The 72,089-nt window shown below is 38.5% G+C and overlaps 1 protein-coding gene across 5 annotated transcripts; it reads left to right on the top strand.

The window, feature by feature from the left end:
• Nucleotides 1–33,295: 33,295 nt before the first annotated feature.
• LOC143752916 (NACHT, LRR and PYD domains-containing protein 3) lies at nucleotides 33,296–71,353 on the top strand. 5 transcript variants are annotated; one of them, XM_077245605.1, is made up of 11 exons: nucleotides 33,296–33,349; nucleotides 43,844–43,973; nucleotides 50,624–50,892; nucleotides 51,303–51,347; nucleotides 54,606–56,448; nucleotides 56,812–56,985; nucleotides 57,700–57,876; nucleotides 62,929–63,102; nucleotides 64,419–64,592; nucleotides 65,045–65,218; nucleotides 68,166–68,642. In XM_077245605.1, exons 3-11 carry the CDS (start codon nucleotides 50,634–50,636, stop codon nucleotides 68,353–68,355), a joined length of 3,210 nt encoding a protein of 1,069 aa, XP_077101720.1. In that variant the 5' UTR covers nucleotides 33,296–33,349; nucleotides 43,844–43,973; nucleotides 50,624–50,633; the 3' UTR covers nucleotides 68,356–68,642. The 5 variants fall into 5 exon arrangements, with proteins under 5 accessions (XP_077101720.1, XP_077101722.1, XP_077101719.1 ...); XM_077245604.1 differs by lacking the exon at nucleotides 33,296–33,349 and adding an exon at nucleotides 70,469–70,641 and having other exon boundaries at nucleotides 43,843–43,973; nucleotides 68,166–68,339; XM_077245607.1 differs by lacking the exon at nucleotides 65,045–65,218 and having other exon boundaries at nucleotides 33,313–33,349.
• Nucleotides 71,354–72,089: the final 736 nt, after the last annotated feature.

The following is a 72,089-nucleotide window of genomic DNA, read 5'->3' as shown; positions in this document are numbered from 1 at the left end:
TACCCCATTCATGTAAAGTGCCAACTTGTGTTTTTATGAAGCGTATTGTGTATTTCCTCATTCTCCGAGACTGGACTGTCAGACTGCTGAATCCTCCTGATCTGAAGAATCGAGAGAGAAACGCAGAGGACAATGCAGGAAAAACGGCATGGAACATCTCGGTCTCCATGGTAACATGTTTCTGCTGTATATTCTGTGTTTTAAACTAACGCAGCACGAAAGCCATAAAAGACTGTTTACTCAGTATAATCAGCATGATGCCCTAGTAAATAAGAGAAACGTCCACATAAAATCACTGCATGCATTTTCTCATTATAGAATTCTCATTATAGTGTCTTTTTCACCATCTCCTGTATCTCTCTGCTCTTTCTGTCAGAAGTTCATGTGGACATTGATATTAATGTTGTTGTTGTGTGAGTTGAAATGAGATCTTTTGGTCGCAGGAGTGGATTGGGCCTGTTTTTCTCCTGTCTCCGTCCTCCTCCACACTGTAAAAAATGAACCATGGGTCTTGTAATTTTATTTAAAAAAATTAAGGTGATAATTAAAAATATTGTGTATATTTCATTAAGAAAATTGTGGTTCAGTGTTGTATAGAAAATATTGAGAACATTTCACTAATAAAATCAAGAGATACATTTTTTTAAGGAAACACACAAGGCTTGAATTGAGGAACCAATTAACCTATTAAGGAAAAAAGGCTACCTATTTATTTTAAGAGAATTAGCTCAATGATGCGGTTTTATTTAGGACACCATTGTTAGTTCCCAGCGTGCTTTGTACATGGCTGGAAATGGAGAGGAAATATTGAAATTAGGTGTTACTGTATGTGTTTTTTGTGTAAGGCAAACCTCTGTTAATGTTTAATGTTCAGTTATGTTTGACATTTGAAAGAGTTTCTATTTTGTTGAGGTTTTCATCGTTACCATTGTGCAGAAGAGTAGGGCTTATGGTTAGGTTGTGGATAACAACATGAATTGATATTCTGAAGCGTGTTGCTTTGTTTATTGAGCAAAAGCTTTGCTATGATACCAGTGTAGTAGCAAGTCCCTGATTCTCTCTCTCTGTTTTCCTCTGTTTCTCTCTCTCTGTTTTCCTCTGTTTCTCTCTCTCAGTGTTCCTCTGTTTCTCTCTCTCCGTGTTCCTCTGTTTCTCTCTCTCTGTGTTCCTCTGTTTCTCTCTCTCTGTGTTCCTCTGTTTCTCTATCTCTGTGTTCCTCTGGTTCTCTCTCTCAGTGTTCCTCTGGTTCTCTCTCTCTGTGTTCCTCTGTTTCTCTCTCTCTCCGTGTTCCTCTGGGTCTCTCTCTCTGTGTTCCTCTGGTTCTCTCTCTCTCCGTGTTCCTCTGGGTCTCTCTCTCAGTGTTCCTCTGTTTCTCTCTCTCTGTTTTCCTCTGGTTCTCTCTCTGTGTTCCTCTGTTTCTCTCTCTCTGTGTTCCTCTGTTTCTCTCTCTCTGTGTTCCTCTGTTTCTCTCTCTCTGTGTTCCTCTGGGTCTCTCTCTCTGTGTTCCTCTGTTTCTCTCTCTCTGTGTTCCTCTGGGTCTCTCTCTCTGTTTTCCTCTGGTTCTCTCTCTCTGTGTTCCTCTGGGTCTCTCTCTCTGTGTTCCTCTGGTTCTCTCTCTCTGTGTTCCTCTGTTTCTCTCTCTCTGTTTTCCTCTGGTTCTCTCTCTCTGTGTTCCTCTGTTTCTCTCTCTCTGTGTTCCTCTGTTTCTCTCTCTCTGTGTTCCTCTGTTTCTCTCTCTCTGTGTTCCTCTGGTTCTCTCTCTCTGTGTTCCTCTGTTTCTCTCTCTCTGTGTTCCTCTGGGTCTCTCTCTCTGTGTTCCTCTGTTTCTCTCTCTCTGTGTTCCTCTGTTTCTCTCTCTCTGTTTTCCTCTGGTTCTCTCTCTCTGTGTTCCTCTGTTTCTCTCTCTCTGTGTTCCTCTGTTTCTCTCTCTCTGTTTTCCTCTGTTTCTCTCTCTCTGTTTTCCTCTGTTTCTCTCTCTCTGTGTTCCTCTGTTTCTCTCTCTCTGTGTTCCTCTGTTTCTCTCTCTCTATGTTCCTCTGTTTCTCTCTCTCTGTTTTCCTCTGTTTCTCTCTCTCTGTGTTCCTCTGGTTCTCTCTCTCTGTGTTCCTCTGTTTCTCTCTCTCTGTGTTCCTCTGTTTCTCTCTCTCTGTGTTCCTCTGTTTCTCTCTCTCTGTGTTCCTCTGTTTCTCTCTCTCTCTGTGTTCCTCTGATTCTCTCTCTCTGTGTTCCTCTGTTTCTCTCTTTCTGTGTTCCTCTGTTTCTCTCTCTCTCTGTTTTCCTCTGGTTCTCTCTCTCTGTGTTCCTCTGGTTCTCTCTCTCAGTGTTCCTCTGTTTCTCTCTCTCTGTGTTCCTCTGGTTCTCTCTCTCTGTGTTCCTCTGTTTCTCTCTTTCTGTGTTCCTCTGTTTCTCTCTCTCTCTGTTTTCCTCTGGTTCTCTCTCTCTGTGTTCCTCTGGTTCTCTCTCTCTGTGTTCCTCTGTTTCTCTCTTTCTGTGTTCCTCTGTTTCTCTCTCTCTCTGTTTTCCTCTGGTTCTCTCTCTCTGTGTTCCTCTGTTTCTCTCTCTCTGTGTTCCTCTGTTTCTCTCTTTCTGTGTTCCTCTGTTTCTCTCTCTCTCTGTTTTCCTCTGGTTCTCTCTCTCTGTGTTCCTCTGTTTCTCTCTCTCTGTGTTCCTCTGTTTCTCTCTTTCTGTGTTCCTCTGTTTCTCTCTCTCTCTGTTTTCCTCTGGTTCTCTCTCTCTGTGTTCCTCTGGTTCTCTCTCTCTGTGTTCCTCTGTTTCTCTCTTTCTGTGTTCCTCTGTTTCTCTCTCTCTCTGTTTTCCTCTGGTTCTCTCTCTCTGTGTTCCTCTGTTTCTCTCTCTCTGTGTTCCTCTGTTTCTCTCTTTCTGTGTTCCTCTGTTTCTCTCTCTCTCTGTTTTCCTCTGGTTCTCTCTCTCTGTGTTCCTCTGGTTCTCTCTCTCTGTGTTCCTCTGGTTCTCTCTCTCAGTGTTCCTCTGTTTCTCTCTCTCTGTGTTCCTCTGGTTCTCTCTCTCTGTGTTCCTCTGTTTCTCTCTTTCTGTGTTCCTCTGTTTCTCTCTCTCTCTGTGTTCCTCTGGTTCTCTCTCTCTGTGTTCCTCTGGTTCTCTCTCTCAGTGTTCCTCTGTTTCTCTCTATCTGTTTTCCTCTGGTTCTCTCTCTCTGTGTTCCTCTGGTTCTCTCTCTCTCTGTGTTCCTCTGGTTCTCTCTCTCAGTGTTCCTCTGTTTCTCTCTCTCTCTGTGTTCCTCTGGTTCTCTCTCTCAGTGTTCCTCTGTTTCTCTCTCTCAGTGTTCCTCTGTTTCTCTCTATCTGTTTTCCTCTGTTTCTCTCTCTCAGTGTTCCTCTGTTTCTCTCTCTCAGTGTTCCTCTGGTTCTCTCTCTCTGTGTTCCTCTGGTTCTCTCTCTCTCTGTGTTCCTCTGGTTCTCTCTCTCTGTGTTCCTCTGGTTCTCTCTCTCAGTGTTCCTCTGTTTCTCTCTATCTGTTTTCCTCTGGTTCTCTCTCTCTGTGTTCCTCTGGTTCTCTCTCTCTCTGTGTTCCTCTGGTTCTCTCTCTCAGTGTTCCTCTGTTTCTCTCTCTCTGTGTTCCTCTGTTTCTCTCTCTCAGTGTTCCTCTGTTTCTCTCTCTCTGTGTTCCTCTGTTTCTCTCTCTCTGTGTTCCTCTGTTTCTCTCTCTCTGTGTTCCTCTGTTTCTCTCTCTCTGTTTTCCTCTGTTTCTCTCTCTCTGTTTTCCTCTGTTTCTCTCTCTCAGTGTTCCTCTGTTTCTCTCTCTCTGTGTTCCTCTGTTTCTCTCTCTCTGTTTTCCTCTGGTTCTCTCTCTCTGTGTTCCTCTGGTTCTCTCTCTCAGTGTTCCTCTGTTTCTCTCTCTCAGTGTTCCTCTGTTTCTCTCTATCTGTTTTCCTCTGGTTCTCTCTCTCAGTGTTCCTCTGTTTCTCTCTCTCAGTGTTCCTCTGTTTCTCTCTATCTGTTTTCCTCTGGTTCTCTCTCTCCGTGTTCCTCTGTTTCTCTCTCTCAGTGTTCCTCTGTTTCTCTCTCTCTGTGTTCCTCTGTTTCTCTCTCTCAGTGTTCCTCTGGTTCTCTCTCTCAGTGTTCCTCTGTTTCTCTCTCTCTGTGTTCCTCTGTTTCTCTCTCTCAGTGTTCCTCTGTTTCTCTCTCTCTCTGTGTTCCTCTGGTTCTCTCTCTCAGTGTTCCTCTGTTTCTCTCTCTCAGTGTTCCTCTGTTTCTCTCTATCTGTTTTCCTCTGGTTCTCTCTCTCCGTGTTCCTCTGTTTCTCTCTATCTGTTTTCCTCTGGTTCTCTCTCTCAGTGTTCCTCTGTTTCTCTCTCTCAGTGTTCCTCTGTTTCTCTCTCTCTGTGTTCCTCTGTTTCTCTCTCTCTGTTTTCCTCTGGTTCTCTCTCTCTCAGTGTTCCTCTGTTTCTCTCTCTCAGTGTTCCTCTGTTTCTCTCTATCTGTTTTCCTCTGGTTCTCTCTCTCCGTGTTCCTCTGTTTCTCTCTCTCAGTGTTCCTCTGTTTCTCTCTCTCTGTGTTCCTCTGTTTCTCTCTCTCTGTTTTCCTCTGTTTCTCTCTCTCTGTGTTCCTCTGTTTCTCTCTCTCTCCGTGTTCCTCTGTTTCTCTCTCTCAGTGTTCCTCTGTTTCTCTCTCTCTGTGTTCCTCTGTTTCTCTCTATCTGTGTTCCTCTGTTTCTCTCTCTCAGTGTTCCTCTGTTTCTCTCTCTCTGTGTTCCTCTGTTTCTCTCTCTCTCCGTGTTCCTCTGTTTCTCTCTCTCAGTGTTCCTCTGTTTCTCTCTCTCTGTGTTCCTCTGTTTCTCTCTATCTGTTTTCCTCTGTTTCTCTCTCTCTGTGTTCCTCTGTTTCTCTCTCTCTGTGTTCCTCTGTTTCTCTCTCTCAGTGTTCCTCTGTTTCTCTCTCTCTGTGTTCCTCTGTTTCTCTCTCTCTCCGTGTTCCTCTGTTTCTCTCTCTCAGTGTTCCTCTGTTTCTCTCTCTCTGTGTTCCTCTGTTTCTCTCTATCTGTTTTCCTCTGGTTCTCTCTCTCTGTGTTCCTCTGTTTCTCTCTCTCTCCGTGTTCCTCTGTTTCTCTCTCTCAGTGTTCCTCTGTTTCTCTCTCTCTGTGTTCCTCTGTTTCTCTCTCTCTCCGTGTTCCTCTGTTTCTCTCTCTCTGTGTTCCTCTGGTTCTCTCTCTCTGTGTTCCTCTGTTTCTCTCTCTCTGTGTTCCTCTGTTTCTCTCTCTCTGTGTTCCTCTGTTTCTCTCTCTCTCTGTGTTCCTCTGTTTCTCTCTCTCTGTGTTCCTCTGTTTCTCTCTCTCTGTGTTCCTCTGTTTCTCTCTCTGTGTTCCTCTGTTTCTCTCTCTGTGTTCCTCTGTTTCTCTCTCTGTGTGTTCCTCTGGTTCTCTATCTCTGTGTTCCTCTGTTTCTCTCTCTGTGTTCCTCTGTTTCTCTCTCTCTGTGTTCCTCTGGTTCTCTATCTCTGTGTTCCTCTGTTTCTCTCTCCGTGTTCCTCTGTTTCTCTCTCTCTCCGTGTTCCTCTGGTTCTCTCTCTCTGTGTTCCTCTGGTTCTCTCTCTCCGTGTTCCTCTGGTTCTCTCTCTCCGTGTTCCTCTGTTTCTCTCTCTGTGTTCCTCTGTTTCTCTCTCTCTGTGTTCCTCTGTTTCTCTCTCTCTGTGTTCCTCTGTTTCTCTCTCTCTGTGTTCCTCTGTTTCTCTCTCTCTGTGTTCCTCTGTTTCTCTCTCTCTGTGTTCCTCTGTTTCTCTTTCTCCGTGTTCCTCTGTTTCTCTCTCTCTCTGTGTTCCTCTGTTTCTCTCTCTCCGTGTTCCTCTGGGTCTCTCTCTCTGTGTTCCTCTGGATCTCTATCTCTGTGTTCCTCTGTTTCTCTCTCTCCGTGTTCCTCTGGTTCTCTCTCTCTCTGTGTTCCTCTGTTTCTCTCTCTCTGTGTTCCTCTGGGTCTCTCTCTCTGTGTTCCTCTGTTTCTCTCTCTCTTACCCCTTTTCCACCAAAAAAGAACTGGTTCGGAACTGGTGCTGGTTCAAAGTTAGTTCGGAGTTGGTTCAACTTGCGAACCTTCTCAGAACCTGTTTGTTTTCCCACTGACTAGAGCGCCCAGCGAACGACATCGTTACGTCACTGTGTACGTCGTCATACAGAAACGCTAGCAAGTACATTATTTTGGGATTATCTCTAACTTGTGTACCATGAAGGCTTTAAAAACAATTGAAATAAGTAAGTCTTTTAATCTTTTCCTTTGATATGTAATCATTTCTGATTAGTTATGTACCTCTGTCTTGTGTCTTTTTTTCTTTCCGTTTATTTGTTCTATATTTTGACTGTTTTCTTCTTTGCTTACATAATGTTTTCAATAAACAAATAAAATTTACAAAAAGCTAGAAATGCTTGCGCCAACTTCAAGCATAATAATTACAATGGTGGACTAGGCTACATCGTGTTTCTGCAAATGTTTCTCCTGGCTTTGCGGTCATAAAATATGTTTAGGACACATCTAAACCCGCCTCCAGCCCCGCCGTAAGCATGACACGGTGGTAAAAGAACGGTTCTCTGGTTCTAGTCCAGCAAAGAGTTGGTGCCGCTTTGGAACCAGTTTTCCTGGCCGAGAACCGGTTCTTTGGCTGTCGAAACACAAAGAACCGGTTCGCGAGTAGGCACCGGCTCCGAACCGGCTCTCAAAATGCTTTGGTGGAAAAGGGGTATCTGTGTTCCTCTGTTTCTCTCTCTCTGTGTTCCTCTGTTTCTCTCTCTCAGTGTTCCTCTGGTTCTCTCTCTCAGTGTTCCTCTGTTTCTCTCTCTCTGTGTTCCTCTGTTTCTCTCTCTCTGTGTTCCTCTGTTTCTCTCTCTCTGTTTTCCTCTGGTTCTCTCTCTCTGTGTTCCTCTGGTTCTCTCTCTCAGTGTTCCTCTGTTTCTCTCTCTCTGTGTTCCTCTGTTTCTCTCTCTCTGTGTTCCTCTGTTTCTCTCTCTCTGTGTTCCTCTGGTTCTCTCTCTCTGTGTTCCTCTGTTTCTCTCTCTCTTCATGTTCCTCTGGTTCTCTCTCTCAGTGTTCCTCTGTTTCTCTCTCTCTGTGTTCCTCTGTTTCTCTCTCTCTGTGTTCCTCTGGTTCTCTCTCTCAGTGTTCCTCTGTTTCTCTCTCTCTGTGTTCATCTGTTTCTCTCTCTCTGTGTTCCTCTGTTTCTCTCTCTCTGTTTTCCTCTGGTTCTCTCTCTCTGTGTTCCTCTGTTTCTCTCTCTCTGTGTTCCTCTGGTTCTCTCTCTCTGTGTTCCTCTGTTTCTCTCTCTCTGTATTCCTCTGTTTCTCTCTCTCTGTGTTCCTCTGTTTCTCTCTCTCTGTGTTCCTCTGTTTCTCTCTCTCTCTGTGTTCCTCTGTTTCTCTCTCTCTGTTTTCCTCTGTTTCTCTCTCTCTGTGTTCCTCTGTTTCTCTCTCTCTCTGTGTTCCTCTGTTTCTCTCTCTCTGTTTTCCTCTGGTTCTCTCTCTCTGTGTTCCTCTGTTTCTCTCTCTCTGTTTTCCTCTGTTTCTCTCTCTCTGTTTTCCTCTGTTTCTCTCTCTCTGTTTTCCTCTGTTTCTCTCTCTCTCAGTGTTCCTCTGTTTCTCTCTATCTGTTTTCCTCTGGTTCTCTCTCTCTGTGTTCCTCTGTTTCTCTCTCTCTGTTTTCCTCTGGTTCTCTCTCTCTGTGTTCCTCTGTTTCTCTCTCTCTGTGTTCCTCTGTTTCTCTCTCTCTGTTTTCCTCTGTTTCTCTCTCTCTGTTTTCCTCTGTTTCTCTCTCTCTCAGTGTTCCTCTGTTTCTCTCTATCTGTTTTCCTCTGGTTCTCTCTCTCAGTGTTCCTCTGTTTCTCTCTCTCTGTGTTCCTCTGTTTCTCTCTCTCTGTTTTCCTCTGTTTCTCTCTCTCTGTGTTCCTCTGTTTCTCTCTCTCTGTGTTCCTCTGTTTCTCTCTCTCTGTTTTCCTCTGGTTCTCTCTCTCTGTGTTCCTCTGTTTCTCTCTCTCTGTGTTCCTCTGTTTCTCTCTCTCTGTGTTCCTCTGTTTCTCTCTCTCTGTGTTCCTCTGTTTCTCTCTCTCTGTGTTCCTCTGTTTCTCTCTCTCTGTGTTCCTCTGTTTCTCTCTCTCTGTGTTCCTCTGTTTCTCTCTCTCTGTTTTCCTCTGTTTCTCTCTCTCTGTGTTCCTCTGTTTCTCTCTCTCTGTGTTCCTCTGTTTCTCTCTCTCTGTTTTCCTCTGGTTCTCTCTCTCTGTGTTCCTCTGTTTCTCTCTCTCTGTGTTCCTCTGTTTCTCTCTCTCTGTGTTCCTCTGTTTCTCTCTCTCTGTGTTCCTCTGTTTCTCTCTCTCTGTTTTCCTCTGTTTCTCTCTCTCTGTGTTCCTCTGTTTCTCTCTCTCTGTGTTCCTCTGTTTCTCTCTCTCTGTTTTCCTCTGGTTCTCTCTCTCTGTGTTCCTCTGTTTCTCTCTCTCTGTGTTCCTCTGTTTCTCTCTCTCTGTTTTCCTCTGTTTCTCTCTCTCTCAGTGTTCCTCTGTTTCTCTCTCTCTGTTTTCCTCTGTTTCTCTCTCTCTCCGTGTTCCTCTGGTTCTCTCTCTCAGTGTTCCTCTGGTTCTCTCTCTCTGTGTTCCTCTGGTTCTCTCTCTCAGTGTTCCTCTGTTTCTCTCTCTCTGTGTTCCTCTGTTTCTCTCTCTCTCCGTGTTCCTCTGGTTCTCTCTCTCTGTGTTCCTCTGGTTCTCTCTCTGTGTTCCTCTGTTTCTCTCTCTCTGTATTCCTCTGTTTCTCTCTCTCTCCGTGTTCCTCTGTTTCTCTCTCTCTGTGTTCCTCTGGGTCTCTCTCTCTGTGTTCCTCTGTTTCTCTCTCTCTGTTTTCCTCTGGTTCTCTCTCTCTGTGTTCCTCTGTTTCTCTCTCTTCATGTTCCTCTGGTTCTCTCTCTCCATGTTCCTCTGTTTCTCTCTCTCCATGTTCCTCTGTTTCTCTCTCTTCATGTTCCTCTGGTTCTCTCTCTCTGTGTTCCTCTGTTTCTCTCTCTCTGTGTTCCTCTGTTTCTCTCTCTCTCCGTGTTCCTCTGGGTCTCTCTCTCTGTGTTCCTCTGGGTCTCTCTCTCCGTGTTCCTCTGTTTCTCTCTCTCTGTGTTCCTCTGTTTCTCTCTCTCTCCGTGTTCCTCTGTTTCTCTCTCTCTGTGTTCCTCTGTTTCTCTCTCTCTGTTTTCCTCTGGTTCTCTCTCTCTGTGTTCCTCTGTTTCTCTCTCTCTGTTTTCCTCTGGTTCTCTCTCTCTGTGTTCCTCTGTTTCTCTCTCTCTGTTTTCCTCTGGTTCTCTCTCTCTGTGTTCCTCTGTTTCTCTCTCTTCATGTTCCTCTGGTTCTCTCTCTCCATGTTCCTCTGTTTCTCTCTCTCCATGTTCCTCTGTTTCTCTCTCTTCATGTTCCTCTGGTTCTCTCTCTCTGTTTTCCTCTGGTTCTCTCTCTCCGTGTTCCTCTGTTTCTCTCTCTCTGTGTTCCTCTGTTTCTCTCTCTCTGTTTTCCTCTGGTTCTCTCTCTCCGTGTTCCTCTGTTTCTCTCTCTCAGTGTTCCTCTGTTTCTCTCTCTCTGTTTTCCTCTGGTTCTCTCTCTCAGTGTTCCTCTGTTTCTCTCTCTCTGTTTTCCTCTGGTTCTCTCTCTCAGTGTTCCTCTGTTTCTCTCTCTCTGTTTTCCTCTGGTTCTCTCTCTCCGTGTTCCTCTGTTTCTCTCTCTCAGTGTTCCTCTGTTTCTCTCTCTCTGTTTTCCTCTGGTTCTCTCTCTCAGTGTTCCTCTGTTTCTCTCTCTCTGTTTTCCTCTGTTTCTCTCTCTCAGTGTTCCTCTGTTTCTCTCTCTCTGTTTTCCTCTGGTTCTCTCTCTCCGTGTTCCTCTGTTTCTCTCTCTTCATGTTCCTCTGGTTCTCTCTCTCCATGTTCCTCTGTTTCTCTCTCTCCATGTTCCTCTGTTTCTCTCTCTCTGTTTTCCTCTGTTTCTCTCTCTTCATGTTCCTCTGGTTCTCTCTCTCTGTGTTCCTCTGTTTCTCTCTCTCTGTTTTCCTCTGTTTCTCTCTCTCTGTGTTCCTCTGGTTTTCTCTCTCTGTGTTCCTCTGTTTCTCTCTCTTCATGTTCCTCTGTTTCTCTCTCTCCATGTTCCTCTGTTTCTCTCTCTTCATGTTCCTCTGTTTCTCTCTCTCTGTTTTCCTTTGGTTCTCTCTCTCCGTGTTCCTCTGGTTCTCTCTCTCCGTGTTCCTCTGGTTCTCTCTCTCTCCGTGTTCCTCTGGTTCTCTCTCTTCATGTTCCTCTGGTTCTCTCTATCAGTGTTCCTCTGTTTCTCTCTCTCCGTGTTCCTCTGGTTCTCTCTCTCTGTGTTCCTCTTGTTCTCTCTCTCCGTGTTCCTCTGGTTCTCTCTCTTCATGTTCCTCTGGTTCTCTCTATCAGTGTTCCTCTGTTTCTCTCTCTCCGTGTTCCTCTGGTTCTCTCTCTCTGTGTTCCTCTGGTTCTCTCTCTCTCCGTGTTCCTCTGGTTCTCTCTCTTCATGTTCCTCTGGTTCTCTCTCTCTCCGTGTTCCTTTGGTTCTCTCTCTTCATGTTCCTCTGATTCTCTCTATCAGTGTTCCTCTGTTTCTCTCTCTCCGTGTTCCTCTGGTTCTCTCTCTCTCCGTGTTCCTCTGGTTCTCTCTCTCAGTGTTCCTCTGGTTCTCTCTCTCTGTGTTCCTCTGGTTCTCTCTCTCTCCGTGTTCCTCTGGTTCTCTCTCTTCATGTTCCTCTGGTTCTCTCTATCAGTGTTCCTCTGGTTCTCTCTCTCTCCGTGTTCCTCTGGTTCTCTCTCTCCGTGTTCCTCTGGTTCTCTCTCTCCATGTTCCTCTGGTTCTCTCTCTCTCCGTGTTCCTCTGGTTCTCTCTCTCCATGTTCCTCTGTTTCTCTCTCTCTGTGTTCCTCTGGTTCTCTCTCTCCATGTTCCTCTGGTTCTCTCTCTCCATGTTCCTCTGGTTCTCTCTCTCTCCGTGTTCCTCTGGTTCTCTCTCTCCATGTTCCTCTGGTTCTCTCTCTCCGTGTTCCTCTGGTTCTCTCTCTCCGTGTTCCTCTGTTTCTCTCTCTCTGTGTTCCTCTGGTTCTCTCTCTCCGTGTTCCTCTGGTTCTCTCTCTCCATGTTCCTCTGGTTCTCTCTCTCCGTGTTCCTCTGGTTCTCTCTCTCCGTGTTCCTCTGTTTCTCTCTCTCCGTGTTCCTCTGTTTCTCTCTCTCCGTGTTCCTCTGGTTCTCTCTCTCCGTGTTCCTCTGGTTCTCTCTCTCCGTGTTCCTCTGGTTCTCTCTCTCCGTGTTCCTCTGGTTCTCTCTCTCCGTGTTCCTCTGGTTCTCTCTCTCCGTGTTCCTCTGGTTCTCTCTCTCCATGTTCCCCTGGTTCTCTCTCTCCATGTTCCTCTGTTTCTCTCTCTTCATGTTCCTCTGGTTCTCTCTCTTCACGTTCATCTTTTTCTCTCTCTCTGTGTTCCTCTGGTTTCAGAGAATATATCTTGAATATGACATGTTTTTTTTCATTTTTAGACTTTTTGTGTATTATGGACTTTCAGTGCAGACATGGCAGATATTCTGGAAACACTTTACAATAAGGTTTCAGTAGTTAACATTAGTTAACTACTTTATTTAATATAAACTAAGAATGAACAATACTTCAAAAGCCTTTATTAATCTAAGTTAATGTTAATTTCAGCATTTACATACATTATTAAAATTAAGGTTGTATTTGTTAACATTTTTTAATGCAGTGTGAACTAACATGAACAGCCAATGAATGACTATTAACAAAGATTAATAAATTCTGTAACAAATGTTTTGCTCATTGTTAGTTAATACATGAACTAATGTTAACAAATTAAACCTTATTGTAAAGCGTTACCGATATTCTTAAATTAGTTTAATTACTCTTTATTAGCTGAGAATGTTTTTATTTACTCTTAACACACTTTTATTATTTCTCATCATCACGCAGACACACAGAGAGCATCTAATGCTCTTAATCTGTTTTATACAAGGAAACTTTTGATTGAATTTTGTGTCTTTTAGAGACTCGTTGCAAATTACATACATTTGCAGACAATTTTCTTCCTTGAAACTCTTTTCTTCCCCAGAGGCTCTATTGTGTGTTTGCTAGAACTCAAAGATAATTACAGGTTATATTATAAGAAATATTCCACAAATGTTCTTTTCAGAATAAGCTTTATTCAGAGTTAGTTCATTGCACACAATGAAAGTAAATGGTGATTGAATCTGCCAAGTAAAAAAAAAATGGACCATATTAAAGTTAATTTGATTCATGCAATATATTCCAGATCTTATAATGTTACGAGACACAAGATCCGATGGTCAGCAACATTTATATGTCCGTTCATCACACAACGCTGTCAAGAAGAGTTGTATTATAGTGCTAAGCTGTATGGAATATTTTATGAAAGTTTTGTTGTGCTTTTTTTTGTAGATCTGGAGCTTTACTGCACGTTCAGGCTCACAACGACAGTAAGTAATGAGAGAATTTTCTTTTTTTGGATGAACTAACCTTTTAAAAGCGATGGAAAAACTATTTTCATACCTGCAGAATAACTCATGCCACAGACGATAATAGAGCTTAAATAATAGATCGCAGCCAAATATATATAATGTATGATGCGTGCTAATGACTGAGCTTCGTGATGTTTGGTGAGATATAAACTGATATATGATCATTAGATAGGCTATATTTTTCTCAAGGAAAGCATTTATCTGAATGGTATTATATTACAGCTCTTGTGAAAAGTTCAAGTAGTTTATGATGGTTTTTAAGATCATGCTAATAAACTGGTGTGTAAATGATCTCATATACAGCAGATTTCTCTCGACTGTACAAGCAATGTTCACTGAGATTGGAAGTAATGAGATGTTAGTAATGTACAATAGTGAAATATTGAAGGTTATAAGCTAATTGAACAGTTTAAGTTTAGTAATTTTAATTCTTACCTTACCATAATCAACATGTTATTACATCATCTCCTCTAGAGTTATTCGTACTCGTGTTTTTATTTCTTCTCAGGAATATCTGCGATATAAGTGATAGTTCAATAAAATACAAGACCATGCACAGATCTGATATTATGACATTTACATTCACTTAAAACATAACTTATAGTAATCGGCTTATGTATTACTATTTTGAAATTATCACCATTATTCAATAACTGCTTTATTTCCTTCTGCCAGTTCCAACTATTTCAAACCCCTATTTCGCACAATATTTATTAACACAACACATAACACCATTAACATTATTATTACATAAACCATCCTGCTTTTTAAATATTGATATCTGCATTTGTCAGGTGACATATCCGGTTTAGAGCCACTTTTGAAAGCGTCTCTAATCGGATAGAAGAAAATCCAGACGTCGAGTTTCTGCTAACGGGTCGATCTGTGCAGGATCCCTGAACACACAGCAGAACTGGTGAACAGTGTGAATCTGGCCTAAAGGTTTCCTGAACTCAACCTGAGAGCAATGATGTTTTCCTCTGGGATTTACAGATCAAAAAAGATTCTTGTTTCTTTCTAACTAATCTTTTTTTCTAACTATTCGTTCTTTCTTTCTTTCTAACTAATCTTTCTGTTTTCTTTCTAACTAATCTTTTTTTCTAACTATTCGTTCTTTCTTTCTTTCTAACTAATCTTTCTGTTTTCTTTCTAACTAATCGTTCTTTCTAACTAATCTTTCTTTTTTCTTTCTAGCTAATCTTTCTTTCTAACTAATCTTTTTTCTAACTATTCGTTCTTTCTTTCTTTCTAACTAATCTTTCTGTTTTCTTTCTAACTAATCATTCTTTCTTTCTAACTAATCTTTTTCTTTTTCTTTCTAACTAATCTTTCTGTTTTCTTTCTAACTAATCTTTCTGTTTTCTTTCTAACTAATCTTTCTTTCTAACTAATCTTTCTGTTTTCTTTCTAACTAAGCTTTCTTTCTAACTAATCTTTCTGTTTTCTTTCTAACTAATCATTCTTTCTTTCTAACTAATCTTTCTGTTTTCTTTCTAACTAATCTTTCTGTTTTCTTTCTAACTAATCTTTCTGTTTTCTTTCTAACTAATCTTTCTTTCTAACTAATCTTTCTGTTTTCTTTCTAACTAAGCTTTCTTTCTAACTAATCTTTCTGTTTTCTTTCTAACTAATCATTCTTTCTTTCTAACTAACCTTTCTTTCTAACTATTCTTTTTTTCTAACTATTCGTTCTTTCTTTCTTTCTAACTAATCTTTCTTTTTTCTTTCTAACTAATCTTTCTTTCTAACTAATCTTTTTTTCTAACTATTCGCTCTTTCTTTCTTTCTAACTAATCTTTCTGTTTTCTTTCTAACTAATCGTTCTTTCTTTCTAACTAATCTTTCTTTCTAACTAATCTTTTTTTCTAACTATTCGCTCTTTCTTTCTTTCTAACTAATCTTTCTGTTTTCTTTCTAACTAATCGTCCTTTCTTTCTAACTAATCTTTCTTTTTTCTTTCTAACTAATCTTTCTTTCTAACTAATCTTTTTTTCTAACTATTCGTTCTTTCTTTTTTTCTAACTATTCGCTCTTTCTTTCTTTCTAACTAATCTTTCTGTTTTCTTTCTAACTAATCGTTCTTTCTTTCTAACTAATCTTTCTTTCTAACTAATCTTTTTTTCTAACTATTCGTTCTTTCTTTCTAACTATTCTTTCTGTTTTCTTTCTAACTAATCGTTCTTTCTTTCTAACTAATCTTTCTTTTTTCTTTCTAACTAATCTTTCTTTCTAACTAATCTTTTTTTCTAACTATTCGTTCTTTCTTTCTTTCTAACTAATCTTTCTGTTTTCTTTCTAACTAATCGTTCTTTCTTTCTAACTAATCTTTCTTTTTTCTTTCTAACTAATCTTTCTTTCTAACTAATCTTTTTTTCTAACTATTCGTTCTTTCTTTCTTTCTAACTAATCTTTCTGTTTTCTTTCTAACTAATAGTTATTTCTTTCTAACTAATCTTTCTTTTTTCTTTCTAACTAATCTTTCTTTCTTTTTTCTTTCTAACTAATCTTTCTTTCTTTCTAACTAATCTTTCTTTCTTTTTTCTTTCTAACTAATCTTTCTTTCTAACTAATCTTTCTTTTTTCTTTCTAACTAATCTTTTTCTTTTTTCTTTCTAACTAATCTTTCTTTCTTTTTTCTTTCTAACTAATCGTTCTTTCTTTCTAACTAATCTTTCTTTCTTTTTTCTTTCTAATCTTTCTTTTTTCTTTCTAACTAATCTTTTTCTTTTTTCTTTCTAACTAATCTTTCTTTCTTTTTTCTTTCTAACTAATCGTTCTTTCTTTCTAACTAATCTTTCTTTTTTCTTTCTAACTAATCTTTCTTTCTAACTAATCTTTCTTTTTTCTTTCTAACTAATCTTTCTTTCTTTTTTCTTTCTAACTAATCTTTCTTTCTTTTTTCTTTCTAACTAATCTTTCTTTCTAACTAATCTTTCTTTCTAACTAATCTTTCTTTTTTCTTTCTAACTAATCTTTTTCTTTTTTCTTTCTAACTAATCTTTCTTTCTAACTAATCTTTCTTTCTTTTTTCTTTCTAACTAATCTTTCTTTCTTTCTTTCCTTCTAACTAATCTTTCTTTCTTTCTTTTTTAACTAATCTTTTTCTTTTTTCTTTCTAACTAATCTTTCTTTCTTTTTTTCCTTCTAACTAATCTTTGTTTCTTTCTTTCCTTCTAACTAATCTTTCCTTCTTTCCTTCTAACTAATCTTTCTTTCTTTCCTTCTAACTAATCTTTCTTTCTTTCTTTTTTAACTAATCTTTTTCTTTTTTCTTTCTAACTAATCTTTCTTTCTTTTTTTCCTTCTAACTAATCTTTGTTTCTTTCTTTCCTTCTAACTAATCTTTCCTTCTTTCCTTCTAACTAATCTTTCTTTCTTTCCTTCTAACTAATCTTTCTTTCTTCTAACTAATCTTTCTTTCTTCTAACTAATCTTTCTTTCTCTCTTTCTTTCCTTCTTACTAATCTTTCTTTCTTTCTCTCTTTCTTTCCTTCTTACTAATCTTTCTTTCTTTCCTTCTAACTAATCTTTCTTTCTAACTAATCTCTCTTTCAGCTGCAGTGTGGTCTGCCGCTGGAGACGGGTCATCTGTCGACAGAAGAGTGTGAAGCGCAGAAGCAGACGGTGAACAGCATCGACACCCGCTGGGCTTCACTGCTGTCATCAGAGATCACAGGCCAAACGCCATCAGTGAAGAGCAGAACGAGTCAAACAAAGCTTGTTTTCTGAGGCGTGCAGATGGAGGGTCACAATCTGGCAGAGACATCATGAAAACATGGACCTGACCGTCAAATACAGACTTCCTGCAGGAAACTGTGCCACGACACCGAGCAAGCCGTCAGCCGGTTCCATGAACACATTTGTGACAGTGCAGTGTCCAGTCTGCAGATCTCAGACCAGTCAAGTGTTGTGGGAATGAGGTCGATCGGGAATTTAATCTGCCATCTAAATGTATTAACCTGCTCTGCTACTCCAACTGTTTTGTTTTGGACTCACTTCATCAAGTCTTATTTTTCAACCTCTCAATTATGGTATCCACTATCTTATGATCCAATCAATTACTAATTCATAAGATCAAGCACTAAATCTCATTAAATATTCTTTTTCACTCTGAAATGTGTCAGACTGGATTGTAAACTATTTCTTGTCCTTCACAAGAGTCAATATGTATGGTACAATGGTACTTTTGTGACTTTGGCAATAATCTAAAATGGTGGAAATGTAGAATTTTTGCTGAACAAATAGAAAATCCACATTTTAATATTTATCATTCTGTGATTATAGTCAACTTTGGTCTTAATTATCAGATCAAATGTGCACCTTTTTGCCTTGTGATATCTTTCTTTACTAGTTTTCAGACCATAAAAATGATTTAAACAAGAATAGGACGTGCTAATATTTATATCATACTGGCTAAATGCTGGTTTCCTTGCAGGGGTTGTAACTCACTGCCTCATTTAGTGTAGTCATTTAGACATTTTTTGCACTAATTCTAGACATTCGTTGATTTAAGACAAAATCAAAGTTGACATTTAACTCTCACACTTGTGTATAAATACAGAAACTGTCACTCCAGAGATCTCTAAACCATCACTGCTGTTATATTAGAGATATACTGTAGGTGCAATAAAACTCTTGTACGTCAGACTTATATCCATCAGTATAAAGTCCAGACCACACTTTTATTCAAGCCAATAACCGTCTACAGACCGAAAGAGAAATGTTCAGCATGAAAAGCTTCCAGTCATAGTTTTCATGAGGCGGGTTAATAGACATAAAGGGTTCATTTAAATGATGACACAATGGCACAGAAAATGTGTGTAGACAGTGATCATGATTTGTTTCTTTCTAAAAGTACTGTACTTATTTCTACTCAGTAAAGACCATTTTATTTTCTGATAGATAGATAGATAGATAGATAGATAGATAGATAGATAGATAGATAGATAGATAGATAGATAGATAGATAGATAGATAGATAGAAAAACCCTGTTTGCATTTACTCACAGAATCCAACCAATCAGATGAGAGCTTGCCAGATCGAGTAAATGCTTTCCATTTTTGTTTGCAATATACATTGTATAGTTGAGGGAAATGATAGTGAAAAGAGCAGGAAGTGTTGATCTAGTCTATAATTCTCTCACGTGTATTCAAATTCCCATTCATAGACTAAGACAGCCAAAGAGTAAAAACTTCACCACACACATCCAATCAATTAAATTGACAAATGTTTTGTTTTAGTCCTTGTAATCCTGATTAAACAAATCATGAACTCTTTGAAAACTATTTGGTGTAAACTTAGCAGCAGGTCTGGGTTTCTGTCGGATCTTGACACATACAGTATTTATCAGGGCTGTTTCAAAAATGCTCTTTTAAAACATAAGAAAAATGCTGGATGAAGGGTGTGACACCGCAGACAAGACAAGCATGCATTAATATGCTTTTCTGTTGGTGTATATAAATAATATAAACGCATTTTGTGCACATAAATATATCACTCCCTTATAAACACAACTTTCATGTACACGCATACAGACATGTTGTTGAGCAGAGGTTTATAGTTCTCAAGGTGTTCCACCGTGAGCACGTCAAAACCTATAATGAAAGGAGACAGATTGAGGTCATTTTGACTCTCTTTGTTTCTAAGGGTTTGAGGAAAGAAATAGACACACTGAAGCATGAAAAAATCAGTATGACTAACAGAAAGAGAGTGACTAGATTTGTGTGCGTTTGAGATTGTGCGAAGGACGTGTTTGTGAGCGTCTTGGCAGTGAATGTGTTCACTGGGGAGAACATGCAAACACACTTAGATCTGTTATAACACATATTTTATGTTATTATTCATCTTTTTCCTCCTTCATGCCAAAAGAATCTGCAAAAATCAAGCAAAACACTTTTCTATTCTATCACACGTTTTGAAAAACATCCACATTTTTCACAATATCCAGTGTTGTTCTCTGATGGCACCTTACATATATGCGATAACTGCGCTGGAGAAAAATCATATTCTTCATCCGTATTTTTGTCATGTTTTGCGGTGATAATGTCTGGTAACACTTTGCAATAATGTTTCATTTGATAACACTTAACTAACAATGAACAATACAGCAATTTAATAACTAACATTAACTTCAACATTTAAAAATACATTTGCACAATACATACCAAAATTTTGTATCTGCTAACTTTACTTGCACTGTGAACTGAAACAATGAACAATTGTCATTTTTATGAACTAACATTAACAAAGATTAATAAATGCGGTAAGATTGTTCAAAGTTTGTTTATGTTAGCTAATGCAATAACTAACAAATGAGACCTTATTATATAGTGTTATCAAGTATCTAAACATTAAAACAAGAAAGTAGCTTGAAGTAATTTGCAATATATCTTGAAAAAAAAAATTTAAATCCTGATTAATGTGCAACATTTTGTTGTCTAATGGCCAGTTCACTGCAAATGCACAGTTCTGTTATGACAGTAACACACATGAGGACTCAGTAATAGTTTCCTTCAAATGACAGTCATTAAACATGAGGTAGTTCTAATATTTACATAATGTAGCTGCTATAACAGTCATTTGACAGTAGAAATCTCAAACTAAGAATATTTGATTAAATTTATTATAAATAACGTTTTTTTCATCAACAGGCAAACCCCGCTCACATGATTGTGCAACACAATCTCATGAAAGTGTGTATCTATACCACGAATCATGTTATTTCTCGTGCCATTTATACGCCAAAAATCGTTTTTTACGCGAAAACTATTTTTGGCGAATAATTGGCACGAGAAATAACATTTGTAGTATAGATACGCACTTTCATGAGATCGGCTAGGAAACATCTAAAGAATCTGTCTTCAAAAGTCATCTATGAGAAGTTATTTCTGCATGTTTCTTACACAGCAGGTATGCTTCATTTTTTTACTTTTTCATTGACCAACAGCGACCTCCAACTGTCTCCATTTTTTTCTCTGTAATTGTCCACCTCTTTCTTCTCTGTCTGTCACATTGGATCTGCGTTTGCACAGATTTGAGGTCCAGACTTCTGCTTTACTCAGACGGTTAACATCGACTGTTCCCACTGACAGTGTGTCAATACTCACCAATTTACAAGCACATTACAAATCGACCCCAGATAAAAGGCAATTTCTGCTGTTCTGCTAGAAATACATTTGAGCAGAGAAAGAAACAGAAAAGGGAGAAATGCCTTTGAAAGCTGAAATTACAGTCTCGTTTTTGTTTCTTATGTTTTTTTCTATAGTAGCACCAAATGTTTTGTTTGACAAACAGATCTCTTCTTCATTTGTGTATGCTGACTGAACATCACTGCTGATCCAAAGACTAAGACTCTGAACCGAGTGAGATGCAGCATTTTAAGTAGATGCACTGCTAAATTATTAGTAGGATAACTTCTTGAGGTCAAATTTAAGAAAGCATTGCATGTAGTCAGTGCGAGGAAAAACTGAGAATGCGTTGTAACCATAGACTGTAAAAAAATATGGACGTAGTGTCCGTGACGTCACCCGTAGGTTTCTGAAGAGTGCTTTTGAAGCCTAAAGTAGGCGGGGCCAACCGTCGCCATCTTGGCATCGCGTCAGCTCTCGTCACTCCCGGATAAAAGAAAATGGGCAAAGAGGCGGAGCGTGGGTGGAGCTGAGGTACTAATGCTATGCTACTGGCCTCGTGCTAAAGTGACAGCTGAATGTAGAAGTAAAGCCAATAGTTAAAGTTCATGTTTTTGCCCTTCAAAATACTATAATAATTAAAAGACGTAACTAAAAGTGAGATTATGTGTATCGGGATGCATTATTATTCTGCTAGTTAAAAATGTATTATCATGCAGTAACTTACAATATTGCTCTGAGCTTGTGCGTGTGACAGTGATTCATGCGCATACATGTCAGTCAGTGCGGCATCGAGAGCTTTATTCAGTTCAGTTGATTTTAAAATCTGATTTTGGCCGCTTCTCAATTTCTCAAATGGGTTAAACCAAAAATATTACCTCAGAAGTTCAAGTAAATGCACTAGAAATCCGCGCTCATTCAAGGGTGTGTATCTATTGCATGGACGGAGAGAAAGCACTGACACCTGCAGGATTTTCTCACGGTACTTTTTATTTAACACTTAAAAGTTTGAGAGCAACGGTACCGCATAACGAGTGTAGCCTGTACACAGTATACTCCAAAAAGCAACGAAATTGTCAGACATCCATTAGTGCATGCGAGGAAAACAACTGGAAATACAACGCTGGTTGTTCTCTCCATACTCGACACGGACGGAATCCAACGGCGTGGGCAAAGGTATAATGCGTGTATTAAATTGTATGAAATAATCCTGAAAAAAGCACAAACACTGCAGAGATGGCAAGTACAGCAGCTGAGGGTGACGTTAACAGAGACAAACGTCGGCTAGCAGTTATAGCAGCCTCAATCCACCAGTCACGCAAGTGGCCACGCCCTTAATTATGCAGAACTTTAAGGCTTAATATAATTTAAACGGATGAGGTGTAAAAAAATTCACCCCCCTCACAGTTGTCATGAAGGGCAAAATTAGCTATATAGACCAAAACCACTTTTTGCTCCAGGCTGTAAACATATTTTTTTCTGCTGTAAAGTTGGGGATTTTAACATGGGGGAGATACAGATTTGACTCACTTTTGCAGCCTGCCTCAAGCGGTCAGTCGATGAATTGCAGTTTAATTCACTTCCGTGTTGGTTTCAAGAGAGAGACGGGGAGGTTGCCGCTTGGTTGTAACAAGCTCAGTTAAAACATCCATCCAAGATGGTGGATGAGGCGAAAGAAATGTTAACTATTCATTCGGTAGTAAAAATATAGAAGTGTACTACTATTTTACACAATATTTCAGTGAATACCGTGTATTAGGGTTATTATAGTAACAAAAAACATTGAACTTTCATTACTTGAAATAAAATAATATAAAAATATACTTATTTTATTTCAGTTAGTTGAACTCGTTTATCATTTTCTTATTTTCATTTAGTTTAAGTTGATGTACTAAATGAATAAAAAATATATAGAAAACTATAAAACCATATAAAAACACAACAAAATTACTAAAATTAAAACAGAAAATATAAAATTAAAACTAATTCAAAATATTATTAAATTTGTGCCATTGCCAATTACCTTAATTTACTGAAATTAAAGTAATTGGCAATTATGGCCAGTGCCATAATTGATAATTTTCACAATTTTAATGGCCCCCAGAATATTTTGTTGGATGAATATCTGAACATGCAATATATCAAAAGAAAAGATCCACTGCTCTTAAACAACAACAATAATTCTGGATTCATGCATTCTTTTATCATAACTTGAATGTGGGCAAGTTTCATAAAGAAAAAGCAACATTTTGAACGAAAAGCTGAGAAAATTGTGTTTTTGTCAAAGACTTCTTCCGGATGGGATTCAGGGTGATGATCAGGACACAGATGGAGTAGATCGACTCCATCAACACCTCAAAGCTTCAGTCGTTTCCTCTTCATGTGTTCAACATTTCATTCAGTAATGATAGACAGTTTTGATTTATATGATGTTTAATGTTTGATGATCGTGTTATTGCTTCTTCTTCGTCAATGCTTCTATCGGTTGTTTCTGCTTCTTCTTCACCTGTGTTTTGATCCTGGGATTATGTATCTCTTTCAGAAGATGCGTAATAGCACCCGCTATTTTTTAACAGTGAAAAAACAGATTGTCGGAAAATTTCGTCAAAGGCGAGAAAATAAATTATTAAGCAAGTGGCACCCTGTTATCATCTGTTACCAATTATTTTATTGTGCTTTTTTTATTCAATTCAAATTATAATTATAATTAATTAAAACATTTTTAAAAATAAAATCCGTAGCTGATATTGATTTTAATATTTAATATTAAATAATATTTTTTCAAAATGTGATATTAATTTGTCCACCATAAATGGCTGTTCAAGTTGAGTGCATTGCAATGTGTTCTGGTTGTGTACTGCATATTTTGGCAATGTGGTAAGTAGGTCATTCGGGCATTTTATGTAGAAAATCATCATACTGTGCGCATATACATAATGCATAACACAAAAATAAGGAGTCAAGTAAATCTCCAGACCTCTCAGTCCGCAGCTGACACCTTCACATGAGGCCTGAGAGGGAATCAGTGCTTGGCATGACCTCAATATTGCCTTTAGAAGGAGATGAGGGAATGTCTTCTGTGATGATTTATTGATCTGAATTTATATAACGAATTTTATATCTATATCAATATGTTTATAATGATTAATTCATTTACGACTGTGTTAATTATGCATGTGTCATGAGGGAAGGGTCTTGTCGTTAGGGACAACGTTTTTGCAATGATCAGATGTGTTGGGGGTTGATGGAGTCTCTAAAGTGTGCGTGCGTGCGTGTGTGTGTGTGTGTGTGTGTGTGTGTGTGTGTGTGTGTGTGTGTGTGTGTGTGTGTGTGTGTGTGTGTGTGTGTGTGTGTGTGTGTGTGTGTGTGTGTGTGTGTGTGTGTGTGATGATTAATTTATGGCTCTGAACCCTTGAGACCTCCACTAGTCAGAGCAGACGAGTCTTAGTCAAATAAAGACCAACTCAGGAAGATGAAATTCTCCTCAAGAAAAAACAGACTGCAGCAGGACTGTAGAGAGAGAATGTGTGTGTGTGTCATGTGCGTGTGCGAGTCTGTGTGTTGATCGCAGTCATTCTGGGATTAGTTTTGATGATGGAAAGCCATATTCTACACATGTTGTAATTTGGGTCATAAGTAATAGCACCAAAAAGTGCCATAGTGTTTTTTCCCTTGTTTTGATAGTGTGTTATTCTATTCTACCACTTGTATTCCACCATTTTATATGCGTATAACTTATAAATTGGCCTAACGTAAGTGTGTTGTCTTTAGATTGCTTGGATCATGTGGAATGCAATCATTTCTAATGTAGTGCATGTCTACTGTTTACATTTTTCCCCTTTTTTTTACATCTTTTCTACAGATTTCATCAGGTCTTTTAAAAATGTGTCTCAGATCATCTTCAAACTGTGCTTGTCAAAAGCTATTAAAAGCTTTTCAGTGTACCAAACGTTCGCATGTATCGCATCAATAAATTCAACATTAGGACACCAGAATCTGAGCTTATTTCAGCAATGCTTTGGTGAACGGACACAAAATCTTTACAGTGCCTTGAGCACATGTTCTGAAAATTGCAAAGCAATTTGTGCCACCTATTGGTCAAAAGTCTTACTCATTTGTAACTTTACCAAAATCTGCAGGCATGCTTTGTCCTATTCAATTGACTAAAGTCAATGACACTGAAGAGTTTTGCCCTGAAATTATAGCGATTTTATTATGAATAGTTCTGATTGTCTACCAGCCAGATCACTCTCAAACTCCTCTCTCTCTCTCCTTTATTCTCTCTCTTCTCTCTTTCTCTCTCTCATCTTTATTGTCTCTCTTCTCTCTTTCTCTCTCTCTCCTTTATTCTCTCTCTCTCTCCTTTATTCTCTCTTTCTCTCTCTCTCCTTTATTCTCTCTTTTCTCTCTTTCTCTCTCTCTCCTTTATTCTCTCTCTTCTCTCTTTCTCTCTCTCTCCTTTATTCTCTCTCTTCTCTCTTTCTCTCTCTCTCCTTTATTCTCTCTTTTCTCTCTTTCTCTCTCTCATCTTTATTGTCTCTCTTCTCTCTTTCTCTCTCTCCTTTATTCTCTCTCTCTCTCTCCTTTATTCTCTCTTTCTCTCTCTCTCTCCTTTATTCTCTCTTTTCTCTCTCTCTCCTTTATTCTCTCTTTCTCTCTCTCTCTCCTTTATTCTCTCTTTCTCTCTCTCTCTCCTTTATTCTCTCTTTTCTCTCTTTCTCTCTCTCATCTTTATTGTCTCTCTTCTCTCTTTCTCTCTCTCTCCTTTATTCTCTCTCTCTCTCTCTCCTTTATTCTCTCTTTCTCTCTCTCTCCTTTATTCTCTCTCTCTCTCTCTCCTTTATTCTCTCTTTCTCTCTCTCTCCTTTATTCTCTCTTTTCTCTCTTTCTCTCTCTCTCTCCTTTATTCTCTCTCTCTCTCTCTCTCTCTCTCTCTCTGTCTCTCTCTGTGTGTGTGTGTGTGTGTGTGTGTGTTGTGTGTGTGTGTGTGTGTGTGTGTGTGTGTGTGTGTGTGTGTGTGTGTGTGTGTGTGTGTGTGTGTGTGTGTGTGTGTGTGTGTGTGTGTGTGTGTGTGTGTGTGTGTGTGTGTGTGTGTGTCTGTCTCCTTGTTCATGTCACGCGTTACATCCTGCAGATGTTCATTGACAGAGAGACAGAGAAATGAGTTGATCATCTGTCTGTCAGTCCCTTTGGTTAATCACCATCAATATAAAGTGTAATAATCTCCAGAACTAATTTCATTCCTTTAATGCACCATTTTCACAAATTACATGACCAGTATTTTTTGTTGTTTTCCAGCAAAATAACTGAACAATAATCCTTTTGTGATGTGTTCGTCTGTGTGACGACATTAATGCAGAACAAGTCCTTTCTGCTGTTTAGTTTAAATAAATGCTTTTTTTAATTGGAACTGAAGCTTTGACTTCTGAAAGTACAGTATGTTTCATAGTATACTGAACTCGTTTATCTGAAAAAATATAAAGGAAAGTTTTGTTCCTCGTAATATCAGCTTGTTAAAGTTAAACAGCTGTACATTATTTTCTTTATGAAGAGCAGTCAAGTCACAGTTTCCTCATGTCAAGTTAGGTGTGTGTGTGTGTGTGTGTCTGTGTGTGTGTGTGTGTGTGTGTGTGTGTGAGAGAGAGAGAGAGAGAGAGAGAGAGAGAGAGAGAGAGAGAGAGAGAGAGAGAGAGCAGGTTAAAAATCATCGGAGTGTGTGTTTGAAAGAGATAACTTTGACAGCTTAAGGTTATGTGGAAGGGCAGAGCTCATCTAAAGATGAAACGCCTTTGATCACAGTACAAGGCAGAGAATACTCAGAGTCAGCTGTGTGTGTGTGTGTGTGTGTGTGCGTGCGTGCGCGTGTGTGGGTGTGCGTGTGTGCGTGTGTGTGTGTGTGTGTGTGTGTGTGTGTGTGTGTGTGTGTGTGTGTGTGTGTGAGAGAGAGAGAAAGCACTTACATAAGCATGTGTTATGTATGTGTTGATTAAATTTTTAAAAGAAGTATCTTATGTTCAGCAATGCTACATGGACTTAATCAAAAATACAGTAGAAACAGAAATTTTATTACATATTATTAAAAAACATTTCTTGTCATTATTGACAGTTGCTGCTTAATATATTTTTTCATAATAATAATTAAGCAAAACATCATATTATAGTGATTTCTGAAGGATCATGTGACACTGAAGACTGGAGTAATGATGCTGAAAATTCAGCTTTGATCACAGGAGTAAGTTAGGCTGTATATTAATAAAATATTTCACATTATTACTCTTTTTACAGTATTCTAAATGAAGTAAATAAAGGTGATTGTAATAATAGCATTAATTATTTAAATATCTGATGTCTCTATCTATAATGTCTAAGTCATTACAGCAATACACTTTTGGTTCAGCTGTTATGTTCAAACCAGATTTCTGTTCCACCTCCTTTATTACATTGACACGATTGTTAACCATCGTATCCCATAGCTTGTGTCCAGGCCAAAAACTCTCGTGTGAAAGCCCCTTTATTTCAGAATGAGTTTCAGGATTCGGTCTATAGTTGGTAGAAGTGTGTAGATGGAAACGACTCTTAAGACTGAGACAGAATGAGAGATCTGCAGTGAAATATTCCCCAGGCACTGAGAATGGATACAATAATAATGCATTGAAAAGTATTGATGACCCGGAGCTGATAGGACACTCCAAGCAGATGATAAACTAAGACTTGCTCAATATATTCAGCACTCCATTAAAATAAGTAGCGATTTCTTACACCATTTACTAGACAAATCACACAGTTGACGCTAGACCTTCTGTATGTGAACTCTGTTGTTGTGGCAAAAATTCATCTTAAACAAACATCACTGCGTAAGAGACACTCAGAGTCAAATTATATAAAATAGAAGTATTTATTCTTGCAAGAATAGGAGCAGTCTAATACACAGTTGTTACCCTGTGCAGAAGAGTGACACACCCCCAGACAGACTGAACTAGCTTTTATCTTAGTTTCAAGGCCTTCTTCCCCCCAGAGCCTTCCTCCCAGTAGTTTTCCATAGACGTCACTAGTTGGCCCACTAAGCTCCCCTGCACCAAATGGCCTTCTGACATCTAGGTCAGAGGTCCTTGTTCGTCTGTTCTCTGGAGTGTCTCCCCCTTCTGCCTCCCCAGGTACATAAACAGAATCTTCTCTCACTACAAGTGAGAGACACACATGTGACATTATTTGAATCATCTATATTTTACTAAAGATCAATGAATATCATTAAAATTGCCACCACATCTGTGAATGAGATCTCAGACTTATATTAATGATAGAGTATGACAATAAATGGCAGAATCCCTGTTCCTTTAGTAAGTTTGACTAACAGTTTTATGGATTTATGTTATAGACTGTAAAAAAAATATGGACAGCATGTCTCTGCTTTCTTCCACTGTAGAAAAATTAAGCCAAATATCCCAATAATGGTCGTTGCCGATTATGTCATCGAAGCCTGAGTTTGCGCAGTAGTGATCATCATTCGCAAGCACCGCTGTTAATCATGCCGGTAAACCCCGTTTTTATAGCATCAAATAACTGATTAAAACCAAACTTGTTGGAAAAACTTGAACATACATCTGCGTGATAAGAACTGTCTGCCTTAAATAACAGACACCATCTTTGTCCCATTCGATTACATGGAGAAGTTGGGATTTATGAGCAATATTGGAGCCAGCCACCAGGGGGCGATCGAAATGCTTTGGCTTCACTTTCAGGACATGTGCAGCACATTTGGTTTTCCCCCAATGAATTAGATGGACTGGCGAGCTTAATATGAACAGCTTTCAGGGATCGCCAGTGGTTGAAGTTTTACTTTAATCAACTCATCACCGGACACATCCCTACACCCTCAGTCATAGTCAGCGTTTACCACGGCTTCATCCCAAAAGCCTCACAACTGCCTAATGCTGGTAGAGCATTTCTCTCATAATGTAATGTTGTTTCAGCATGTTTCTGAGATCTCTTAATGATCGTGTTTGACCTATTGCTTTTGGATTATATGGATTTTGTAGTTCAACTTGATTTATTGATTCACAGACGTGGATTTACATGTTAAATTCAGTGACTGCATCCGTCATCAGGTCGAGTTCATTTCATTATGTGGTCATTGATTATGTTGCTGAAACACAACCTTAGTAAAAGAGTACGTGAGGTTTTCTTTTTAAGATTATGTACGGAAACAATGATAAACACAAACAATTTTAGACCCTCACGGCTAGGCAGAAATGACGGCAATTTTAGTCTTGTACTCTTAATATTTCTCTGCACCTCTACGCCACAGAAATCAAGTCTATAAGTGTTGTTCTGGTCCAAACTCTCGTCTTTTGAAATGCTCATTGATTTGCACCGTGGGCCGAGTTCACAGTCTAGTACTCTCTAAAGGCCCGAGGATGATACCGTACGTGCCTGTCTGACTGTCAGCTGCCTTCACCGATGTGTGTCGCCTTCAGGACGCTTTCTTTTTTATTACTATATCCACAGTTTTGAAGAATCGGACAGTCTCTGAATTTAAGACTGTCTTAAGAACTAATCTGACAAACTAGCAAATAGTTAGGGATAATCAGGTTAACGTTACAGACCTTTTCCTCTAACTGAATTAAAAAAGTTATGACCAGTCTTGAAGAAGAAAATCAGATGACTGGCTTGTAAGACCAGTCTAAGCAGTTTGTACAACTCTTGAATCTGCCCCCTTTATAGAAATATTGTTTGTGATTATATAAAACATAGATACACTCTGCAACATATGCTGGGTTTATGGCAACCAGAATACAAATGTTAGTTACCCATTCAGTTATATGGGGATGTTTCTGAGAGATTTGGTAATTTTTTTAAGAAATCAGTGAGTAAATCAGTGGGTAACTGGTAACCTGGCTAGTTGCAAAAACTACTTAGAAGTTACTCATATCATTTTCTTTTAACACTGGTCATAACTTTATGTCAGTAAAAGTAGATTGGTCAAATTTGCATGTGAAAAAAAGACTGATTAACTGCTAGTTAGCCAGACTAGTTCTTGAGACTGGCTTAACATAGCGACTATATTTATGCAACTTGCATTGCATTCAATGTTTATTTTCATCAGTTCATGCTTTTGCTGAAAATCAAACCCTTGACCTTAGTGTTTGAGCAACAGGAGCACTACTATATATATTATCTAGAGTAGTCAAATGTATCTGAGATGATATAAACCTGGAATGACAGTAATATTGCTGATATTGTGACCGGTTGAGTGTGGAAGAGCAAGAAAAGAAATGGCCAGTAATTTCATGTTCTGAGATGAAATGTGACTCTTTAGTGGCCAAAAGTCTGTTCGCAAAAAGTTGTGAGAACATTTCAGCTCAATAATGCAGAGCGGGCCGCCGGACACCATCATATCCCGAACAGTTGGTGAACAAGCACTGACATGTCAAGATTGCCGTTTTAAATCTCTGTGTGGCTTTTTACATCTTCTGTTTTGCAGTGAAACACTTGCTGTTGTTTAATATTTTTGCAGTTTAGTTTTGAAATTCTTTAAATTGTTTACTTGTTTTATTAGTCATATTATATATAGTCCATTTTTATTCATGCTCAAGCCACATTGTTTAAATGCAGATTATACTGCAAAAACATCAATCATCTAATAATTACAGTGTAATTTGCGTATTTTTTTTTTTTGTATAGGTAAATACTTTTTCCTTTAAAAATTGTAGTTTGTGGCTTGTCAAACTACAGTTTCAACAACACTTTATCTGTTTCCATTTCATGCACATTTCTTATCTGCATTCTCGCCATTACCTCTTCAATAATCCCACTCCTTTATATTTAATATCTGCGTTTCTTCATCTCTGTCTAGATGGAAAGGTTTTGGATGCACATTGAAGCGTATCCCTATGGAATTGAGTGAGAAAAGCTCAGGTCAAGAGCAGGAGAATCTGCGGTTCTCAGATAACCGTCCTGTCCTTTGGAAATCCTGAGCCTGACACTGATGATTATGATTTCAGTTTGATCTTGCTGACTGTTTGTCTATATGAGAGTGAAAATGTAACACTGTGACTATAAATTAACTGGTGTTTTTGAACAATGACAGCGTTTTTATGGCCATGTGTTTCTCTTAATTTTATAGTAATGGTTTTTAAGAAGAAAATTAAATTAATAAGGAGATGGGTCTGATGAAGGACAGCTCAGAACAGCCACATTTGTAGCAGTGTCAGGCTTAATTAGCTATAATTTGTCATATCACATACAGTATGTAAATCTTGATTATTTCAATAGATTTAGTAATTTACACATCCACATGACCTTCCTTAAAGGATTAGTTCACTTTTTAAAAAACTTTTACTGATAATTTACTCACCCCCATGTCATCCAAGATGTCCACGTCTTTCTTTCTTCAGTCGAAAAGAAATTAAGGTTTTTGATGAAAACATTCTAGGATTTTTCTCCATATAATGGACTTCATGGGGTACCAAACGGTCCAAGGTCCAAATAACAGTTTCAGTGCAGCTTCGAAAAAAGATTTGTTAATTTTGAACGAGTCTTTTTTCGAGTCATTCAACGAACGAAATGACTCGAAAAAAGATTCGTTTATTTTGATGAACGAGTTTGAACAGGAGAGTCACGAACGTGCATCACAGAACAGAGCAAGGAGAGCATTTGTGCTTATAAAACTTAAACTTTTTTATTTATTTTTGAAATGACCGATCGTTTCGCAAGATAAGGCCCTTATTTATCGTCTGGTGTCGTTTAAAGCCATTTGAAGCTGCACTGAAACTGTCATTTGGACCTTGGACCATTTAGTACCCCACGAAGGCCATTATATGGAGAAAAATCCTAGAATGTTTTCATCAAAAACCTTAATTTCTTTTCGACTGAAGAAAGAAAGACATGGACATCTTGGATGACATGGGGGTGAGTAAATTATCAGCAAAAGTTTTTTAAAAAGTGAACTAATCCTTTAATACCCACTTAATTTGACCTGCTGTTCAACTGATTACATTAATATAGTATATAGTTCACAGTTAAAAACTAGACATTTAATTAGATTTTATTTTGATGCATAATTGTTCTCAATAATTAATTTCATTAAGATGGAGTTGTCCAAATTTTGTACTAAGGGCCAAAAATCAAACTTGATTGAGGGCCATGGAACGAAAAGAAATGTTGCGTTGTATTGAACAATATTTTGAAATGTATTTTTTTTCCCACTTATATTCTCTACATTTCAATGCAGAAATAAAACCATGAATGTAAAAACAAAAATATAAATTAAAGGGAAGATATTCTTCAATTGCATGTTTTCCCCTTCCTGTGATGTGCAGGAAAATATGGGCAAATTGAAGGACATCTCTGCATTAAGAATTCTATAAAAATCTCCTCATTTCCTTAAACATGGCAAATACAACAATATATCCTGCAGGAAGTGTGAGACAGACACAGAATGGGAAAGAGCAACTGCGAAATAGAGGTACTTGATGAGTAAATTTGTAAGTCCTCTTACATTTGGATTTGTTGGTTCGTGTGTGTGTGTGTGTGTGTGTGTGTGTGTGTGTGTGTGTGTGTGTGTGTGTGTGTGTGTGTGTGTGTCCGTCATGTCCAGGGCTGCTCCCCAGTGTGCTTTTGCCAGTCTGTGCTAGCTGCCCACTGTGCCACCCCCAGAAGTGGGCATTAGTCCTCTAATTAAACTTCTTTATGGTTTGGGTGGCACAGAGAACAGGCACATGTCATGCCAAGCCTTGTTTATACATGCCAGCCTCTGCTGTGCCCTGCCAAACTTTGCCATCTGACAGTGTGCCAACCTCTACATCTGAAGCCAGATCTACACCAGACTGTGCCAGTGAGGAAGGTCCATGCCAAGCAGTGTCACACAGTGTGCCAGCCATTACCATTTAATGCCAGTCTCACCAGTTCTTCTAAAGCTGCTGCTAATTAGCAGGGAACTTCATGAGTGTATTAAGAAACACAGGACCAATGAGAAAGCATTATTCTTATTAATGTTTGTGTGTGTGTACATATACATACTACCGGTCAAAAGTTTGTAATTGGTAAGATCTGTTACATGTTTTTGAAAGAAGACTCTTATGGTCACCAAGGCTGCATTTATTTGATCAAAAATACAGTAAAAAATATTATTACAATTAAAAATGGCTGTTTTCTATGTGAAAATAAGTTAAAATGTAATTTATTTCTGTTATCAAAGCTGAATTTTAAGCATCATTACTCCAGTCTTTGGTGTCACATGATCCTTAAAAAAAATACTGGAACAAATAAAAAGTTTATTAAGCACCAAATAACCATATTAGAATGCTTTCTAAAAAATGAATGATTCCAAACTTTTTACTAGTGTGTGTGTGTATGCATGTAGTTATTGCAGTTATACTGTATGGTAAATGTGGAGAAACTGGTGAATTTGAGCTCGAGAACATGCCAGACTGAGGTAAGCAAATACATTTATGCTCTGTTTAAATGCTTTAACAAAATTATTAGCTGAGTTCATTTTCTTTTGTTTGACAGTGGTGGCTTAATACAAAGTTACCGACTGTTTTACTGTACTACAATAACTGCAATCACTATGGCATTGTTATTAATTACGGTCTGTTTTATAAGACTTAACATGCAATAAAGATTTATTAGGATAAATCTAATTATGGTGACCTGTAATCGGAGAATCCTGTTAAAGTGGCAGCTTAACCAAGACACCTACACCACAGAATGGCTCCTATATTTAAACTGCTGCAAGTTAGAAAATCTTTCTCTCTAGCGGAAATTAACAAGTGGACATGAAGCATAAGACAGAGAGCTGATCCTTAATACAAAACATGTTATAACATTTGGCCTCCTCATCAGCAAGCTGTTTCCCCATTGGACCTTCAAGCTGTTTCCCACAGCAGCCAGAGGACCAAAACACCCCAAGGGCTTGTGGATAGTCCATATTTAATACAAAACAAACAAGAAGCAGAGCTTAAAGAAGCTTGGTTGAGGTATATGAATTAAGATATTTTTAGATAATTAGACGTCTTACAATCAAATATTGTAACTGTGTGTTTGTAGACACTGTACTAATGACAGTGTGATTTAGTGCTATACTCTTGTATGAGTCTAAATATGGATGCCAGAAAGATGCAAATCCACCATAGGTTTAGATCTAGCTAGTTTGCATTAATATGCATTTCCAGGAGCAGGTGTTCAAACAGCCTGATGAATAATTTGATCTGATCTTTGCTGGTCTCCATCCAGATTTTAATATACAGCGGTCTTAAACCTACCTTCATTTTTCAGCTGAACTATCACATTTTTCATTTGAGGATTGTCCACCCCTAAAAAACATAATTAAAAACCATGCTGTGTATTGTTAATGATATATAGGGCCAACTTCAAATAGTGCGTAGCCTACATAGTAAAGCAATACAAACGAGTTGCCAAGTCAGTGTGCGGTTTGCCAAGTTTTTGGAAATGGGCTTCTTTTACACTGTGGATTGTTTTTCAAGTGCGCTGGTTAAAGCGAAACCAATAATGATATATTTTGTATTTACCTCCCGGAATGCAATTTTTACCATGGGAACCATGACCAAAAAATGGATGTTGCCCCCGGAACGCGATCGGGCTAGTTTTGAGTAACAATTGGGTTTTGTTGTGAAAACCTGGCAACCCTCGCATATACACGTGTCTGGTGGAGAGAACAAAGTTCTTCAGGAGCTGTGGAACTCCAGTAAGTACTGTCAATGCTCTTTTATTCACTTTTAACGTCGGATAAAGTGATTTCCCCCCTCCTTATTTCAGATGATGCTGAGTCATTAATAAATTAGGCCTGATCAAAATAAAAAGATGATAACCGATGTATTTTTCCATGAGTCCCGCTGTTAGCGATTATAACGTTATTTAGCCTGTTTAGTAGCTTGTTGAATAGTAAATGTAGCTAACGTTGTGTTGGGTTTTGCTCAATATGATGTTCAGTTGTTGTAGATCAGTGGGCTTGCTGCAGTTGAATATCCAAGTAAGAGAAGCCCTTTGTCACAGGCATAAATTATGTGGCGGACGCAAGATAAGTTAATAATTAGGGTGAATTGCCCTAAAGTGGAACACTGTCTAATCTGGGACATCTGCAGATGTTTAAGGTTTGGGTTGTTGTTTTTAAGCAAGTTGCAAGATTTTATTTTTTGCCTTTAAAAAGGCCTAGGCCATGCTTATTGAGGTTGTATGTGTTTGTTGTTAAGTAAAATGAACTAGAGAACAGTCAGGAATTCTGAATTTAACTCTTTTTCTATCTACATAACATAACATAGGCATAATAGTTGCTTAATGGCTTTATAATAAATGTATCAAAACTATCATATATTATTATTTGCCTAATGATGTTAATTTTCCATGTTTCATCCATCCATAACCAAGAGAATTACTAACTTTTACTAAGATTTTACTATTCTACATGAATCAAGGCGATTTTTGCCTTTTATCATAGACTTTTCAGTGTCACACATTAGGGACACAACTGTCACACATTAGGAAGCTGCAGCTTGTCTCAGACGACTTGTACTAAGATCACACTAATATGTCTATCATTTCTTTTATGAATATGTTATCTGCATTTTCTCTTTTGATTTGATTAGGACACATCCTGGGCTTTTTAAAATGGTATTTGGTGTGTGGAGTTAATGTTTTGGCTACACATCCCAATGTGTCACAGAAGTCTGAAATGCAAAAAATGTCCCATATTAGGGCAATTCAACCTATATAAAATGACCGCGTGTACAGCTCATATTTAAACAATCTATCGCTTTGTTGTTTGTCACTGTACACATAGGCTTAAAAGTACAATTTTGGCTGTATTATTTGTCTCCTTCAAAAATTGCTCTTGAGAAATTTTGTTTATTGTCCCCCCCCAACTGTTAGATGGAATTTACGCCCATGATCACATCATGATTTAACTAGTATTTAACTTTTGTTCAGCTTTAATATTTAATTTTCAAATTGTTCAGGTATTGGTATTGAACACTAGACTTAATTTTTCAAGTTATCTTAAAATTATGGTAACTGAGAAGGGTCATGTTTGGTTCACTTAGTTTTGTTGTGGCTGCGACATGTTAATTAACTCGTGGGTCATGAAAATGTTGTGGCAAAATTGTGGCTAGTGATGTGAAGTGTAATCCTATGTTTAAGGAATGACATTTTCTCATGGTCACGACTTATTCAATGACATCTGTGGGTGCTTCTCAATATCCCTCCTCATTTCCTCCTTCCTCCGTCCTCCATCCTATGACCCGGAACCGATCGAGCCATCTTGAAGGACATCTCAATTCTAATTGCACAGTGAGAAAGAGGAGTGAGGAAGCTTGCAGAGGACTTGAGCGTGGATGCACATGCAGGTGTATCCTATGTGGAAGTCTTTCTTGTTGAGAAACCTGGCGCACATATAAATTCTCCTCGCCATTCACATCTGTCACAATCATTTTAATTTATGCTTTACCTTTGCAGTTTAAATGAATCATATATCACACAAATATCAACAGGGCATCTTGCTTTATTTTTATTATTTATAAATTTCGTAAATAATCAAACTTTAACAACATAATGGCAGATCCTTTGAGCGCAGCTGATGACGCAGTGAAGTGACGCTCGAGTGATCAAGAATATTCCAATATACAAGCTTTCCTTTAATTCCTCTGTCCTCATTTTTCTTTTCTTGCAGCCTTCCCTCGCGTCCTACAGGGGGTGGAGCTGAGAAGCGAGCAAAGGAAACTATGATATGCAAATAAGAATTGAGAAGCACCCTATTGCTCATTGCAATAAGTTTAATGGCCCTCTGAAATGCCTTGAAACGCGCAGCATTATTCAGTGTGTTGAAGTAATTTCCACTGAAACAGGAAGACAGGGCTGGACATATCGAACAGCTCCTCCCCCTTTTAAAATAGCCAATAGCGTTTAGTTTATCACATCTCGGCCAGAGCTGTTGAGCTTGGCAAAGCTGAATTTGACAGCTTATGACAGCCACAGTCTAACTATTAGACTAATAGATTCCCCTTTTAGATTTAATATGAAACTGTTACTAAAACAAAACAGTGAACATAGTCATGCTGAAGATGTGTGGTTTGAAAATTGGTGCATGGCACTGGTATAATCTCTTCCACTTGTCAGTGCTGTCTAATCGTTTCTCCTCCTAATCTCATCCATATTGCTTTAAAATATGTCATACTGTGCAGAATTCAAATGGTTCCGATACGTTTTCTGGTTAGTGACGATTTGCACATATTATCCGCTCTGTGCTGTCATGTCTCTGGACCGGAGCTGTGGCCATTCACGGACACGAAACCAGAATTAATTTGCCCCAATGGGAAAAGCATATTTACACTGTCTGAATCGTTCCCCATCCCCTATATAGTGCACTATGTGTCCACATAAAAAAAGTAATAGGTAGGTGTGGTCTTATATGTAGTCATTGTTCATTGCAGAAGTATTTTTTGGCACACAGTGCCACGACAAATCAATCACTCCTTTACGACTGGCTGCCTGCCCATTCATTCACTGAGCTCGCGGCTGCTGCAACTTGGGCTCTCTTCACGACTCAACCTCCATGGACAGTTTTTTAAAGTTTTATTAGAGAATAACTACTCAAGATTTTGCTTTAGTATAATTTTCGGGACAATCAGGGCCGGATTCGGGAGAACAGCTTATATTTCGGGACTGTCCCTAATTTTTCGGGACTTCTGGTCACCCTACGACAAGTAGACCCCAATTTCTGCACCAAGCAATAACACACCAAGAAATAACAACAAGAAGAGACCAGCTCTCAATATGGGATGCTGGAACGTCCGCACTATGAAAACTGGACTTGGTGACCTCCCTAACATCAGTGACGTAAGAAAGACAGCTACTGAGACTGAAGGTAGATATAGCCGCTCTGCAAGAAACACGCCTGGCTGATCGGGATCTTTGAAGAAGAAGGATTACACCTTGTTCTGGCAAGGAAAGAGAACTACACCAACCTGAATGACGCCACCAAGAACATCCACAGAGGTGAACACCTTGTCATCCTTGGCGTCTTCAACCCCAGTGTAGGTGCAGACCATAACTCTTGGCCTTCCTGCTTGGGTTCCTTTGGAGTTGGCAAGATAAACTAGAATGGGCAGCGCCTGTTGGAGCTTTGCTTTTATCATGGTCTCTGCGTGACCAACTCCTATTTCCAGACAAAGCCACAACACAGAGTGTCATGGTGCCACCCTCGTTCCAAGCACTGGCACCAGCTCGACATGGTCATCGTCAGAAGTACAAGCCTCAAGCATGTGCTTCTCGCCCGCTAATACCACAGTGCTAAGTGTGAGTCTGATCACTCACTGGTATGCTGCAAGATCAAGCTGCTACCAAACAAACTCCACCGCTCCAAACAAGAAGGGAAGCCACGCATTAATACGACTAAGATGCAACATCCAAAGAAGCTCGAAGAATTCACAAAGTCTCTTTAGGGTGCTCTGTCTGTGGGTTACCCATGTAACACTGCTTCTGCGTCATGGAACCACCTCTGTGAGGCAATTCAGAAATCAGCCCTTGCTACCTATGGGAGAAAGACTTTCAAAGCGTGCTACCCTTGCTGAATATAAGTGCTCACCAGGTGGGAAAACCCTTCAAGCACTCCGATTGGCCAGGAGCAAAGTACTGTAGACAGCAGGAAGATGCGCCAACGAGTACTGTCAGGAGCTCAGTCATGACATTTAGAATGCAGCAGCAACAGGTAACATCAGAGGCATGTACAAGAGCATCAAGAAAGCTCATGGACCAACTCAGAGCAAATCTGCACCCCTGAAAACCAGCTATGGAAAGGTGATCACCGACAAAACCAAGCAGATGGAGAGATGGGTGGAACACTATTCAGAGCTCTATTCCTCAGAGAACATTGTTGTCACCTCAGCACTGGCAGCATCGATCCTCTGTCCACCATGGAGGAGTTAGACGCTGAACCGACACTAGCAGAACTCAGCAAGGCTATCAACAGCCTAGCCTACGGCAAAGCCCCTGGGATTGATGACATCCCCCCAGACCTGATCAAGCATTGCAAGACCACCCTTTTGCAGCCTCTATTTAACATAATTTGCCAGTCTTGGAGTGAAGGTGGTGTTCCACAAGACATGAGAGACGCCAAGATCATCACCTTGTACAAGAATAAAGGCGACAGGAGCAACTGCAACAACTACAGAGGCATCTCCCTCTTGAGCACCGTAGGCAAACTGTATGCAAGAGTGATGTTAGTGTGTCTTCAACAGCTGGCAGAACGCATCTACCCCAAGTCCCAATGTGGCTTTAGAGCAGAACGATCTACAGTGGACATGATCTTCTCCCTTTCCCAACTACAGGAGAAGTGCAGGGAATAGCAAAAGCCCCTCTACGTCGCCTTCATAAACTTGACCAAGGCCTTCGACCTGGTTAGCAGGGATGGACTCTTCAACATCCTCCTGTAGATCGGATGCCCTCCGAAGCTCCACAGCATGATCAGATCTTTTCACGACGGTATGAAGACAACCATCCAGTACGATGGCAGCATGTCCGAACCATTTGACATCAAAAGCGGCATGAAGTAAGGTTGTGTCCATGCTCAAACCCTCTTCGGCATCCTGTTCTCCCTTCTTCTGAAACATGCTATCGGGAATTCAAAGGGGTGTACATGCACACAAGGTCAGACGGCAGACTCTACAACATTGCAAGACTCAGAGCAAAAACCAAGGTGCGTGAGATCATCATTATGGTCTTTGGATATGGTCTTTGCCGATGACGCAGCAGTCACCTCTCACACTGAACAAGATCTACTGTGTCGATCACTAATGAGGAACCAAAGGATACAACAAAGGATATTAGGCTATATATATTTAATTTATTTCAGCTTAATTAAAGGGAAAGTTGACCCAAAAAGCCATTCTAGGTAGCCTGGGAAAACCCAGACGAACTTCCGGCAAATTTAGATTTGCTCTGCAAGTTAGTCTGGCGAAGAGTCCATTCAAGCTCATTTCCAATCTCTCCAAATCGAGGCACCAATCACGAACGTTGAGGCGGGCTTTACAAGATGACGATCGATCTGATTGGTTTTAGATCTATCCAATTGCGCCCAGAGGCATTTGAGCGACGTCCGTTGGCGACGCCCCTTTGGAAGTGAGCTGTGAATGAACCTTCCCCAGACCCTAACTCAGTTATGACTGAGAAGGGTCTGGTTTTAACCAGGCTACATTCTAGGGGTATATGACTTTCTCCTTTCAGCCAAACACAATCGGAGTTATATTCCGTATTTTAGTTTATAGTTAGTCTTCCAAGCTTTATGATGGGAGTGAGTGGTACCTGAGATTTTGAAGCACAAAAAAACTCAATCCATCCATCATAAAAATAACCCATACGTCTCCAGGGGGTTAACAAAGGCCTTCTTAAGCAAAGTCATGCATTTTTGTAAGAAAAATGTCCAGAATTATAACTTTACTAACTATAATCACTAGCTTCGGGTAACGGCCGTACGCGAGTCTAGTTCCAACAGAAAATTGACCTCTGACCCAACGCATGATGTATGGACGAACGTGGAAGCACAGTGGATAGAGCAAAACAAATCACCGGTCTCGAATTCAAAGTCTAAAATGTCAACCACCACCAATGTGCAGCATCCACCTGGATGATGCGACGGCAGCCATATTGCGCCAGAACGTCCACCACACACCAGCTTACTGGTGGAGAGGAGACAGAGTGATGAACCCCATTGGTATATATATACATGGGGATGATTAGGAGGCCATGATGGACAGAGGCCACTGGGCAAATTTGGCCAGGATGCCGGGGGGTTATACCCCTACTCTTTCGAAAGACATCCTGGGATTTTTTGTGACCACAGAGAGTCAGGACCTCGGTTTAACATCTCATCCGAAGGACAGTGCTCAATTGACAGTATAGTGTCCCCATTACCATACTGGGGCGTTAGGACCCACACAGACCACAGGGTGAGCGCCCCCTGCTGGCCTCAGTAACACCTCTTCCAGCAGCAACCTGGTTTTCTCAGAAGGTCTCCCATCCAGGTACTAACCAGGCTCAGCCCTGCTTAGCTTTAGTGGGCAACCAGTCTTGGGCTACAGGGTGATATGGCTGCTGGCTTTTTGTTGTATTTTTAATTAAATAAATACAGCATTGGTGAGCATAAGTGACTTCTTTTAAAAACATTAAAATCGTACGACCCCAAACTTTTGAACGGCATATACAGTATAAATATATATATTTTTTTTCCCCCTCACATTCTTTCTTGTGAATTAAAGGCTCATTATGCGAGTCATTATCTTCTCAGGTGTAAATCACATAATTATTCATGATAGGGGTTGGACCATTCACGCCCACACGCATATTGCCTTTACAAACAAAAAGTGTTTTAAAAATTTTAATCAATCTATTGTTTTATGTGAATAGGCTGGTGATTTTCAGATCATTTTGAAGCAAAAACTCTAGGCCACAACATCCATTAGTCAAAAGTATTGTGGACACATATTTAGTATGTGTTTTGTGGCCTTATTTCAGAAACTTTAATTTTTAGTTTTATCAATAACCATGCATAAACAATATTCTCTCAAAAATACAAACATGTACATAATTGTTGCTCACATATTATGGTCACGCAGATAATTTTACGCACACATTAAGCTCGAGGACACAGGAAATAGAAGTCATACCCACAACATGAGAAGTCGGGGTTACGAGAAAAATATATCGTCCCCTTAACACAGGAACTCGAGGCCATGACTTTACATTGCTTGGCCACAACATAAGGATGTAGTTACCTCTGCAAAACGATCTTGTGGCCACAACATATCATCACGTTGTCGAGGCCACGACAAAACTAAGTAAACCAACATGTTCCTGTAAGACTGGAAAAACTGGAAGAACTGGAATAAAGTGTTATTCTCTGAGAAAACAAAGGAAATTACCATTTGGATCCCATCTTGTGTACCATTCGAGACGCAAGTCTCACTTCAGAATCATTCTAATCTACATCTCTTTCCCTCTCCCTCCCTCGTGGTGAGATCACCCAAACTCACACAAGAATCAATATGGTTTTAATGTGAACAATTATCATACAGTTTATACATGTTTGATATCATTTTAAATGTCTCAGTGCGACTGGTACAAATGTCTCATTCTCAAAGAAGTAAACCAAAAGGTAATAAAGTTCTTAAGAGTTTAGAAATATCTTGCACACAGAAGGGTGTGACTTTCAGGCAAATAGTCAGATGGTGTTAACTCAATGCAAATTTACACTGATAGCAAAAGGTTTCAATGTAAATCCACTGTGAACTCACGTTTACATTTGAAATGAGGTCTGTCCATGTAATGAACTGCAACGAGAGCTCAGGGCCTTTTCTGTATCTCAGATCAGCCCGTGAGGCTGAGAGTTGCGAAACACTCAGCAATTGACTGCGACATTATTTTCATTCCAGAGTTTAAAAAGAATAGTAAAACATTCACTCACACTTAATGATGCACAGATATCATTAAAACCTTTTCATTTATGGAGTCAGATGAAATAACAAGAAAATACATATGAGAAAATGTATTGCATTTAACCAAAAATACTTTCCCGCGAGAAAAGACAGTAACACGCAGAGACCTTCACCCATTGATCAGAAGACCCTCATTGGCCTGATCCAGCGCGGGTTTACATTCCCTCCCTGTCACTATACAAGACAAGTCTTGTCTGGTACAGCTTCACTGTATTTCTGTACAATACTTTTTTTTTTTTTTTACTGTCCATCCATCCATCTTCTTCCACTTATCCGGGGCCGGGTCGTAGGGGCAGCAGTCTAAGCAGAGATGCCCAGACTTCCCTCTCCCTAGACACTTCCTTCAGCTCTTCCGGGGGGACACCGAGGCGTTCCCAGGCCAGCCGGGAGACATAGTCCCTCCAGCGTGTCCTAGGTCTTCCCCAGGGTTTCCTCCCAGTGGGACGTGCCGGAACACCTTCCCGGGAAGGCGTCCAGGAGGCATCCGGAAAAGATGCCCGAGCTACCTCAGCTGACCCTTCTCGATGTGGAGGAGCAGCGGCTCTACACTGAGCTCCTCCGGAGTGACCGAGCTTCTCATCCTATCTCTAAGGGATCGCCCGGCCACCCTGCGGAGAACGCTCATTTCGGCCGCCTGTATCCGGGATCTTGTCCTTTCGGTCATGACCCAAAGCTCATGACCGTAGGTGAGAGTAGGAACATAGATTGACCGGTAAATCGAGAGCTTCGCCTTGCGGCTCAGCTCCTTCTTCACCACGACAGACCGGTACATCGACTGCATTACTGCAGAAGCTGCACCGATCCGTCTGTCAATCTCCTGTTCCAACCTTCCCTCACTCGTGAACAAAACCCCAAGATACTTAAACTCCTCCCCCTGAGGCAGGAACTCTCCACCAACCTGAAGTGAGCAAGCCACCCTTTTCCGACTGAGGACCATGGCCTCGGATTTGGAGGTGCTGATTCTCATCCCAGCCGCTTCACACTCGACTGCAAACTGTCCCAGTGCATGTTGAATGTCCTGGTCTGAAGGGGCCAACACGACAACATCATCCGCAAAGAGCAGAGACGAAATCGTGTGGTCCCCAAACCTGACACCCTCCGGCCCCTGGCTGCGCCTAGAAATTTTGTCCATAAAAATTATGAACAGAACCGGCGACAAAGGGCAGCCCTGCCGGACTCCAACATGCACCGGGAAGAAGTCTGACTTACTGCCGGCAATGCGAACCAAGCTCCTGCTTCGTTCATACAGGGACCGGACAGCCCTTAGCAAAGTACCACGGACCCCATACTCCCGTAGCACCCTCCACAGGCCGCCGCGAGGGACACAGTCGAATGCCTTCTCCAAATCCACAAAGCACATGTGGATTGGTTGGGCAAACTCCCATGAACCCTTCAGCACCCTGTAGAGGGTATAGAGCTGGTCCTTTGTTCCACGGCCTGAACAAAAACCGCACCGTTCCTCCTGAATCCGAGGTTCCACTATCGGCCGTATTCTCCTCTCCAGTACCCTGTCATGGACTTTCCCAGGAAGGCTGAGAAGTGTGATCCCCCTGTAGTTGGAACACACCCTCCGGTCCCCCTTCTTAAAAAGAGGGACCACCACCCCGGTCTGCCATTCCAGAGACACTGTCCCCGACCGCCACGCGATGCTGCAGAGGCGTCTTAGCCCCACAACATCCAGAGACTTGAGGTACTCAGGGCGGATCTCATCCACCCCCGGTGCCTTGCCACCGAGGAGTTTACTGACTACCTCGGTGACTTCAGCTAGGGTGATGGACGAGACCACCTCTGAGCCCTCAGCCTCTGCTTCCTCAATGGAAGACGTAACGACGTGATTGAGGAGATCCTCGAAGTATTCCTTCCACCGTCCGACGACATCCCCAGTTGAGGTCAACAGCTGCCCACGTCCACTGTAAACAGCGTTGGTAGGGAACTGCTTCTCTCTCCTGAGGCGCCGGACAGTTTGCCAGAATCTCTTCGAGGCCGGCCGATAGTCCTTCTCCATGGCCTCACCGAACTCCTCCCAGGCCCGAGTTTTTGCCTCCACAACCACCCGGGCTGCAGTCCGCTTGGCCTGCCGGTACCCGTCAGCTGCCTCAGGAGTCTCACAAGCCAACCAGGCCCGATAGGACTCTTTCTTCAGCTTGACGGCATCCTTTACTTTCGGTGTCCACCTGCGCCTGCGCCATACCGGGCGACATCACGGTCCTCGATTTAATTTTTCTCATAAGGGTTTTTGAACCGCTCTTAGTCTGACCCGTCGTCTAGGACCTGTTTGCCTTGGAAGACCCTACCAGGGGCTTATAGCCCCGAACAACATAGCTCCTAGGGTCATTCGGGTACTCAAACCCCTCCACCACGTTAAGGTGGCAGTTCAAGGAGAGGTTTTTTTTATTATTATTTTATTTATTTATTTTATTACTGTATTCACTGTAAAAACCTAAGTGTCTGAAAGGGCAATTCTACACATTAGCATTTGCTTTTGTGTTCCATACAAGAAACATAAAATAAGTGTTTTTATTTTAAAATAAAGTTTTGATTTTAAAAACTTTATTTGATTATTTAAAAATACAAAAGTTTTTCATGAAGGTTAGGTCAGAACATTTTATCCTAGTAAAAAAATAATAGAAGTCGATGGAAAGTATGACAAATATGTGTTTGTTTGTTTGTTTGCTTGGCTGAATGTTTTCCTCTCACAGGTCCTGAAAAACCAGTTCTGCAGAGAAACACCTGAGAAGGAAAGTGAAAGGAAGATCAGTGCTTTTGATAATCAAAGTGCCATTTCAGAGGAGGACAAAGAAACATCTACAAATATTTTCATTATTCAAGGTAAGTTAGTAAATACTTTGTTACTGACCAATGTTTAATTTTTATGTTGAAGATTCAAGCATATTCATGATTTTACACTGCTGAAACGAGGCATGTTTGCGTTTGATTACAGTCTTTACAGTGGCATCCACTGAATAAAAGTTCTAGATCACGTCATTTACAAAACTCATAACTTTCAATACAGATTTATAGAATTATTTTGAGTTGAACAATAAGCATGTTGTTGAACATGGAACATGAAACATTGTATTCTTTCAGTATCCCTCACAGCTTTGGTTTATTTGTCAAATATTAAATAATTCAATTCAATTCAATTCAATTCAAATGTATTTGTATAGCGCTTTTCACAATACACATTGTCTCAAAGCAGCTTTACAGAAATTGCATTTCGGAAATGTACATAGAAAAATACAGTTAGTTAATCAAGTATTAATTTATGGCATAACATATCGCCGGCTTTGAGTCGTCTCTTCACAGGCGTCGAGTCGTCTCTTCACAGGCGTTGGGGCATCTGAAGTCTCCGTGAGAGGCTGGATACAAACTGGAGCTGACGAACGCTATTTACCTCGGGACTAGCGTCCCGAGATAACAGCAGAAAGGCAGATGGGAAATAATTAGCATAGCTGATGTTCATAATGTTAATGCATTCGAACTGATTCAGCAGTAGTATCAAAGGTTAAGGATTAAGTGAATGCTTGGTTAAAGAGATGCGTCTTTAATCTAGTTTTAAACTGGGACAGCGAGTCTGAGTCTCGTACAATATCAGGAAGGCTATTCCAGAGTTTAGGAGCTAAATGCGAGAACGCCCTCCCTCCTTTAGTGGACTTAGATATCCTAGGAATGACCAGAAGCCTCGAATTTAGTGATCTTAAAGAGCGCGATGGATTGTATGGCGATAGAAGGTCTGTTAAATACACAGGAGCTAAACCATTTAGGGCTTTATAGGTCAGTAGGAATACTTTGTAATTGATACGTAACTTAATAGGTAACCAGTGTAGAGATGATAAAATAGGTGTTATATGATCATATTTTCTTGATCTAGTAAGAACTCTAGCAGCTGCATTTTGCACTAACTGTAGCTTGTTGATTGAGGATGCAGGACAACCAGCTAATAAAGCATTACAGTAATCTAGTCTCGAGGTCATGAATGCATGAACTAACTTTTCTGCATCAGAAACAGATAGCATGTTGCGTAGCTTAGCAATGTTTCTAAGGTGGAAAAAGGCTGTTCTTGTAATATATGAAATATGATTTTCGAAAGTCAAGTTGCGGTCTAGTATAACACCCAGGTCTTTTACTGTAGTGGATAAAGTAACAGGACATCCTTCTAAATTAAAGTTGTATTGTAAGGGATTTTGTGGGTAGTTTTTTGGACCAATAAGTAGTACCTCCGTTTTATCTGAATTTAATAGCAGGAAATTACACGTCATCCAGCATTTTATATCATTTAGACACTCTGTCAATTTAGATAAGTTAGTGTTTTCATCTGGTCGTGATGAGATATATAATTGAGTGTCATCAGCATAACAGTGGAAATTAATTCCATGTTTTCTTATAATATTACCAAGTGGCAGCATATATATTGAGAATAGCAGAGGGCCTAACACCGATCCTTGCGGCACTCCATAGTCTACTGACGTTATCTTTGATTTTTCCCCATTTAAACAGACAAAATGGTAACGGTCTGATAAGTACGATCTAAACCAGCTTAATGCCTGTCCCTGAACACCAGTGTAGATTTGTAGTCGATCCAAGAGTATTTTATGATCGATAGTATCGAACGCAGCACTAAGATCGAGTAGAACTAGTATTGAGATACAGCCTTGGTCAGAAGCTAAAAGTAAATCATTTGTAATTTTAACTAGCGCAGTTTCTGTGCTATGATGCGGTCTTAATCCCGACTGGAATTTTTCATAGATATCATTTTCTTGTAAGAAAGAGCACAATTGAGCGGACACAATTTTTTCTAGTATTTTAGACATAAATGGAAGATTTGAGATGGGTCTGTAATTTGCTAAGTTATTTGGATCTAATTGCGGTTTCTTAATGAGAGGTTTTATTACTGCCAGCTTGAATATTTTTGGAACATGACCTAAAAATAAAGACGAGTTAATAATATTAAGAAGAGGCTCTTCGACTACAGGTAACACTTCTTTCAGTAGTTTAGTGGGTATTGGATCTAATAAACATGTTGTTGGTTTAGATGCAATGCTAAGTTTATTTAGCTCTTCCTGTCCTATAGTTGTAAAGCGGTGTAGTTGTTCTAGAGGGGCCATAATTGAGGCTGAATCATAAGACATCATAGAGGATTGTATATTTACAATTGTGTTTCGGATGCTTTCTATTTTCTCATTGAAGTAATTCATAAAATCATTACTACTATATTGTAATGGAATATTTTGCTCTGGTGATGTTTGTTTATTTGTTAGTCTAGCCACGGTGTTGAATAAAAACCTTGGATTATTTTGGTTATTTTCTATTAGTTTGCGGAGATGCTCAGCCCTGGCTGCTTTTAGAGCCTTTTTATAACGTGACATACTGTCTTTCCACGCGATTCTAAAGACCTCTGAATTAGTTTGTTTCCATTTACGCTCAAAGTTACGAGTTTCTCTCTTGATTGCATGCGTAGCACTGTTGTACCATGGTGCTTTAGTTTTCTCTCTAACCTTTTTTAATCTAATTGGTGCAACAATATCTAGTGTACTAGAGAACATGGTGCTCAAACTGCTAGTCATTTCCTCTAGTTCATCTGTTTGTTTGGGTGCACTGCGCAGCTGAGATAGATCAGGTAAGCTATTTGAGAATCTATCTATAGTTGTTGGAAGGATTGTTCTGCCTGGTTTATAACGTGGCGCAACATGACAAATTTCAGCAGTACGTATTATACAAGTTACCATGTAATGATCAGTGAGATCATCACTTTGCGGTATAATATTTATATCAGTTGGATTGGTTCCATATGATATAATTAAATCTAGTGTATGATTTAGACGATGAGTGGGACCACTGACGTTTTGCGTGACCCCAAAGGAGTTTAATAAATCTGTAAACGCAGTCCCTAACGCATCATTTGTATTATCTACGTGTATGTTAAAGTCTCCAACAATTATTGCTTTATCGACATTGACCAATAGATCTGAGAGAAAGTATGCAAACTCTTTTAGGAAATCAGCATAGGGCCCTGGAGGTCTATATAGGGTAGCCAAGGCTAGAGATAATATGGATTTGTTTCTTGCATCTAAGAGCGTAACATTTAGCACAAGTACTTCAAACGAATTAAACCTGTGACCTGTTTTCTGAGTAACATTAAGAATATCTCTATAGATTGTTGCAACACCGCCGCCACGACCGATCAGACGGGGCTCATGCTTATAACAGTATCCTGGTTGAGAAGACTCATTTAGACCGAAATAATCATTTGGTTTAAGCCAGGTTTCAGTAAGGCAAAGTACATCGAAACTATTATCTGTGACCATTTCATTTACAATAACCGCCTTAGGTGTGAGCGATCTAATGTTTAGAAGACCTAGCTTTAGAAATTGTTTTTGTTCACTGATATTTAGATTTTCTGGTTTAATTACAATAAGATTTTTGCTAGATCCTACACTAGATTTATTGTTTGGCCTCACTAAGCGAGGAATAGACACAGTTTCTATATAATGTTCTACACTACTTATATCAATTAAGTTGGGACAGCAAAGACTGTGATTTGGACTTTGACTTACTAGTCATATGGTGTGTAACGTCTTGGAGATGTTGTCCGACAGAACAGCCGCTCCGATTCTGCTGGGGTGCAGGCCATCAGCACGGTAGAGCCTAGGTCGCTCCCAGAACAGATTCCAACTATTTACAAAGAGCAGTTTCTGTTCATTACACCATGAAATAAGGCTATGTCCTCGCTGTCTATGACACTAAAGCAATAAAAAACAAACTTCTCATCTTTTCTTGGTTTATCTCCTATTTTCTACTCATGAATGCACTGACTGATTCAACATTACAACCTTTATATAATTCTAATAATTCATTTTGATAATGAGAATTTATTCATTATTTAGCAGTAAGGGTTTTAAAAAAAACTTCATTGCTTGTCTTATTTTTGTGATTATCAAACTTTGCACTCTAGTAAAAATGAAGAGAAAAATGAGAAATAAGGAAATTATTCTCAAAACAATTTACAGATTATTCTCTCTCTCTCTCTCTCTCTCTCTCTCTCTCTCTGTGCGTATGCGCGACTGCTGTGGGTGAGTGAGCGTGTGTCTGAGAGTGTTTGCGATCTTTGCTCTATCTTTTCTTATTTTGATGTTTATATAGATTTTTGTTGGTGATTTTTAAAAGCACAGGTAGTAGGGTGGTGGAAGTTACAGCGGCTGTTCAATCTGTTGACGCGCTGGCATGGCGTTAAGGTCCCGGTTGGCGTGGAATGCTCCATTGAGGAATGTAGCCTCGCTGTTGGAGAGATTGTTGGGCATAGTTGCATTAAGTCAGCGTCGAGAATGAACAGTGCAATTGTATTGTTTTTGGAGTCAATTGAATCAAGTTGTTGAACAAGTGATTGTAATCAAAGACGAACATATTGGAATTTTCCCGCTTGTTAATCCAGCAAAAAAAAGTTGTGATTTCAAATGCACCTTCATTTATTACTGACGAGATTTTAGAACATGAATTGGCAAGACGTGCAAATTTTCGGTAGTAAAAACGGTAGCAAATCCCCACTTTTGAAACATGTATTGTCTTTTCGTAGTTAACTTTTCATGATTCTGAAGGGGGATGCAGAAGAATTAAATATAGCACTGAAGTTTAAAGTAGAGGGATTTGACTATGTGATTTTTGCCACAACTGAGATGATGAAGTGTTTTAGGTGTGGGGAGGTAGGACATCAAGTTCGTTTTTGTCCAGAGCAAAACAATGCTCCCCAAAGTGATGTAAATAAACAAAAGGTGATTCAGGCTGTAAAGGAACCAGAGCCAACCTTAGGTACACAAAAGTCTAGTGAAACTGCAAACACTGATAAAGAAAATAGTACTGAGGGTAAGAAAAAGAGAAATGAGATTGATAAAAATGTACTGGATGGTGAAATGATAAAAGATGTTTTGTGAGCTGAACAATAAGCATGTTGTTGAACATGGAACATGAAACATTGTATTCCTTCAGTATCCCTCACAGCTTTGGTTTATTTGTCAAATATTAAATAAGGATATGTCCTCGCTGTCTATGACACTAAAGCAATAAGACACAGAGTAAGGACTATGCCTATGTCATCTCTTCATTGGCTTCTAGAAGATCCTTTAGTTAAAGGTGCAACACTGGATGTTGATAGACAAATAATGCCTGGAATGATGAAAATATTAGTAACAGCAAAAATGATCACCTTAAGACAACTACTGGAAGTTGCTGGAAATGACTTTGATAATGTGAATGCTGTGACACAATGTTTGGGAATCCGGTCACAGAGAGTGGTGGATCGTTTTTTGGACAATGTTAAGAAAACTCTGAATGATGAAGGCAAGCTTTTAATTATGAAATTTGACAGTGGAAGATCTGTACCAGATGTAAATTACATTTATCCAAACATGGACATTTCACCAAAGTTTACTGAAGAGGAAATTTCTCACCGTTTACTTGGGGCTAAAAGATTAGAAAGGTTGGATTTTTGCTCTGTGAATGAAAAAAAGGTGTATGAATTATGTGTTAAAATGTTAAAACAAGGAAAAATTGAAAGTGCGGGTTGAAACGCCATGGGCTGTTCATTTTGGTGTTAAAAACGATTGTAAACCTGTGTGGAGGAGTGTTCAAGCCAGCATTGACCAGAGCAAATGGGGATTTGCAGTGGGGAATACTGCACGTTATTGTTGCTGTAAATGCGTTTGTTAGCATAATTAATTCAGCAATTGATAGCAAATGTCCATTTTGTAATCAGAGTGAAACTATTTTTCACTGTTTTGTACATTGTGACAGGCTTAAATTATTTGTGATGCTTAATTTCATGTTTGTGGATTTTAAAGTAATATTTCCAATGGTTGGTTTAATTTTTGGTTTCAAGTTTTGGAAAAAAAAAAGAGAAAAAAAGGGCAACTTGTTATCTTTGTTGTTGGAAAAGCAAAAATGGCTATTTATCTGACAAGAAAGGAAAAAATAGATGGTGAAGTTGGTCGGTTTTAAGTGCAAGTTTAATAAAAGTAAGAATTAAATTTGATTTTTTATTTTATTATTATTATTAAGAATATAGAGGAATTTGAAAATGTATGGAATTACAAAGAAATGTTGTGCTTTGTTAGAGTTGGAGAATACATTTTTGCTAAATGTCTTGAGTAAAGTGTATTTTCGTTAATTGTTTTTAAATTATTTAATAAATTATTTTATTTATTTTTTAATAAAAAAAAAAAAAAAATTCTCTCTCTCTCTCTCTCGCTCATAATCTTTAGAATGAATTGGTATCATTCACAATCACTATTGTAATGTTTAGTATTTTCAATGTGACATTTTTCTTTTATTTCTAGTCTGCTCTGAAATGTGACTAATGTGACTAAATGTGACTAATGTGAGACTATCTTATCACAGAATCATTTCATTATACAAATTTATTTACACACATTGCATCGATCCCTTCTGTAAAAGTGCAACTATTTGAACATTTTTTTCTTTTCCAACAGTCCATGAAGGATGATGGAAACGGTTTTAGACCTGCTCATATATATTCTGGAAGACCTGGAAAAAGACTATCTGAAGAAATTTAGATGTCACTTAAACCAACATAAACCCATTCGAGCTGGTAAACTGGAGAATGCTGGTGCCACCGATATAGTGGATATAATGATAAAGTGTTTCGGAGAAGAAGAAGCTGTGAAGATCACACTGAACATCCTGAGGAAGATTAACCACAATCGGCTGGTTGAAGAGTTACAGAACAAGTACACTGAAGGTAATACTGGAAAGAATAGAGAACGAGAGGCAGCATAGGTTCATAAAAATGTACATATTAAGAGGCAGCCATGATATAAGTTTTTATTTTCAAATAAAATTCTTATGTTCAAGGCTGCATTTATTTGATCAAAATAGTTAAAATATTGGGAAATATTATTACAGTTAAAATAACTGTTTTCTATTTATTTTTTTTATTTTTTTCCTGTGATGCCGAAAAATGTACTGCTGAATTTTCAGCATCATTACTCCAGTCTCTTAAGTGTCACATGATTCTTCAGAAATCATTCTAAGATGCTGATTTGCTGCTTAAGAAACATTTCTGATTATTATCAATGTTGAAAACAGTTGGTGATGCAGTGCCATTTTCAGGATATTTTAATGAACAAAGTCCTATTCTTTTCTCCACAGTACAAAAGTCATTAAAAGAAGCTGAGAAAGACATAAGAAAACAAGGTGAACCTTTCAAATGTCCTTAAAGTGGGACCAAAAAATATTTTAGCATGTTTGATGTATACTAGGGATGTAACGGTACACAAACATGACGGTTCGGTACGTATCTCGGTATTGAAGTCACGGTTCTGTATGGGTTTGGTACAGCAGGCAGGAGAAAACCAAACACAAACTTGCTTTTTCATTTTTCTTTTCTTTTTTAATTAAAGGCACAATACGCCGTTAGAGGTCGCCTATTCAAAACAAAGGGATAGCTTGATGACGCCGAGATTGAGCGTGAAATCATGGGCGTTGTTGTCTTCACCTCATAGCCGGTGGAAAAAAATCCGACGGGTCTCGGGCAAAAATAATATTAATGGATGAGATTATCAACGTTACTGTAGAATGAAGCAGAGCAGGGCTGAGTGATGTGGGAGCAGATCAAGGCCACTGGAGTGATTGCTAATGAGAGACGAGCACAAGACATGGCTTGAGAGCAGGGGAACTTTTATTATGCTGCAGACGCTGCTTCCGCTTCTTCCAGTCAAGTGTATTTGGGGTAATACAGCGCTGTTTTATCATTTTCATTAGTCTGTTGAAAATTATGTTATAAAGTTTTTCTGTGCGTTCACTCGGCAGCTGCTATGAGACACTCGTTTGCCACTGCAGTAAGCTAGATTGATATTAGAATGTCATATTATTAAATGCTGGATGGCTTGTGTTGCTAAATGGCATGCAATTCATTTTAAAACATTGTATGACAGAGAAAATGCTACATTACTATTACTAAAAATAAAGCTGCATCTGATTGTTATGTTAGCCACTTGACAAAATAGTGTTTATTTCTGAGGCATGGTAAAAACATGGTACTGGTGGAAAATCAAGAAAACAAGCTATTCAAACAAAAAGACTAACAGTGTTGAGCTATATAACAATGATTAGTTTTCTGTATATAAATGTATCCAAACAGTTGTTCCCTTGTCTAATAAAACATATAATATATTAAAGTAGGGCTGGGCGGTATATCGAATTTGTACAATATATCGATATTTTTTATCCCCACGATATGGAATGAGTCAATACCGTTTATATCGATACAGTAGTTTGATACGAGCACATCTGAAAAATAGCGGAGGACGCAGTGTGAGCTCCTGCAGTGAAAGTACATGGTAGCCTACAATTTGTCCTAAACATGACACAAGCTTATATTAAGCGCTTTAAAATAACTGGTAAGATATAGTTAACAAGTTTAAAGCAGCTTGACCTGTCAGATGCTCTGACAGACTGTTGCTGACTGACAGATAAATAACTTAATTGCGCTGTTTAATGCGTTTGAGATGTGCATGGTGCTTTCCTCAGTGCTTAACTTACATTTCACAGGTATATTCTCCATCTGTAAATGTTAGAAAATCAAACAAATATGTCCATTTCACTGTCAGGAGAGGACGAGCTTCTTCAAGTGAATCTCCGCTAAAATTCAAGCTTCCGGTAATGAGCGCCGCCGCGCGAATGCACGCCAAACAGACAAGCACAATAGAATAGTAGCGCAATAATTCTGACTAAAATATACATAGGCTATTGCTAACATATTTGTTGTTGGAGACAATAAATGTGCCATATGTGGAATTTTAAACCTACAAGTATATTTTTATGAAAGTGACCATTATAATGAGGTAATCAAATGCAGGCTAATATAATTAGTTTGTGCTTTTGTTTTTATTTTCATTTTTAGTTTAGCCTTTAGTCATTTTAAAAACAAAAGAATTATATTTGTTTTTAGTTTGTAATGTTACAATGTAATGTGATTTTAACCACCTTTTTGCACATAATATATTGCATAGCCTACATTTACATTCACTATATTTGTTTCCATATCCTTCAATATCAACATTGTTTGGATATCATTGAGCAGGATGTGAAATAATTTTTTTTTAAATAAATACAGATTTTCTTTATCCAAGTAGAAAAACGTAGAAAGTACCGAGATATATATCGTATATCGCCATTTAACCAAAAAATACCGAGATATGATTTTTTGACCATATGGCCCAGCCCTATATTAAAGCATATTTGGTGTTTCCATGGTTTCTGCAAAATAAAACCGTAAATCGAGGGTGACGCAGGTATGGCGTCAATGATAGGCGATGCAATGACATGGTCCGTGTCCTGGTTAAAATTGCCTTTTTCTTTGGATTTAATCATTCTTGGAAGCATCTGGGATAATGTACACAAGTCAACAAAATATATGACACTGTTCTAGTGTTTTTTGGATATTTTAGTAAAAGAAATTACATATTGTGCGTTTAAACTGTTTTTTTTTTTTACAATTGTGTATATGTGTTTAAATACATTCTATTATAAATAAATATTTCTAAAGTATAAGAAATCTATCTTAGCTACCGTATATGGGGAGCCCCTAATTACAAATTACTATAATACTAAATATTACAATTAAAAACAAAGCCCAAATTATTAAATTCAGTTGCTAATTATTTTTAGATATATAAATCAACACTCAAATAATAAATAAAAAAACTGTAAATTGCACATAAGGTAAGTTTTGCAATAACTTCTAAGTCTAATTTTCAATACATTTTTTGAAATATAATCATTTACACAGTGGCTGTCATAAGCTGTTTTGATGACAAATGTATTTAAATATACATTAAATAATCAAGACATAACTAACTGGTTAAGTAAATATAATGAATTGGCTATATAGTGCATAAATAGTGCTACGTGAGATATTATTCTGAAGCTGTTTTATTGATATCTTTCCACAGTTGAAACACTGGTTGAGAGATGTAAACATCGATCGATCGTCTCTTTTTCTGCACTTTTTACTGGTAGCAAACAGCCTTGCATTGCCGTGCATTACCTTCTGGATTGGAGTGGGGATTGTCTGTGACTGAATGTATTCATTGTGCGAATGCATGCACCAAACCGTGACGTCCATACCGTACGGTTCAGGACGAATACCTGTACCGTTACACCCCTAATGTATACTGATCTCAGCTATGAATTTAAATAAAAACATGTTAAATGTTAACTGTAAGTTACCTTACCATATATGTTGAACAACTTTAAATATTTAACATCACATTAATTTACTGAAAACACCATCAAATTGATGCTCTTTTCAAGTGAAAGCTATGAATTACCATGTAATTTATGGTTAAAAAAATATTTTTGTTTTGTGTTACATTTTAATGTTATTTCCTTAATGTCTATTGCATTATTTTAGTGTTGTGTTACTCTGATGGTGTTTTGTTTGTATAACAGATTATTTATGGCTGCAGGAATTTTTGAAAACTCACAAAATTAACATGAAGGAGAAAGTAGAACACATTTTTGAGTGTAAAAAGGAAAATGAAGCACATCTAAAGGATGTTTTCACAGAACTCTTTATTACGGAGGGGGATCTTAAAGAAGTCAATCAAGAACATGAGATTCGGCAGATTGATGACACCATTAAACCCCGTAAATCACAGAACAGTTCAATCAAATGCAATGATGTATTTAGTCTGAACAAAAGTGAAAAGAAAAAGATTGTTTTGACCAAAGGCATCGCTGGCATTGGAAAAACTGTCTTAGTGCACAAGTTCATTCTGGACTGGGCAGAAGGAAAAGCCAATCAGGATATAGACTGTGTTTTCCTACTTCCATTCCGAAAGATTAACTGCATTAAAGACCGAGAGATCAGTCTGCATGAGTTTCTTCAGAGATTTAATCCTGAACTGAAGAAACTGGAAACAGCAAAGATATGTAAGATATATAGTTGTAAGCTTGCGTTTATCTTTGATGGACTGGATGAGAGTCGACTCCCTTTGGATTTTGACTGTGAAATTGAAAGCTGTGAGGAGCGATCATCTATAGATCAACTGTTTACAAGTCTGGTAAATGGGACTCTGCTTCCATCAGCTCACATCTGGGTGACCTCACGACCAGCAGCAGCCAATCAGATCCCTCCTGAGTATGTGTTATTCACGGAAGTGCAAGGATTCACTGACCAGCAGAAGGAGGAGTATTTCAAAAAGAAATTCAAAGATGAGACTCAGGCCTCCAGAATAATCTCACACATTAAGAAATCTCGAAGTCTGTACATCATGTGTTACATTCCCATGTTCTGTTGGATCATAGCCAATGTTCTTCAGGTCATCCCCATCGGTAACGATGCAGAGAACATCAACACGACACTCACTGAAATATACATCCACTTCCTGCTGATACAGATGAACATGAAGAGCCAGAAGTATGACAGAAAAACAGAAAGAGAACGTACCAACCTCTTAGATTCCAATAAAACAATGATTTTGAAGTTAGCCAAGCTAGCGTTTGAACAGCTGAAGAAAGAAAACTATGTGTTCTATGTGGAAGATCTAAAAGCATGTGGTATTGATGTGAGTGAAGACTTTGAGTCCACAGGAATGCTCACTGAGATCTTTCAGCAAGAAGCTGGACTTCATGAGATGAAGGTCTTCTGCTTCGTGCATCTGAGTGTTCAAGAGTTCCTTGCTGCAGTGTACGTGTTTCACTGCTACCTGATCAAGAAAATGGACGAGCTGCAGTTTTTCTTTGAAGAAACTCAAAACAGAGTTAGGAGCAAAACGTTTCTTTCTTATTTTAAAAGAGACAAAACCCCCAAAAATATTCCCTTGCATATTCCCTTGCATGATTTACTAAAGAAGGCTGTTGAGAAAGCCATTCAAAGTCAGAAAGGACATTTAGACCTATTTTTACGGTTTCTGCTGGGCATTTCACTGCAATCAAATCAGAACCTGCTCCGAGGCCTGATCTCACACATGGAAGACAGCAAAGACAGCATCACAGAAATAACCAAACATATTACAGAACAATTACTAAACCAGGATATCTCACCTGAAACGTCAGTGAACCTGTTCTATTGCTTACTGGAGCTCAATGACAATTCATTATATACAGAAATCCAGAGATACTTCAGATCATCTCCAGAAGGAAGACTCTCGTCTTCCATGTGCTCATTGATGGCTTACGTACTGCTGATGTCAGAGGAGGTGCTGGATGAGCTCGACCTAAAGATGTACAAGACATCACGGGGAAGTCGAATGAATCTCCTGCCAGCTGTGAGATGCTGCAGAAAAGCCATGTAAGTAACTTGTTGATTGCTGTTTATTGAATTTTTTCTCTACTCTGAAACTTTTTTTTGTTTAAGTGCTGTGATGAAGTTGCAATGTGAAGTATCATGTTTTACTTATTTGGGAGAGCAAAATCTGTATTTACTACAATGTATTTACTAAACAATATTTATAGCCTTTTTTTTTTAATTATGAATATTTTTTTTCACTTGGCTGTCACATTTGTTCCAACATACATGACTTAAATACTTACTAATAATGGAAAGCTTGAATGTTCACAGAGAACATGACATAACCTATCAATGTCAAACAAACATTGTTCCAACAAGATAAACACACAATAAATGTCTTGGTCAAATATCCTGTTTTTTCAGACTCTCCTCGTGTGCACTTGATGACACCTGCTATGAAACTGTGGCTTTGGCCCTGCATATACTAAACTCATCCCTGATAGAGCTGGACATGAGTGACAATGAGCTGAAGGATTCAGGAGTGAAGCTTCTCTCTGATGGACTGAAGAGCCCAAACTGTCAGCTAAAGAAACTGAGGTTTGAGATTTAGATGTGTTTTTAAATGTTGATTTCACACAACATATACACAAAGTATGATTACCCAAACCAAATAAATGATTGAATGTAATTATAATGTAATAAAGACAATGACAAAATTATCTGAATGTCTGAGCAACATATTATAATATTACTGCATCAATAACAAAATGATTGCAACTCACACGACAAGACCAAAAACTAAATAGAAATACATAAAAAACATGAATAACCTATTTAAATACATAGAAATTCCATCACACATCATGGCTGGTGTAATGGGGTCTGGGTGGAATATGAGGTTATTTCTGATTGTTGATCAACATAAATAACCATATTATAGATCCAGAAATTCAACCAAATTATGGTAACATTCATATTAGACTATAAGTACCCCTGTGTTCAACTCCCAGCCTAACAAATTATTTATTTAGAAACCAAGTAAAAACAAGAGCCCCAAGAGGAAATGATGAATATAATATGATAAATAAAAGAACTACAGAATATGATAAATAATGATGAGAAATCCACTGCCAGATTTTCTTCTGTTAAATGTCTTTAAAGCGTGAAATGTGACTGGTTAGTATATAGTAAAATAAAAGATAGCCTGTAAGATCTGTCATGTTATTGTTCTAAACTTTAGCTTAAGCTGTGAAGTAATTTAAATCAAAATTGATGTTTAATTATTAACCTGTTTTTAATTATGCTGTTCAGGTTGGCAAATTGTAATCTTACTGATCAGTGCTGTGAAATCAGTCTGGCATCAGTTCTACAATCATCAAACTCCCATCTGATAGAGCTGGACATGAGTGGCAATGAGCTGCAGGATTCAGGAGTGAAGATGCTCTCTGATGGACTGAAGAGCCCAAACTGTCAGCTGAGGAAACTGAGGTTTGTGATTTCAATAATTCATTCAGTAGTCAAATCCATAAAGCGTCTGCTGGTAAATCTAAGGTAAACTAAGTTGCTTTCAATGAGTGCTGTGCAGTGATATACACAGTAGCAGCTGAACAGCTGTTTCACATCACAACTGTTACTAAATCACCACTGGAACTCTGGGTTGACCAATCAGAAGGCAGTAGCAGAATTATAAGTTTATGCGTTGAAAAATGTTTCTTATAAAACAGATTGTTCCGTTTCTTGATTATGACTGACTGATTCTTGTTCAAAGCCATTGTAAAATACCCTGAACAAACAATGGTTCTCCACTAGCAATAGCAACTTTATTTATATAGCAAAATTAAAACAACACAAGTTGTGTGTGTGTGTGTGTGTGTGTGTGTGTGTGTGTGTGTGTGTGTGTGTGTGTGTGTGTGTGTGTGTGTGTGTGTGTGTGTTGAGTTATTCTCTTACTGGAAAACAAGAGGATGAAAATCAAAGAATGAGACTACAGTTTTCAGTTTATAAATTTACATTTAATTGCAGGGTAGGCGATTTGTTTCAGAAACATTTTTGTTATGCTGGTTGAAAGTCTCTTCACATCATTATCGCAATTATGTTAAGTGGTCTAAATGTACTTATATGCTATAATACAATAGTATTGACAATATAGTATTGATAATATTGACAAAGGCAGGTGATGACAAAACATGACGAGTCCATGTGGTGTGAGAGTGTGGCAGAAATAGTACTGAGGTCCATCAAAAGATCTTAAGTATATTTGATTGTGCTGAAGTGGAACTATTGCAAGTATAAATTAAGTATAATTTAGGTACACTTTTAAATATCCTGCATTTAAAGAATTATATTATGCAAGAATTATATTATAAATTTCCTGCAATTAAATAATGATATTATACAGAGATGATACTATCCCTTACTAATATAATTAAAATAAAGTTTACTTAAAAATAAAGTTTAATTACATCAATAAGTCTCAAGTGAAATGTTAGTACATATGGTAATGGTGTTGTTTTATACTTAGTATGAAATAAATTACATTTTGTTTTAGGTTTTTTCACTAGGGGAGTGCGGTGCATATCTATGAAGGAGAGCTGTGAGAGTCTCCATTAATTTGTGCATGTATTAAGTTAATGTTTAACTATTTTAAAGCACTGAATCGCTATCAAATCGCGATAAATTTGATTATTAGCATTTTAAATCGATTAATAACCGAAACAATGATTCACGACTTAAAAATACACAATTCAAGATCGATGCAAATGCATAGTCAGGATTTGTAATCGATGCATCGAGAAAACGAATGAATTGTTTCACTCCTATTTATCATTCATTATAATAATGTTATACAATTTAATGATACCTTTTGTAGAGTTACTAAAAGTAAGCCATTACTTTGAAGTATGCCACTTGAAATCATGTGAAATCATTAATAATGCTTTTAGAGTGTAATGGGTATCACTCATCCAAGATGGCGCCGCGGATGGCTGCCTCGGTGTGGAGCTCTCCAGCTATTGTGTTGTTTTTGTTCGTTTGTTCTGCGTTTAGTCATTCTTTTCCTATCAGTTTCACCAAAGACGAACTACTGGACATTAGGAAACACACACCAGAAACCTTTTCTACAGTTTTTGATTATTCGGACGTTTTGCTGGACATTCTCGTCGGAGGGGCAGCGTTGTTGTTCAAACGCGCGTTCAGACGCAAACGCGGGAAGCGAGCCGGCGCGCTGGTTAAACTCCGCGAGCGCGGCCTGCGCACTGCACTCCCCAGCATTCATCTCGCGAATCTCCGATCCCTTCCTAACAAAACGGATGAACTTCTTCTCCTCACCCACACTAACAAGGATTTTTTAAACTCTGCTGCTTTGTGCTTCACTGAAACCTGGCTGAGTGAAGCCATACCGGACAACGCAATACATCTGCCGGGCTTCCAGCTGTTCCGAGCGGATCGCATCGCGGAGCTAACGGGGAAAACGAGAGGTGGTGGATTGTGTTTCTACATTAACGAAAGTTGGTGTTCAGATGTAACAACACTGAAGAAGATGTGCTCTCCTAATTTAGAGGCACATTTCATAAACTGTAAACCCTTCTACTCGCCTCGGGAATTTTCCTCTTTCATTCTCGTGAATGTTTACATCCCTCCAGACGCGTGCGCGAGCGCGGCGCTACAACAGCTGGCTGAACAAATATCTGAAACGGAACAAAGGTACCCAGACTCTCTTTTAATCATTCTTGGGGATTTTAACAAAGCAAATCTTTCCCGTGAACTACCAAAATACAGACAGCACGTTACATGTCCCACCAGAGACAGTAATATACTGGACCACTGTTACACCACAATAAGAAATGCATATCACTCCGTCCCACGGGCAGCTTTGGGGCTCTCTGATCACTGTTTGGTTCATCTCATACCGACCTACAGGCAGGAACTGAAATCAGCTAAACCTGTGTTAAGGACTGTGAAAAGATGGACTAATGAAGCAGAGCAGAATCTACAGGCCTGCTTTGATTGCACTGATTGGACTGTTTTTGAAGCTGCTACCAATGATCTGGATGAGCTCACAGATACTGTAACATCATATATAAGTTTCTGTGAGGATACATGCATTCCTACCAGGACATTCTTATCATTCACTAATGATAAACCATGGTTTACTGGGAAACTCAAACACCTTCGTCATGCCAAAGAGGATGCTTACAGAAGTGGGGATAAAATCTTGTATAACCAGGCCAGAAACAGATTGACAAAGGAGATCAGAGTTGCTAAAAGGAACTACTCTGATAAACTGAAAAACCAGTTTTCATCCAACGACCCATCATCAGTCTGGAATGGCCTGAGGAACATTACCAACTACAAGTCACCATCCCCTCGATCTGTGGACAATCAACACCTGGCTGACGATTTAAATTCATTTTACTGCCGGTTTGAAAAGCCCTCATTCACACCACACACCCGGTCTGATCTGCACTTCACACATTCAGCATCACCTCCTGTTCTCCAATTATCACTCCCCCCTCCTGCCATCCAACCTGAGCTTAAGGTCTGTGTGGAGGACGTGAGCCGAGTCTTCAAAAAACAGAAGACTAGGAAAGCCTCAGGCCCAGACGGCATCTCATCTGCTTGTTTAAAAGCCTGCGCTGACCAACTGGCCCCGGTCTTCACGCAGATCTTCAACAGATCATTGGAGCAGTGTGAAGTTCCCTGCTGCTTCAAACGCTCCACTATCATTCCTGTCCCCAAAAAACCCAAAATCACTGGACTTAATGACTACAGACCTGTCGCTCTCACGTCTGTGGTCATGAAGTCGTTTGAAAGACTGGTGCTGGCCCACCTGAAGGACATCACTGGACCCCTGCTGGATCCCTTTCAGTTTGCTTACAGAGCAAACAGGTCTGTGGATGATGCAGTCAACATGGGACTGCATTATATCCTGCAACATCTCGACAGACCAGGGACTTATGCAAGGATCCTCTTTGTGGACTTCAGTTCGGCCTTCAATACCATCATGCCTGGTCTTCTCACAGCCAAACTGACCCAGCTCTCCATACCATCCTCGATCTGTCAGTGGATCACCAGCTTTCTGACGGACCGGCAGCAGCGAGTGAGACTGGGGAAACACACATCCAAGACACTCACAATCAGCACTGGTGCTCCCCAAGGGTGCGTTCTCTCCCCACTGCTCTTCTCCCTTTACACTAATGACTGCACTTCTAAAGACCCCACTGTCAAGCTCCTGAAATTTGCAGACGACACCACTGTCATCGGTCTCATCCGAAACGGTGACGAGTCTGCTTACAGACTGGAGGTTGAACAGCTGGATGCCTGGTGCAGTTATAACAACCTTGAGCTGAACACGCTCAAAACAGTGGAGATGATCGTGGACTTCAGGAGGAACAGCTCAGCACTCCTCCCACTCACCATCATGAACAGCACTGTGGAAGCAGTGGAGTCATTCAGGTTCCTGGGCACTATCATCTCTCAGGACCTGAAGTGGGACAATCACATTGACTCCACTGTGAAAAAGGCCCAGCAGAGACTGTACTTCCTTCGCCAGCTGAGGAAGTTCAACCTGCCACAGGATCTGCTGATTCAGTTCTACTCAGCCGTCATTGAGTCTGTCTTGTGCGCTTCCATCACTGTCTGGTTTGGTTCAGCTACCAAATCAGACATCAGGAGACTACAACGGACAGTCCGTACTGCGGAGAGGATTATTGGTGCCCCCCTGCCAAACCTCCAGGACCTGTACTCTTCCAGAGTGAGGAAGAGAGCAGGTAAAATCATCACAGACTCCACTCACCCTGGACACCACCTGTTTGAACTGTTACCGTCAAGACGGAGACTCAGATCACTGGCCACAAGAACATCTCGGCACAGGAACAGTTTCTTCCCACAGGCCATTTCCCTCCTGAACAGTTAACACTCCTCCCAAGGCATATGCCTGTAAGTGCAATACTCCCACTGTTTAGTGCAATATCCCACAACTCAGGTGATACTTATATGTAGATTTATTTATTTATAATATTCAAAACACTGTAAATAGGTTCATAATCTGTAAATCTGAAAATGTCTATTCTGACTAAACCCAACTGTGATAGTTTTATTCTTATATATTTATACTTTCATTTTTTATTCTTATAATTTGTAGTATTATGTTTCATGTTGTATTTGTATATGTCCACTGGAAGCCTCAGTACCAAAACAAATTCCTTGTGTGTGCAAGCACACTTGGCAATAAAGCTCTTTCTGATCTGAAAATCTTCTGATCTGTATAAAGTGACAGCCAACAGAGATCTTACATATCACTTGTATAAAGCTTGAACAATTGGGATTGGTATCAGCCAATCATGATGACAAGAAATCGGTAGTCACTATTGGCTACTTCATTTACTCAAACATGACTATATCCCTCAGGAGATACAAATCTATTTACTTGCGATACTCTGGATTAATTAAATTTCCTTTTCGACTAATTTGCTACTCCTATTTTTGTCTTTGATTTATAAATGGATGTGTAATTATTCAGTTTTCTTTTATTCTATTCAGTTTGACAGACTGTTATCTCACTGGTCAGTGCTGTAAATATGTGGCATCAATTCTACAATCATCAAACTCCCATCTGATAGAGTTGGACATGAGTGGCAATGAGTTGCAGGATTCAGGAGTGAAGCGGCTCTCTGATGGACTGAAGAACCCAAACAGTCAGCTAAAGATACTGAGGTTTGAGATTCATTTATGCTTTATGCTGATGTATTATATAATTTATAACTATATATTTAATATTAAGTAGGTCTTTTTTTCTTCTATTTAGTTTTGGTTGAGATACAATGAGTTTTTTTAGATCACATAGATAATCGACAGGAAGCTAAGTGAAAGAGAGAGAGGGAGACGGGATTGGAAAAGGTCCCAGAGTCGGGACTCAAACTCAGGTTGCCCAAAACTCAACCTGTCTGAGTTTCGCTATGTTAAGTAGATTCTATGTATTCACATTCATAGACAGCTCAATCAGGAGTTACTAAATTTGGCCCATCTCACACACCAATCACAATTTGATGAGATAAAACCATATAAAATTACCACCGACGTGCATGTAAACAGTAAACAGATTAGGCTTTTGCATCACGTTCTGCTTTGTAACTAACTTGGTGTGTTAGTTTGTCTTGATTCAAATGAGCCAACACACAACATAAAATAATGCCAAGCATCCTGTGTAGCTTAAGCTATAAGACTTCCGAGATCTGATTGCATCACAATCCTGATGCAGTGTTTTCCAAAGTGATTTTAAATTAATGGAAACTGGATCTCGGTTATTGTGGGTAGGGACGATGTGTTGAGACTAATCGGACAAATGGTTTTACAGCTGAAGAGTGCTTGTGTTGGATTGATTGCTCAGATTGACAGGTCATGATTTCCCATGCACCATAGAATAGGAGCGCACCGCTGAAACAGTGCTGGAAGATAATCCAAAACTAAACCAAACTTGATTTTAGGACCTGTAATATATACTTTCTAATAGCCATCATGCCAAGCATAAATAACCAAATAAATCAATAAATTGCATAGCGTTTTTCTGGGGTTTTCACAGCAGTGTTAACATAAGAACCTCCAAACATGATCAAGACCTATTTTCTTCTAAATTTTAAAGGTTTTTTTTTCTATGAAATGAGACAATGTACTTAATGATACCTTGTTGTTGTTTTTTGTGTTGTTTTTGTAGAGTTACTAAAAGTAAGCCATTACTTTTAAGTATGCCACTTGGTATCAGCCAATCATTATGAGAAAAAATCGGTAGTCGCTATCGGCTACTTCATTTAGTCAGAACCTAAAACCCAAACTTACTCAAACATGACTATTTACTTCAGGAGACACACATCTATTTACTTATGATCCTCAATATCTGGTAGATGGCTGTCCAGATTGACTGGTGATCAGAACCATATTCTCCATATTCTGTTTATGAAGTCAGAGAGATTCCACTTTTATCAGTATATATTAAATGGAAGTGTAATTAGTCCTTTGTTTATTGTTCTGTTTAGATTGGCAGGCTGTGCACTCACTGGTCAGTGCTGTGAATATGTGGCGTCAGTTCTACAATCATCAAGCTCCCGTTTGATAGAGCTGGACATGAGGGACAATGGCCTGCAGGATTTAGGAGTAATGCTGCTCTCTGATGGACTGAAGAGCCCAAACTGTCAGCTGAAGATACTGGGGTTTGAGATTCATTCAATCAGTATTTTGAAGCATTATAAATTGACTATATGTTTAATTTTGATAGGCTCTTTAATGCATGCATATTGACATTCATATATAAGAGTCATCTTCTCTAAAAAGAAAGAAGAATATTGTTGTGCAAAAACAATTTGTCGAGTGTCAACAGCACAGTTTATGGCACCGTTGATGCAGCATTTTATTTACTCAGAACCTAAAACCAAAACTTAAACACAGCTATTTCCTTCAGGAGATACAAATCTATTTGCTTATGAACCTCAGTACCTGGTAGATGGCTATAGATCAACAGGCGATCAGAACCATATTCTCCTTTCAGCAGAACCTATAATTTATTTTTAAAAAGAGAGATTCCACCTTTACCAGTATATGTTTCTATGGAAGTGTAATTATTTGTTTTTATTAATAATAAAATGGTAATTATTATTCTGTTCAGATTGGCAGGCTGTAAAATCTCTGGTCAGTGCTGTGAAATTGTGTCATCAGTCCTACAATCTACAAACTCCTGTCTGAAAGATCTGGACATGAGTATCAATTACCTATGTGATTCGGTAGTAAAACTGCTCTCTAATGGACTGAAGAGCCCAAACTGTCAGCTGGAGATACTGGGGTTTGAGATTCCAATGTCTTAATGTTTGTTGATTTGATACACATCAGATATGATTACAGAAACCAACACATTATTAAATGTATTTTATTAATAAGTCTTGAAAATGAAGATATAATCAACAGACTGCTTTTTAATATTACTCCAGTTGCAATTGCGTTAAACATCACATGGCAAAAAAAATTAATAGGAATAGAAAACATAAATTGCATATTTAAATAAAGACAAATTTAGGAAGCAATAATGTTTTATTACTAATCTACAACTTACATTAAATGCAGTTTAAAATTAGCTAAATATTTGATTGCCTCATTCAGGTCAAAAGATTGAACAATTGAATGGTTTCACAGACAGGGATTAGATTAAGCCAGGAATAGGCCTTAGTTAAATTAGGACATTTAAGTAGCCTTTTTAAACGCGTCATAGAAAAAAACAGTACTAGTGTGCATCTTAAAGACAAATCAATGGTGCCATGTTACTTCCAGTTAAGACAACTCAAACATGCAGTTTAGTTTGGGATTAGGCTTAACCCTCAGGGGTCTGAGGGGTTTTCTGGGTCCTGGAGGTGTTCTGACATGCTCTGACATTTGTGCTTTTTTCAGTTATTTAAAAACATGTTAATGGCAAAGGTGTAAATTCACTCTATATAGCACAAACGGGGCTACCGTATTATGTGAGCAACATGTATGTACATGTTTGTATTTTTGAGAGAATATTGTTTATGCATGGTTATTGAAAAAAGTAAAACTTAAAGTGTCTGAAATAAGGCCACCAAACACATAATAAATATGTGTCTACAAGACTTTTGACTAATGGGCATTGTTGCCTAGAATTTTTGCTTCAAAATGATCTGAAAATCATCCTGCTTAATCATTTACACAAAACAATACATTGATTTAAATTTTGTAAGACACCTTTTGTTTGGAAAGGCAATATGCGTGGAGGCGTGTTCACACCTGAGAAGACAAAGGCCGGATAATGTGCCACATACATAATGAGCTGCATATTAATTAGCCCTTTCACACAGGAATGTCACAGGGTCCCAAAGAACGCAAGGACAAAAGAAATTATCTATATATACATATTTTACAATTAGAAATTGTAACCAATTACAAATAGGTTAGAATTACAACAATAATTACAATTTTAACAATATTTCAAGTGTATTCTTTCTTTGTAAAAAGTATACATTTTATCACACGTATTAAAAAAGGTAAGGATTCATTATTTTGAATATTGGAACAAACACTATAATAACATCTTAGTTGATAATTCAATATACCTACTTTATTTTTGACAAAACATCATATAGTATATTTAACATGAGCAGAAATTGGTGAACAAAAGCTTAGCTATTTAATGTGACAGTAGTCTTTTTTTACAGTCAAAACTTTATAATCTATCCAAAACTAATCACAAAATCTTGTCTAAACATTCTTATTTAGTCTGTAACATATTGTGTATGATATATTAGCATATACATGTTAATTTGCAGTTTGTTGCTTATACAGACATTTTATTTCAACATATTTCAGTCTATTTTTACTCATCTTAGTAGGCTATAGCAATATAGTTTGGATGTGTTCATGTAAATTTAATAACATGTTTACTAATGTAGATGCGAGATTGAATGAACGGCACAGACACGCGCTGTATAACTGTAGTAAACAAAGTGGCGATACCAGCTCACTTTTTTCCTTATCAGTGCAAAAGAGACTCAAATTACTCTGTTGATTTTGATCTTACATATAAGTGCTGTACATCATTACATCCTGTTAAGTGTCTATTTTTCTTGTGGGTACTCACAATAAAAACAAAGTGTTGTGCTTTTCGTCAAATAAAGAAAAATAAACATGATGCGCGTTTTACCCTCTCTCGTCAGTGAGGTCCATTCTGAAACGCGTCCGAAAAATTAACTGTAACTCTGTCAATATTTGTCACAGAGATACGAGAGATTTCTCTTTATGAATCTGAAATTCTCTTCCTTTAAATGAAGTAATTTATATAAAAAACAAATATTCTCAGTTTATGTAATCTGTATGAAAAGAGAGAGGTGTCAGTATTTTTCTTTCCAGCTCATTATACCTCATTACGCGTTACGTGTCACACAGACACGCAATTCATAATTGAACAGTCTTTTTGCGGATTATAGACACTATTCAATATCGTGATTAGAACAAAGCACTTAAGAATAAATGACTTACTACATCAGCTGGATCCGTTGCTCCTCGAAATGAAACTACCAGCACTTCTGGTACATTTTCCAGGGTTATTAGATAGTATTATTCCTCACAGGGTAGGGATACGCTGTGTTCACAGCGGTAGTAAGAAACTTACTAAACATGATTTTATAATCCAGCTGGTGGGCGTTGGCATGTTTGCATGGCTTGCCTTAGATCATTTGCGTTTGAATACCGCGCGCTCTCCGTGGGCGTGGCACATTAACGCGTAGTGAGGTATAATGAGCTGGAAAGAAAAATACTGATATCTCTCTATTTTCATACAGATTACATAAACTAAGAATATTTGTTTTTTTATATAAATAACTTCATTTAAAAGAAGAGAATTTCAGCTTCATAAAGAGAAATCTCGTATCTCTGTGACAAGTATTGACAGAGTTACAGTTCAATTTTCGGACGCGTTTCAGAATGGACCTCACTGACGAGAGAAGGTAAAACGCGCATCATGTTTATTTTTCTTTATTTGACGAAAAGCACAACACTTTGTTTTTATTGTGAGTACCCACAAAAAAATAGACACTTAATAGGATGTAATGATGTACAGCACTTATATGTAAGATCAAAATCAACAGAGTAATTTGAGTCTCTTTTGCACTGATAAGGAAAAAAGTGAGCTGGTATCGCCAGCGATAACGCCGACCCCAGAGGGTTAAGTTTTGTCTGTGAAACCGGGCACTAATGTAACCGATATATTCATTGTTTCTATTTAGATTATCAAACTGTGAGGTGACAGATGAAGGCTGCTGTTTTTTGGCTTCAGCTCTGCGTTCAAACCCCTCACACCTGAGAGAGCTGGATCTTAGCAACAATCGCACGGGTGAATCAGGAGGCAATATGCTCTCTGATCTACTGAATGATCCAAACTGCACACTGAACAAACTTGAGTATGTTGAGCAATAAGATTCATTCTGTCCTGAGAATTTCTGTATATGTGTTTCAGCTTTACCAAGCGTAAAGTGGAGTATGCCATTCAAAGGAGGCTGTAGAGCTGCAAGATATGGAGGAAAATAATGTTTATTTAGTTTTTCTTTAAATAATTTGGTTACATGTAATTTTCAATTAAGGCTTCTTAAAGAGATATTTCAGCCAAAATGAAAATGTTGTCATCATTTACTCACCTTCATGTCATTCCAAACCTGTATGACTTTTTTTTGTGAAATATAAAAGACATTTTCTTCTCAGTGAAACATTCTTCAAGATATCTTTTGTGTTTGGCAGAAGAAGATCAAACAAGTTTGATTATATTTAGGTTAATATTTTAACATTTGGCTGAACTATCTACTAATCTAACAAAGGGATTAGTCAGGTTTTAGTTGGCTGAAAAATCATTGGGTTGTTTCTTTGATTAAATAATTTTACTGTTTGGTTTAATAAGAAGTTCAGATATAGCCATGCTGCTTGTGCTTGGACTGATGGTTTGTCATATTTACTCTCTGGGTAGCAACACATGATCTACTGTACAGGTTTCACATGGCACTTTTGAGTTTACTTTATAGCATTTAAAACCAAAATACACCCCTAAAGGGATCATTCTGATAAAGCTAACACATGTTTAGGGTCTTTCACTCAGGGTTTTTTCATCTGTCTGCACTATTTCTTATAAAAAAGCATTAGACAGGTGTCTTTGACCATTGTAATACCCTTTGTTATTTTTCCTACTCTTGATTAATATTGTAGCAGATTAGCTTGAAAGGGAAATATGTATAATTAATTAAAACAAATTATAATTAATAATAAATATTTGGATTCGTTTTAGAATTGACTGTATCAAAATGAATAGTACAATTATTTAATCAGTTCGTCCAACAAACAGACAGCATAATCAATTATCAATTTTCGGAAATAAATGATCTTCCTGGCCAAGAAAGAATAAACTTTTCCTACTGTATAAAGTACTAACAGGGTAATAGCATAGATAGATCAAGATATTTAAGTGACTGTATTTGTGAGCAGCAACACAGAGACAATAAATCGTGGATACAGTGCATCCGGAAAGTATTCACAGCGCTTCATTTTCACAATTTTAAGGGGAGAGCATTTTTTGACGTCCATTCGTTACAATATTGCTTAATTAGCTTTAAATATGAACCATAGATGTCTATGCTTTTCATTATTTAGTCAGGTAGGTAAACATGTGGTTGTGTTAGACAAATATATGACCCTGGACCACAAAACCAGTCTCATGGTTTTTTTTTTGGTTTATTGATTTTATATGATTTATACATCACCTGAAAGCTGAATAAATAAGCTTTCCATTGACATGTTTTGAAATTCTGGAATCTGAGGTTGCAAAAATTTCTAAATATTGAGAAAATCGCCTTTAAAGTTGTCCATTTCTGTTTGCGACTGTGCTGCATCCACTCACAAAAATACATTTTTGATATATTTAAGGTAGGAAATTCACAAAATATCTTCATTGATCATGATCTTTACTTAATATCCTAATGATTTTTGTCATAAAAGAAAAATTGATAATTTTGACCCATGCAATGTTTTGTTGGCTATTGCCACAAATACAGTATGTCTGTGCTATTTATGACTTTTGTGGTCCAGGGTCACATATGAGCAAAATATAGGATGTTTATGTTTGTGTGGGTGGGTTTACTTGGCTATATTTTAGTCTAACAAAACCTCCCTTGTTACATTTTTATAAATGCATTTGATTAAATTAAAATATTTATTTCTAAAATGCAACAAGTTTTCATTTATGGGTAGGGCTTGTTTTTGGTTAACATTTTTGGGTAATATTAGCTTTTTTATAAAACAATAAAATTTTATGTTATGCCCTCATTAAGATAACTAAGTAAACGTGTGTGTGTGTGTGTGTGTGTGTGTGTGTGTGTGTGTGTGTGTGTGTGTGTGTGTGTGTGTGTGTGTGTGTGTGTGTGTGTGTGTGTGTGTGTGTGTGTGTGTGTGTGTGTGTGTGTTTGTAGTGGGGATCATGGGAGAGATTCTTATGACTATGACACAGTAGATCTGTTGTTTTGTGATGTTAAATGTTGTTTCTTCTTAGGTTAACACCTCTGTGGTCTCACACTGGATAAAAAACACAGCAAACACTCGTCTCATTATGTCTGATGAGAACATCATAGTTCACACATGTGAAGAGGATCAGTTCTATCATCTTCCAGAGAGATTTGATGAGGATCGTCAGATTCTGTGTAGGCCTATTGGAATCACAGGTTGGCTGAAATATCACTCGCATATAAAACAATCAGCAGGAAGAAAACAAATAGACAGTCAATTTGGATTTAACTATAATTTTCTTTCTTTTTCCCACTCTGGTTATTGTCTTTTTTCTTCTTTTTTTGTAGTTATTCATAGCTGTTGCAATATTTTATTCAGATATAGGTAAACAGGTACTGAACAGGTACTAAAATTTAGGTAATCCAAAGTATTTAAGATTCTGAAATTATTATGGAAAAATATGTAAATTAGTAATCTAATAATGATCTTGGTAGAAATCTGATAATCCAGTTTGGAAAATAACAGATTATTATCTTAATGTAATTGGTATGATCTATTTTGTAGCATTAATATCAGTGGGCAATGCTCTCCTAATTCCAGTGGACTAAAAGTATCTGAACTGGACCATTTGGCATGTAAGGGTTCAGGTGGTAGTATTTTTAATTAAGATATCATTTGAGGATAACATATTCTGTTAGAATAAAAGCTAATAGTTCCTGTTTTGGGCTGGATATATTTCATTTTGACAATCACACTCTCATATCCACACAGACTGCGTTTAATGACCTGAACAGGGATATAATTGGAAGTGAATCAGTGTAAATTGTCTGCATTCGTTGTGATTTTTTTCCTCATCAAGATTATATAGTCCATATGTTACTTTTTTGCTTTTCTTTCAGGGATAAAAAACTTTATAAATGCTTTTATATCCGATTATAATGCTTCTTTGTGCGTTCGCTCGGCGGCTACTATACAGGTGAAACTCGAAAAATTAGAATATCGTGCAACAGTTCATGTATTTCAGTAATTCAAATTAAAAGGTGAAACTAATATATTTAGTATATATAACTATATAAATATGCATGATTATACTTTTCAGAGGGCTGACATTTCTGTATTTAAAATCCTTTTTTTTATTGATTTCATGTAATATTCTAATTTTCTGAGCTTTTGAATTTGGGGTTATCATAAATTTGGAAGCCATAATCATCAAAATTAGAACATTTTCACGATATTCTAATTTTTCGAGTTTCACCTGTACTTTAACATTCAGAGAGCACCCCATCACAGGCCATTCTCGAGCAACCTGCACACCATGGCCAAACACCTCTTGCTATGGGATCAGCTCAACCTGCGCTCGCTAAGAGCACCGCACGTGCCAGGCATTCTGAACCAGGGTGCGGATATGCTATCCAGAGACAATGCCCTCCCAGGGGAATGGTCTCTTGACCCACAAATGATTCAGATGATATGAAGCATCTTCGGCGAGGCAGAGGTCGATCTCTTCGCCTCAGAAGACAAGGCTTGTTTTAAAGGGGTTCCCATAGCGTAAGCTACTTACGCAGTACGAGAGACCTCTCGAAAGGGGATGTCTCGGTTACTTACATAACCTCGGTTCCCTGACAGTATGTACCGAGTATTGCGTAACCCGCCGTGCTACTGTGCTT

Source organism: Siphateles boraxobius, unplaced genomic scaffold (assembly GCF_051911475.1).
Source record: "Siphateles boraxobius isolate OS27281-9 unplaced genomic scaffold, OSU_SipBor_1 27, whole genome shotgun sequence".
In the NCBI taxonomy this organism is placed as follows: Eukaryota; Metazoa; Chordata; class Actinopteri; order Cypriniformes; family Leuciscidae; genus Siphateles; species Siphateles boraxobius.
Note: the sequence above shows the minus strand (reverse complement) of the source record. Positions and strands in the feature narration are given on the sequence as shown.

What these genes read in the sequence shown, in the direction of transcription:
- LOC143752916 (XM_077245604.1), top strand. Translation starts at nt 50,634, where the DNA reads ATGATGGAAACGGTTTTAGACCTGCTCATATATATTCTGGAAGACCTG. An exon ending in TGTCAGCTAAAGAAACTGAG is followed by an intron (nt 56,986 to 57,699) that starts GTTTGAGATTTA and finishes TATGCTGTTCAG; the next exon opens with GTTGGCAAATTGTAATCTTA. An exon ending in TGTCAGCTGAGGAAACTGAG is followed by an intron (nt 57,877 to 62,928) that starts GTTTGTGATTTC and finishes TATTCTATTCAG; the next exon opens with TTTGACAGACTGTTATCTCA.